General features: G+C 44.7%; 2 protein-coding genes, 1 long non-coding RNA gene and 3 other non-coding genes across 6 annotated transcripts; 5 read left to right on the top strand and 1 right to left on the bottom strand.

Moving 5' to 3' along the window:
* Positions 1-12,073: 12,073 nt before the first annotated feature.
* On the bottom strand, positions 12,074-16,636 carry LOC112892020. The gene is made up of 3 exons (XR_003228645.1): positions 16,349-16,636; positions 15,352-15,453; positions 12,074-13,737 (listed from the first exon to the last, which is right to left on the bottom strand). It is a non-coding gene; the product is annotated as an uncharacterized LOC112892020 (long non-coding RNA).
* Positions 16,637-17,039: 403 nt separating this feature from the next.
* Positions 17,040-20,259, top strand: LOC112892672 (acidic leucine-rich nuclear phosphoprotein 32-related protein-like; the record flags this gene model as incomplete). The annotated part of the gene is made up of 3 exons (XM_025959805.1): positions 17,040-17,335; positions 17,485-17,866; positions 19,698-20,259. Coding segments are annotated over 3 exons (933 nt in total), but the record flags the coding sequence as incomplete, so codon positions are not given.
* On the top strand, positions 18,773-18,898 carry LOC112896082. The gene has a single exon (XR_003229370.1). It is a non-coding gene; the product is annotated as a small nucleolar RNA Z119 (small nucleolar RNA).
* LOC112896076 lies at positions 19,257-19,354 on the top strand. Its single transcript, XR_003229365.1, has one exon. It is a non-coding gene; the product is annotated as a small nucleolar RNA Z122 (small nucleolar RNA).
* On the top strand, positions 19,496-19,582 carry LOC112896074. Its single transcript, XR_003229363.1, has one exon. It is a non-coding gene; the product is annotated as a small nucleolar RNA Z122 (small nucleolar RNA).
* Positions 20,260-37,402: 17,143 nt separating the features above from the next.
* LOC112893783 (serine carboxypeptidase-like 26) lies at positions 37,403-41,925 on the top strand. Its single transcript, XM_025961277.1, has 10 exons — positions 37,403-37,769; positions 38,024-38,131; positions 38,509-38,604; positions 38,697-38,789; positions 39,336-39,424; positions 39,887-40,162; positions 40,264-40,412; positions 40,520-40,615; positions 41,226-41,331; positions 41,418-41,925. Exons 1-10 carry the CDS (start codon positions 37,490-37,492, stop codon positions 41,565-41,567), a joined length of 1,443 nt encoding a protein of 480 aa, XP_025817062.1. The 5' UTR covers positions 37,403-37,489; the 3' UTR covers positions 41,568-41,925.
* Positions 41,926-50,760: the final 8,835 nt, after the last annotated feature.

Below are 50,760 nucleotides of genomic sequence, written 5' to 3'. Positions count from 1 at the left end.
GGCACGGCACGGCGGGGCGTGGCGCGGCGCGACGCAGTGCACGACTGTGCGGCGCGGCCGGGCAGGGGCTGGCGCGGTGGTGCGGCAGGGGGGCCGGCGCGCACGGCACACGCGCGTGCGTGTACAAGGAGGAGGGGCCGAAGCTCAGTACCAAGCAGGAGGGGCGGCGCTCGGGAGCAGGGAGAGGAGAAGGAGAAGAGGAAGGGAGGGAAAAGAAGAAAGGGAGAAAGAAAAGAAAGAGAAAAGAAAAGAAATAGAGGGAAAGAAAAGAGAAGGAGAGAGAGGGAGAAAGGGAGGGGCGCGCCGGCGCCCGATCGCGGAGGCGACCGCGGTCGGTCGGCCGCGCGCGTGCCTCGTTCGCGGTTGTGCGGGATTCGTGTGCGCGACGCGCGCACGCAGCGCGAGGAGATCAGAGGGGGGAAAAGAAATGCGTCGGCGCCATTCGCGCCGCAGCCGCGGCCGGTCGGCCACGCGCGCGGTATTCGCGCGAAGAAAAGAAGTCGCGCCGGCGCTAATCCCGGCGGGCGGTCGCGCGTGGGCAACGAGCCATCGAGCGACGCGGAGCGATCAGTTAGAGTTAGGGTTTTGACATCGGATCGTTTTTACGAACTATTCTAGCGCAGGATTTAATTAAGTGAATTTTCGGGGCGTCACAAAACCTACCCCACTTAAATGAATCTCGTCCCCGAGATTCGGCTGGCTCCTAAACAGATGGGGAAATTCCTTCTTTAGGGCCTCTTCGCGTTCCCAAGTTGCTTCCTCTACTCCATGTCTGCTCCATTGAACTCTGCATATCCGTACTTCGGAGTTTCTGGTCCTCCTAGTGATAGTGTCTAAAATCTTGACCGGCACTTCCTGATATCGCAAATCCGGCTGCAGGTCTATTGTTTCCACCGGCACATGTTCTCCCTCGGGTATCCTCAGACACCTTCTCAATTGCGAAACATGAAATACTGGGTGTATATCTGACATTTCTTCTGGTAACTCTAGCTGATATGCCACTGCTCCGACTTTCTTCAGAACCCGATACGGTCCAATGTATCGAGGGGCCAATTTCCCTTGTACCTGAAATCTTCGTGTTCCTCGAATGGGTGAAACTTTGAGATAGCAATTTCTCCCGGATTGAAAACTTATTTCCCGCCTCTTCTTGTCCGCATAACTCTTTTGTCGGGACTGAGCCGCTTTCAATTTCTCGCGGATTTCCGCTACTTTTTCTTCTGCTTCTTTTATGAGCGCGGTCCTACTAGGCACGTTCTCCAACTTCCGACCACATCAAGGGAGTTTTGCACTTTCTTCCATAGAGGGCTTCGAATGGCGACATACCCAGGCTGGCTTGGTAGCCATTATTGTACGAGAATTCCGCATAGGGCAGACTCTGTTCCCAATCATTCCCATAGGTTAGTACACATGCTCTCAGCATGTCTTCCACGATCTGATTCACCCTTTCGGTTTGACCATCCGTCTGTGGGTGTACGCGGAGCTAAAATCTAACTTCGTGCCCATGGCTTTGTGCAGGCTTTTCCAAAACCTAGATGTAAATTGGGTCCCTCTATCTGAGACAATTCTGCTAGGTACTCCATGTAACTTTACTATATTTCCACGTAAAGCTTTGCCAGCTTTTCTCCGCCATAAGTGGTCCTTACGGGTATGAAATGTGCTGATTTAGTGAGTCGATCCACAATTACCCATATGGAATCGTGTCCCTTCTGTGTTCGGGGTAGTCCCACTACAAAGTCCATTCCTATCTCATCCCACTTCCACACCGGAATAGGCAAGGGTTGCAGTAATCCCGCAGGTTTCTGATGTTCGGCCTTGATCCTTTGGCAAGTATCACAATGAGCCACAAATCGTGCAATATCCGCTTTCATTCCATTCCACCAATATTTTTGCTTTATGTCCATATACATTTTGGTGGATCCCGGTGGATGGAGTAGGCCGAGTTATGGGCTTCGTCCATTGATCAATTTCTGGAAATCTCCATTCTGGGGTACGCAAATCCTATTCTCGTACCATAACGTTCCTTTATCGTCTACCCTGAAGCCCGGTGCTTTGTTTTCTCCAGTTTGTTTGCAAATTTTTACTAACTCTCGATCCGAGCTTTGGGCTTCTCTAATCTTATCCTCTAATGCTGATTGGACGTTTAGCACTTGGCTGGAACCTTGAGGTATAATGTGCACATTTAATCGTGCCATTTCCTCTTGCAGATGGTCATTCGTGGGGCCCATAGGATTTCCGACTTAAGGCATCGGCTACCACGTTCGCCTTTCCGGGTGATACTGAATTTCCAGATTATAGTCCTTGACCAACTCCAACCATCTTCTCTGCCTTAAATTTAAATCTGGCTGAGTAAAGATGTACTTTAGACTCTTGTGGTCAGTGTAAACCTCACACTTATTTCCGATCAGGTAGTGTCTCCAAATTTTAAGGGCATGCACTACGGCTGCTAGTTCCAAATCATGGGTCGGATAGTTCTGCTCATGAGTCTTGAGTTGGCGGGAGGCATATGCAACGACTTTCCCGTCTTGCATCAGTACGCACCCTAATCCTTGTCGGATGCGTCACAATAGATGACAAAGTCCCGATGAATGTCCGGTAGGGTCAGCACTGGGGCGGTTGTCAATCTTCGCTTCAATTCTTGAAAACTCCTCTCACAGGATTCTGTCCAAGCGAACTTTTTCTCCTTCTTAAGAAGTTCCGTCATGGGCCGCGCTATCTTAGAGAATCCCTCGATAAATCTCCGATAATATCCGGCTAATCCAAGAAAACTTCTGATCTCACTAACGTTAGTCGGTTGCTGCCAATTGGACACGGCTTCAACCTTCTCTGGGTCCACTGCTACTCCTTCCGCGGTTAGAATGTGACCAAGGAAAGCTACTCTCTCCAACCAGAATTCGCATTTGCTAAATTTTGCATATAGCCTGTGTATCCTTAATTTTTCCAACACTACCCGCAGATGTTGTTCATGTTCCTGAACACTCTTGGAGTAAATAAGTATGTCGTCGATAAAGACTACGACAAACTTATCCAGCTCGTCCATAAACACTTTGTTCATGAGGTTCATAAAGTAAGCAGGGGCATTGGTCAGTCCGAAGGACATTACGGTGAACTCAAACTGCCCGTAGCGGGTGACAAAAGCTGTCTTAGGGATGTCACTTTCCCTAATCTTGAGCTGAAAATATCCTGACCTTAGATCGATCTTGGAAAAGTACTTAGCTCCTTTTAGCTGATCGAAAAGGTCATCAATCCTAGGAGGGGGTACTTATTCTTAATGGTAACTTCATTCAGTGCCCGGTAATCTACACACATCCTCATACTCCCATCTTTCTTTTTGACAAACAGCACTGGGGCTCCCCAAGGCGACGAGCTTGGTCTGATGAAACCAATCCGTTGCAGTTCTTCTAGTTGCTTTTTAATTCCGTCAATTCCGAGGCCGCCATCCTATAGGGTCTCTTGGCTATAGGGATGTTCCGGGATGAGGTCTATGACGAACTCTATATCTCTTTCTGGCGGCATGCCAGGAAGTTCTTCGGGGAATACATCTGGGTATTCGCTTACTACCGGGACTCCTTCTAAAGGCTTGGCTTCCATGCTAAATGCCATTGGGTCAAACTTACTATCTCGGGTTCGGCAGATCACTTGTATTCCTTCGTGGTTTGTTAGGTGTACCACTTTGTCGGTGCAGCCTATGAGACCATTGTGTCGGCTTAACCAATCCATCCCAAGGATCACGTCTATTCTCCCAGGCTTAAGTACTACCAAATCTGCTAGAAAGTCTACCCCACTTAAATTGATCCTTATCCGTGGACAACTTAGTTGACACTTGATGTCGCCTCCAGGCGTCCGGGTTAATAGGGGTGTTTTTAGTAGTACCGTGGGTATTTTGTGTTTTTCCACAAAGCTCGAGGATATGAATGAGTGCGATGCTCCAGAATCAAATAGTACTGTTGCCAGAGCTGAGTTGACTAGGTACTCACCGAGCACTACGCCCTGAGCTTCTTGAGCCTCCTGCGCATCGATGTGATTGACGCGGGCTCGTCCAAAGGATTGCTGGGGCTGCTTTGTCTGCTGGCTGTTGTCGTTGCTGCGGATAGACACTCGGTTGGCACCGGTCAGGGCTGGTCTGGGTCCATTCACCGAGTTGGAGAAGGCTGATGTGGCCGGCTTGTTCTTGGCATAAGGGCAATTGGCAATATAATGCCCTATCTCACGGCAGTTGAAGCAGGCCCTAACATTGTTGTTGTCGGGGGCGACCTGGCTTGTATTGCTCTGCGGGGCCCTTGTGGTATTCTGGCTCCTGGGCGGGGCCTGTGGTCCTGTCACTTGCGACTGAGTCCTATACTGCATCGGGGCCTGAGATCTTGGTGCTATGTAGTTGGAGTTCCTCGGCTTTTGGAAGCGGTCCTGCTGGCGGGCCTTGCTCTCCAGGAATTTCCGCTTGTTGTCCTTCCGCTCTTCAGCTTTGGCCCTTTCCGTGAGGATAGCTTGTTCATCAGGGTGTTGAAGTCCGGATAGATCTGAGGAGTAAGCAAGGTCCGTAGCTCCGGGCTTAACCCCTTCTTGAACATGTCTTGCTTCTTATCGTCGTCGTTCACTTCTTCCGGCGCGTACCGGGCCAATTCTATGAACCGGTGGGTGTATTCTTCCACCGTCATGCTTCCCTGTTGTAGTGCGCGGAATTCATCCGCCTTGCGCTTCATAGTGGCTGAAGGGATGTGGTAGCGGCGGAACTCCCTTACGAATTCTTCCCAGGTGATGGTAGAGGCATCTTCGGCTGCGGCACAATAGTTTTCCCACCAAGATAATGCTGTTCCGGTGAGCTGGTGGGCTGCCAGAAGAACTTTATCCCGGTCCTGGCATTCGAATGGTTCGAGCTTCCTCCGAATCACTCGCAACCAGTCATCAGCATCCAACGGGTTGCAGGATCCGGCGAAGGTAGGTGGCTTGGTCCTTAGGAAGGCCGTCAGCTTGTCATTCATATTCTGCCCTCGTGGCTGCCGGTTAGTGAGGGCATTGGCCAGAGTCTCCAGTATGAGGGTCTGGTTATGGATGATCTGCGCCAGGTCTCCGAGGGGTGGGGTGGTGGTAGTTGTTCTCCTTCTTGACTTCCCCCTCGGTTCTGGCTTACTTCTTGTTCTCCTTGGGGGAGATCCTGTTCAACGGGATGTGCTCCGACACTAGCGGCTACGGGGTTCCGGCCACGGGAGGCCCTCGCGGCGTTCCGGGGGGTCACCTGTTGATCGGGTAGATTGGGGTTACGTTTATGTGATGTTTAAGTTGTTTAATTCGTATATATAAGGCAGAATCTACCTCCTACCGGTACTCATATAAATAAGCAGCACACAACAAACCAGCACACAACAACAAGCACAAACCATTTTATTACTGCAAGGGGGGTACAACTTAGGGTAAAGCTAGGTCTCGTACTACTCGTCTGGGATCAGTCACAACAACAAAAATGGCTGGGGGCACATCACTAGGGTGGCGCCGGTCATTTTACTCGCGAGGCAGGCCTTCTTCTGGGGCGGAGAGCGCGAGTGACCCTTGCTCGCCGTCCTCTGGGTTTCCACCGGTCAGGGGTTGTGCTGCAGCATCTCCTTCGGCGGCAGCAGCGGAACTTTCAGGGTTCTCGGGTGGGCTTGTGTGTTTCTGAAGAGTGTCCCCCATCCTATGATGGGTGTCCCGAGTAAAACATGGTCCTCCCCTATTGCCGGGACTGGTGTTCCGCTTTGGGTCCAATCTTGCATGCGCCGATCTCGGGCTTGCCTGAGGCTCTCTTGGGCGACTGCTTCGCTACTAACCGCGGCTGCGGCTCTCGCCTCGGCATGGGCGGCTCGGATCTGCTGTATCCTCACCGCGAGCTCTGCTTGCTCGGCTCGATGGGTCTGCTCCCTTAGAAGGTTGGCTTGCTCATCAAAGAGTTGGTCCAGGGCGGCTAGGTAAGTAGCCACTTGGTACAGGGGGCCTTCTTCGTGGCGTCGTCGCTCCAAGTTTCTCATGCGGGCTTCCCAGACTGGGGTTCTGATGGCCGGCGGGAAGAACTTCGCTGGCGTAGGGGCGAGGTGTTCTTCAAAAATCCGGCACAAATAACGGAGTGCTTTTCTGATGGCCAAGGGGTAGGTGTCTTGGTGTCTAAACCCTGTGGCGGTCGCTCGCCAGGGCTGGATGTCGGGGTGGCGGTTGCTCCTGGCGATGACCAGGATCACCCTGCAGCGGAGGGTACCATGGTGCTCGTACTCTCGGCTGTAGTACCTTGGGCGTTCCGTAACGCCAAGGCCTTCCAGGGTGTCGATCAAGAGGCTGGGGAATCCAGGTGCAGCTTGGCAATCACCCTGGGTCCATCCTTCCTCAGCCATCTGAAACAGAAACGGGGTAAACAATCTGGTACAGGTGCAAAAGCGAGTAGATGATATTTATTAATACAACAAGGGTGGTACAGTTTTCGTGGTCATTAGGGTAGAGTTTTTGCTAGGGGTGCTAATCCTATCATGGGGATTCTTCCTCGGTCCTGATAGAGCGCTTCTTTATCGGAAGGAACCGATCCATCTCGTTTTCGGTCTGAGTCCCCTTATCCCAATGGGTTTCCATGGGTTCTTCTTCTTCTTCTTCGATCCATCCACCTATCCCGTTGCGGTTCTCGTATTCTTGCATCTGGGCCTGGAGGGCGGCTAAGGAATACTCGGCGTTTGCGGCTCTTGTCCGTTGTTCCTCCAGCTCCTGGGTTAACTTTTCAACCCCATGGATTAGCTTCTTCAGTTGTGCCGACTGTTCGCGCAGAGTGCATCCAAGCCAGTAAGGTAGATGGATAGGTGGGAGACCGCATCTTCTAAATCTTCTTCTTCTCGTCCAAGTCCCCTCATCCGGGCAATCCAAGTGCGTCCACTTCTTTCAGCGGGTGGGAAAAATCCCATAGGAGTCCGCTGAAGGTAGTGCCTGTAGAGCACACGTAATCGGCGCAGGGCTTTACGGGCGGCCTTTCGGTAGGTGTCGGGGAATCGGAAGCCCTTTGTGGAGATGAACCACGGGTCTACTTCAGGGTAGCGGGTGCTTCTCTCCATAAAAATCATCATGTCACACCGGAGGGTGCCCCCGGAGATGTATTCTCGGTAGGCATACTCCGGTGGTTCCATAACCCCAACGCGTTCCAGGCTGAGCAACAATAACTTGGGAAGGCCAGGCTCTGCGTAGCAGACTCCGTTGACCCATCCATTGTCAGCCATCTGGAACAGGGTAAAAAAATTAGTGGTGAGTGTTTGTGTGAGAAAAGAGCTAAGCCAGCGCAAATCCTAGGGCTTAAAAAGGGTTTCGCTCCTAGGGTCACGTCCTACGGCCAGCCTACGGCTCTGATACCACCTGAAGCGTCCCCCATCAGGGAAGACTTAAAAGTGTTGAATTATCAGTCCCAGGAGGCTGATAACACTTTTATTACATCAGATGGTACATCACCGTACAACTCTACGCGGTAATGGGCAGTGAAGCGCCACTATCGCGAGGATTACAACCAGAACCCACACAACTACACTAGCGACGAACAAAGGATCATCAGAGTCTTGCGCCATGCGGAATCCAACGGTGGCCTCAACCACAGGCAAGACTGGGTGCAGGACGAAACCCTACTCGTTGTCTTCGGGGACGTAGTCTGGGTCTTCCACTGTAAAAATAGGAATGGGGTGAGTACAAACGTACTCAGCAAGTCCAATCACACCCACGGAGGGGGGTAATACAGGAATTAATGCAAAGGGCAATCCAAGGATACGGTTAGGGTTTATTTGCGGAAAACTCAGTTATATGCAAGGGTTCATTTTGAAAACACTTTTCAAAACAAGTTTTTCCAATACCAAGAAGCACACGATGTTGATCCACACAGGATCCCAGTTTTAAACTGCTACCGGACTCCCCGTCCGCCGTAGCACACGGCACAACTGCCGGACACTTTTCCAAACAACTCACACTAGCCCATCCATTCCCAAGATAAACACTAGTTATGTGACCACACCGTAACTTGCCCAATACCGTGGGCACGGCTATTCGAATAGATTTTAACTCTGCAGAGGTGTGCAACTTTACCCACAGGTGGGGTACCACAGCACGAACACCTTAGTGCCGGTGCAGATCCCAACAAAGCCATTACCCACCTTAGCTAGACCTGACTAGCCACCACGGGATCCATCAAGGGGTCATTCGACCTAACTCCGAGGTTTAACCGGGGCATAAGTCACACAGAGCTTATCCCGTCTCCTTGATCACCCGTTGCTCTCAGCTCTCCTGATGGCTATCAGACTAACTAGTGGGATTTATGCTAAGCCGTTGCCCATACAACGGTCAAGCGGTTTGCACGACAGGAAGCTAGGTGAGATGTCACATCAACTCGGTCCTTAGGGGTGACAAGATGGATATCTCCCTTCCACGCTCAACCACACAGGTACGAGCACACCATCGGCAATTCACACAGAAATGCCATCCATCCCGTCTAACTCACTTTTCAAAACCACACTTTATCCCTTCCCACACGCACACACATTTTCTTTATAAAACCAGGTGGTCAAAGTATGGTTGTCACAACAAGGGTGGCTATCCTACCATGGTTACGGCACGCAAAACCATGCAACTTTATAAAACAGGCCATCGGGTTGTGTTTATAAAAACTAGGACAAAAACATGCATCAAAGGGCGGAATTGAACTTGCCATCGTCAAATCCTTGCGGGAGGTCCTGATCGTAGCACTGTCCCTCGGGCTCGGGGTCGCAGAACTGGTCCTCGTTCGCTTGGTCACAGTCGGGACCTTCCTCGTTCACTCCGTGTCCTACGACGCAAACAAACAGGCACACAATCAAGCACAAGAACTAAAAGCTTTTATCGTCGAGCTTGAATCGGAAATAATTTAGTTACGGAGGTCGGGGCAATATCTCTGGGTGGTTTCTTAATGGCATGGCTAAAACTATACTAGAAAGGGAGTGGTGAAGTTTCGGGTCGATCGGAGGTCGTTTCGCGCATAAAATGACGCACTAAAGAGGGTTTTAGGGGTTAAACGGGGTCTAAGGACCTGTTCGTAATTATCCAGGAAGAGTGAGGACTTATTTACGATTTCCTAAAGGTATCCTAAGTATGTTAAAGTGTGTCGAATATAACTAGGTTTGCGTATTGAGGGGTTTGTTTTGAAATAATAAAGAGAGTAGGGTCTCATTAGCAAAAGAAGTAGTTAAAGGAGAGGGGGGGGGGGTCCTTTGGGGAAAATAGGAAAACAGGAGGGGGTTTTGGGCCAAAACGGCCCCCTTTCTTCCTCCCCTCGCTAACAGGAACAGAGGAGGAGTGAGGAGGGGCGCCGGCGGCCAAATCCGGCCACCTAGGGCTCGGGGCGGCTCGGGTGAGAGGGGGAAAAGAGAGAGGGGGTCACGGGGAACTCGTTCCCGGCCTCACCTCGGGCCGGGGTGGTGCGTGGGGCGGGGCGACGGCGGGCCGTGGGTGGCGGCGGAGGTGTTCGCGGCGGCGGCACTGTGAGCCGGGGAAGGAGCGGGCGGTGGCAGTGAAGGCTGTGGGGAAGGAAGGAGCGGGATGGGAGCCTATTTATAGGCAGGGGAAGGCGGTGGGGAGGCGGGGCCGCGCGGTGACCGGCCTCCGGGCTCGGCGGGGCGCCATTAAAGGCGTGCGTCTGCTTGCCCGCGTCGTGACGCGGCGCGCGTGCAAGCACAGGACGGTGAGGCGGCGGCGCGTGCGGCGGGACGGGACACGGCACGGCGGGCGGCGCGTCGTTGCAGCTAGGCGTGCGCGTGTAGGCGGCGTGCGGCTCGGCGGGCGGCGCGCCACGCGGGAAAAACAGGGCGCGCGCAGGCGACGTGCTGCACGGCGGGCGGCGCGGCACGCGGCGCACGCGCGCGCGGGCGCGGGTGGCGCGACACGGCGTCGCGCAGGTCAGGGGCGTGGCTCGGCACGGCACGGCGCGGGGGCGTGGCGCGGCGCGACGCAGTGCACGACTGTGCGGCGCGGCCGGGCAGGGCTGGCGCGGTGGTGCGGCAGGGGTGCGCGGCGCGCACGGGCACACGCGCGTGCGTGTACAAGGGAGGAGGGGCCGAAGCTCAGTACCAAGCAGGAGGGGCGGCGCTCGGGAGCAGGGGAGAGGAGAAGGAGAAGAGGAAGGGAGGGAAAAGAAGAAAGGGAGAAAGAAAAGAAAGAGAAAAGAAAAGAAATAGAGGGAAAGAAAAGAGAAGGGAGAGAGAGGGAGAAAGGGAGGGGCGCGCCGGCGCCGATCGCGGAGGCGACCGCGGTCGGTCGGCCGCGCGCGTGCCTCGTTCGCGTGTGGCGGGATTCGTGTGCGCGACGCGCGCACGCAGCGCGAGGAGATCAGAGGGGGGAAAAGAAATGCGTCGGCGCCATTCGCGGCCGCAGCCGCGGCCGGTCGGCCACGCGCGCGGTATTCGCGCGAAGAAAAGAAGTCGCGCCGGCGCTAATCCCGGCGGGCGGTCGCGCGTGGGCAACGAGCCATCGAGCGACGCGGAGCGATCAGTTAGAGTTAGGGTTTTGACATCGGATCGTTTTTACGAACTATTCTAGCGCAGGATTTAATTAAGTGAATTTTCGGGGCGTCACAGAAACAATCTACACAAAAATAAATATTCTGATGCTATAATTTAGATCGAGTAAATTTAGAAGAGATAGTGGTACCTTTGGAGTGTTTCTCACCGGTTATCTTGCTCTAGAGACTTGTATAATAGTAGATCGACCTCAAACACTAGAAAGTTAGTCTCACAAGCAAATAACTAATAAAACAAGTAAGGAGCACAAGAGAGAGATAGAATTTGTCTCCCAAAAGAGCTACGTCTCCGTTGAGAAAGGATTCAAGAGACGGTGCTCAAGAACCCATATGCTCCTCTCTCAAGGGTGAGACCAACGATCAAACCTAAGGTCACTTACTATGTGTTCCTCCGAGAGGAATATCGATTATAAACTTCCCGTGGTGCTCACAACTTGCTTGAGCTCGTGAGCGAGCGACGCCTAGCTGTCTAGGAGCTTGAAGCTCCAAGAGTAACAAACTTGAATCCACCGGCTAGATGAGGATGATGTGCTCAAGAGATGGAACGGAAGCTTACTGGCGCAAATTTTTGCTCTTGCAACAATCTCACTTGAATCCCCAAAGAAAATCACTCAAGAATGAAGAAAGAGGGAGTGAGAGAGCTCTTCTTTTGGTTGTGGATGTTTCTTGTCGAAGTGAGCTAGAGAGCTGTGAGTGAAGGGGTATGGGGGGTATTTATACCCCCTCTCACAGAAAACTAGCCATTGTCTAAAGGGTACCCGAATACTCCATATATATGTTCGGATACTCCGGATACAGGGGCCCGGAGACTCCGGACTCAGAGCAATTTACGGACGGGGAACAGTTACCCGGAGTCTCCGGGTATATGTCCGTATACTCCGGACATCATTGTCTGGATATTCCGGACCAAGACCGGGACACTCCGAGTTTTGTAGGGATTTTCATAAGAAGGCTATTTATAGTGGTTGGTTTGATTCTCATGGTTTTTGTAGGTTCTCTTGAGCACAACTACCACGTCAACACCAGTAGATCAAAGTCCCTCTTGATAGTACGACGTTTCTATACTCAATTTCAATAAAAATCTAATTTTTCAAGTAAATTTGAAACGCCGCTTTTCATTTCCTTTTTGAGGGGTCATGCTTCATAATATGCTTTGTTGAATCACCCTTAGCACCTACACACATGCTGGATAACACGATTAAATATACATGTGCTTTGTCATCTACCACCAAAACATACTAAGGGGTCTAGATATCTTTCAATCTCTCCTTTTTTGGTGATTGATGACAATCCACGTGTATCTCATTTGATAATCATAAAGATTTAGTAAGAATTTTTCAGATTTTGCTAGACAGTATTCTGCTTCCTTCTAGGGATAATCCAATTTTTCGAAGCTTCTAGAAATCCTATCACGAGCTTCAAGTATTTTATATTGATCATTGTTCCAAAACTATGTATGTAATTTTTCCCAAAGTTTTTAGGATTTGTTAGGTATTTTTCATGGTTTAAACATTATCTGTGACTTTATAAAATTGTTCAGAACTGGAAAAATATTTTATCTGAATAATTCAGAAAGCTAAACCCCCTTTGGATGGACCGAGCCTGCGAGACCCGCCTTGGTGGCCCCGACCACAGCCTGCGAGGCCTCCTGGTGCACTACGCCCGCCCTGTCCCCATAAACCTGTGCGGAACTCTAAACCCCAAGCACACATGTGGCGGAACCGCCCAATTTATCCCATCTTAAGAGCGTTTGATCACCCTTTTACAAAGATCCAGCTAACTCTCTTAAAATGGAACAAATCCGGTAGTCCGTCAGGTTTCACCTGATTCAACCACTGTGCAACCATGTCTTAGACATGCATACAAGATCATTTTGCATAGGAGCATCAGATTTTACACACAGATATTGATTGTAGATTGGAAAAACAAGATGAGATTTATTACACCTTAAGCACAAACCTTAGTGCAAACTAGTTCTACAGAGTTTCACACATAGATCCCGCGGTCGTAGGGTTTGATTGTTAAACTTACCTTATTACAAGGTTTTAAGTTTTTGAAAACATCTAGAGGTATATGGACTCATGATACCCTCTAGGCTTTGAAGTCTTTGACCTCCAAGCTCCTCTGAGTACGAAGGTACTCAGCAAAACTGACCTGACTACACAAGTATAAAAGTAGGATCCAAGAATATGCAAGGCTTGTTGAGTGGACTGGTCTGTTGGTTGAAAGCATTGGACTTGAAATATATACATCTACTATAGAAGGAAACAACAATTAAACCGTAACCTATGACATCTAGTACCTCATCAAACCAGCATGTAATAAACTAGTTCAGCACTCAACTTTTATGATCATTGCATCTCGTTACTCTACGATGTTCAAGCGACATCAAGCGCTATTCATAACCAAGAAGTGCGACATCCTGCATGAGATACCTAGCCACACATCACGTACATGTTCCTAGCAAACCCTACGTGGTAACCTTTCATGAGGAAGATACTAAACCCTGAACTAGTCTACTCAGACCCAAGTTCGCAACCCCGTATTTGACCCTCCATCAGGCCCGATCACAATACGGGTTTCAGGCTATGACCCCCCCTCCCGTGGGGTAGAAATCCTGGTTCAAGTATTTAGGTCAACCACACTATTCGGCATACTGGTTCCATATGTCAGCATGTGACCAATATATCCAAAGCTTGATCAAGATTAAACATGCCATAAGTTCCTTATATCTTTCTTTCTGGAAGTGAGGACATAGCCAAAACTCCATTTCTGCTCTGCACTCAACAACCAGCCATACATTCCGCTCGATAGAGCGCATTTAAGAGGAACCTTGTTTTTAATTGAGCTGGGTATGACAGTATCGAGGTGCTGGAGCTAGGTATAGACTACGGTTGACTAATGTTTGACTAATCTTTTCTGAGTAGGTGGCAAAGATATCCTTAGCTCAAGAAAGGTATACATGCATCAAATAGCTTGATCACGCAACTCCTAGACCTAAGCATTCAGATGCAGTTCATAAAATATTAACATAAGTTAATCGAAAATAGTAGGCCTAGATGCTCCGGTGCTTGCCTGACTTCTCTTCACGAAGTGAAGCTTCGGCTTGGAGTTCCTTGGCAAACCTTATCTTGATCAACTTTCTTTCTCCTCTTCCAAAACTTCAGCCGTCGGATTGACGAGCTTGATCTAGACAACCTCGACTTTAGATTCTAAGAATATGATATGCAGAGTTAGTGCATACAGAACAATTTAGAAAATGAATCACAAGTTTCCTTCTCGATAAAGTTGCAATCCAACACCTAACTACCCCTCTAAAAACCCTAACACATTGTATCATGTTTATCTAAACCCTAAAACAAATTTTAAGCATTTATTTAAAGTGAGTTTCAATTATTCTACGCTAACAAACCCTAATTTCCTACTTATTATTATTTCTAAATATTTCTAATAATTGGTTAAGAATTATCCATATTTTATAATTATATGAAATAAGAATTTAAGTATTTATTTAAATCCTTTAAGAATAAAGGAATAAATAAATATTAAAATTTATTATAAATCTAGGATTATTATATTTTCAAGCATAACGGAAAATAAAAAACCTAACAAAATTTATTTGGCTATTTTTGGATTTTTTTACAATTTATAATAATTAAAAAATTTATCGAGCAAATAAATAAAATCTAAACTAGGTTTATTTGCACAAAACCCCCTAGAACTTTCTAATCTCTTGCACATCTACGCTTCCCCCCTCTCTCACTTACAGGTGGGCCAGCCACCTCTTCTTGCCTCCTCTATGCAAGGCTCGGCTCAATCCGAGGAACAGGGGCGGCGGCTCCTCCCCCTGGCTCGTCGGCGGCGAGCTTGCCGGCGGCCCAGGCCTGCCCCCCCGCCCCCCCTACAGTCAATCCGCGCCCCAGCTCGCACCTCCCCGCTCCTAACTGGCCCCCTCTCTTTGACTCTGCCCCTCGCAGAACCTGCCCACGGCGGCAACCCGAGGGCCGGCGAGGAGTGAACTGCGGTGGCGCACGGCCACAGAAGAACCGGCCCATCCGGATACCCCACGCTGCGAGCACCCCCACGCTGCCAGAAAACCACCAGAGCCCTCACGCGCGACCAAGCCCCACCGGAGCAGGGCTCCCCGCGGTGGCGCCCATGGCGCGGAGACGGGCTGCGGCGAGAGCCGCGTTCTGGTTCGGCCAGAACCGCTCCCGGACAACAAACGGCGGCATAAGCACCACACTCTCCCCTATGCCCCCCAACGCGGCACCTTACACAAGGAAAAAGGCCCGGACATCTATCTCACCAAAGGCCCGGCGCCTTCGGCTCGACGGCGGACAGGCGGCGAAGGCGATGGTGGTGTGGCCGCTGTAGCAGAGGGTAGGGGCCGGGATAAACTCAAACTGGTTGATGGTGGCTTTCTGGTGGTGGGGGTCGGAGGAATTGGACGGGGGCTGAGGGATGGCGGCGAATTTCTCCGGCGAAGGAAGCTCGGCCGAGAAGGGAGCAAATGGCAGGAGGAAGAAGAACATGCCCCTTGGAGGGTTTTTATTTGAATCGAACCACCTTTCCTCAAGGCCACCTCATGCTTGATCAATTCGTTCTGGCTCAAGCTCGAATAATCGACGCGTGGCATGCTTTGAATCTCGCCGGGAACTTGAATGGCGGTTTGGGGAAGAAGATAAGAACGCCCGGTACTGTAGCTGTCTGAATGGGGTGCATTTCACTGCAGACCCCGAAATTTGAACCCTAATTTCTCCACATTTCGCTACTAAACATTGAAATCCACCAAAATACAAGTTGTAGAGAATTCATCCAGATACCTGTTTTACATTGTACACTTTCCTTGATTCGAGCTTCATCCTGTTCAAAAAGAGCTCTGAACATTGCTGTTTGCATGGAGTCAAAACTGAATGTTTCTGAACCTGAAACTCGCAGTGCATTTTTCTCAAAATTCTTCCACAGAAAATCAAAATATCCAAAAAGCAAAGTTGTAGGTTTGACAATTATCTAAAACCTTTGCTTCAGGAACCCTTGCTTAGTTGTTCTCTAACCCTTCCAAATATTGCTATGAACAGTAAGGGTTCAGGCAGTTTTTCTGAAATTTCTGAGTTTTGATTCAAACTGCCTATTTTTTAAATTGATTTTGAATGACCTTCCAAAGGTTTTTACCCACAAAAATGGATCCTCATTGCTTCCCAAGAATCCAGCTTTACAATTGAGTACTTTTCATCCAAGGTAGATGTAAAAATTTCATTTTATTTAGGCTCCAAGTTGAGCATTTATCACTGTATAGCCACACTTGGAAAGTGTTGAGCTGTTTCACTATTTCCTTCAAACTTTGAGCCCTTCGAATAAATGCTTATGATCTTCAAAACACCCCAACTTTGGTTGCACTACAAAGTATGTACTTTGTACTAAATTTCCATGTAGATTCATGGTTGACTTGCTTAGCAATATTTCAAAATGTAAGCTGTTGAACATTGCTAAGTAGTTATGTTTGTCAATTCATGTGACCCTTCAAATTCAACTTCTTTCTTATGGAATTTGAATTCCATACTTCAAATTTGAATGTCTGTTATTGAAATATGCTGTTTGACACTCTTCAGAGAGTTTGATATTCAAATTTTCCAAAATTTGGACAAAGTTTGACCAAATTTGACCCCATTTGATTTTTCTTCACTCGTTTTCCTTTCGTTTTCTGTTCTTCTTTCATTTCCATCTTCTTAACCCTAATTACTTAGAATTAGAGTATCTCCAAGAGTCCAGCTATCCTGATTTGGCTAGCTAAAAAAAGAGGAACACCTTAGAAATACTGACCGTCCCCGCTATTCCCCTCGCTATTCCACTGACCGTCCCCGCTATCTCGCTCAGCAAAGATCCCGAGCCAAGAGGGCTCCATATCTTCTCATCCCGTGCGCTCCACTATCGCCCCTCGCTTGCCATGGAGGACGTGCCCCTGCCTGCCGTGGAGTCCGGAGCGAGAGAGGAGGAGGCGGCCGCGGGAGGTCTAGGCTGGGTGCTGCTGCCGGAAGTGGATGATGTTATGGGGCCCACACGTCTATGAGTTGGAGAGAGGAGTGGAGAGAAGAGAGTTGGATAGGAAGAGTGAGATTTGACTTCTAGCCAAATATAGAGAAAAAATTTTAACTAAATGGATAGCTAAGAGGGTGTTTAGTTTTGGAGGGTTAAACTTTAGTCCTGTCACATCAAAAAGAATTTTATCATTTAGAAGTATTAATTAAAATCTAATTACAAAGCTAATTGCATAATCTCTAGGCTAATTCCCGAGACAAACTAATAAAATATATTAATTCATGATTAGTGGAGGGTTACTGTAGCATCACTATATCAAATCATAAAATAATTAAGCTCATTAAATTCGTCTCGTGAATTAGCGTCCATTTGTGCAAAAATTTTATAAACAGAATTTATTTAACAGGATAAATTTTATCTTTTCGGAACTAAAGGGTCTAAACGGAAATATAAAGTGTGAGAACTGGCTTAGGGTTTGGAGACGCTCTCCGTGCTTTTAGTTGTCACATCACGTCCCCTGTTGCCTCGCCTATGCCTGCGCACACTGCCGCCGCCGCTGCGGAGCCGCTCGGCCGCGCCGAGCGCCGTCGCCCCTTTCCCGCGTCCGATTCGCAGCAACCCGCGATCAATCAAGCGTGCAGCCATCACCACGAGCATCACCACGCCGAGCCGCACCTACTCCACCACCCAGCATCTTCTTTCGCCACCTGACGAGCCCCGCCACCGCCGCCGGGCTAAATTCCGGCCAAATCTAATCCTTCTCCGCCGTCGGTGAGCGCCCCATCTCCTCTCTCTCGAGCGCCCCTCGTCCGAAGTCCCCGGCCGCCGGAACGCAGGCCAGCCGTAGCGCCCAGAGCCGCCGCCGGTCACGCACACGAATTCGTTGTATGATAATTAAACAAATCTGATTTCGCTGCAAGAATTCGTGTGCCTGAGATCAAGCCAGAGGTGGAGGTGGAGGCGGACGAGCGGGCGACGGAGATGGTCGGCAAGAAGGCAGTGGCCGCCAAGAAGGCGGCGGAGGCGGATGAGGTGGTGGACGGCGAAGAGGAGGGGGAGGTGGCTGCCGATGGGGAGGATGACGGGGAGGATGCAGTCGATGGGGAGGAAGATGGCGACGAGGATGATGAGGGAGAGGGCGAGGAGGACGATGAGGAAGAGGATGTGCAGGGGGAGGAGAAGGAGGCGGCGGGGGTCATAGAGATCTCCGACGAGGATGACGATGACAATGGGGAGGCGGCGAGCGGTGACGGCGATGATGACGATGACGACGACAACGATGATGGTGAAGACGACCAGGAGGTATAATTCCGTGCTGGTAGATCTGTGTACTGTTGCTTCTGTATGCATCTTTTTTGTTGTTAATCTTGTGCTGCGATTGATTCCTCAAAAAATATCTAGATCTGTCATGCTCTGTTCACGGAAGAACAGATTTTCGTAGTGCTTTCTTCTCAGATAACATGCATCTGTTTAGTTCTTACGTTTTCCCGTATGTCTGAGTGTTTCGGGCAGCTTTCTTGTCGTAGCCTTATATGTGAAGGTTAAAAACTCTCGCTCTACTTCCTGTGATTTCTACCTTGTTAGTGCAAAAATTAGTGTCTTCGGATGTCCATGTCATACTAAGGCTTAGACATCTGGATCTGTCTAAATAAAGTTTTTTGGCCAACTCTGCAAAAAAGATTTCGGAGTCTATGTTGTTCGTTAGATCTGGGGATTGTACCCTGCCGCACACTATTTGCCTGCCCTTTCACTGGTCTTGTTGTTTGTAGTTGCCATTGAAAAGATGCAGGAGTTTTTATTTGCATTATCGACTTGTCTTGCCTTTTTGGGTGGTCTGTGGTGTGTAGCCCATCAGAGGCCCATCCGGTTTCTCCAGAATATTCCCTTGGATTTGTTTTTTATTTTATTTTTTTGTTTTGACGAAAAGAAACATTTGTTTTTGACTTCTTATGTTCATGAGCTATACAACTGAGACTAATATGTCTTAATCTTATTTTAAGGATCCAACTCTAAACATATGGGCTTGCTTCATGCAGTTCATTCCGGCTTTCAACTTATGTTTGGAATTTTGACTCTGAACATCTGGGCTGCAAGAGATCTAACTATTTTGAGACTTTTACCATAGTAGCCTTTTTAGAACTGAAGTTTGCTTAACTCTTCAAAAATGGAAATTGTTTGTTAAGATTTTCTTGAGGCTTAATCATGTGCTTTTGGAGATGATCATTCTTATCAGAGGTTGTTTCTGGAGAGCGTCTTCCTTAGGCATATGGGCTGGTGCCTACCCAAAGATCTCCTAGTGCTGCAAAAGAACTGATTTGCCATTCTGATCTAAAGGATTTGTTGCATACTTGTACCAGCTATTCATGGAGGAATATGGGCTGACTATTTCAGCATAACTATCTAAGAGCCCATTGATGTCTTTAGTTATTTTGTTAAATCTACGCAATTGGAAACTATCAGTTTTCTTGCGGCTTATGCTGTGTGCCTTTGGAGCTGATGATTTCTATCAGAGGCTGTTTCTGAGGATGAGCTCTGCAAAGAAACTGATTTGCTGTGTGATCAAAAGCACCTGCTCTGTTTTTCCTCTTTTGAAAAATAGAGCTTTGTTTCAAGTGGCCTAATTTCTGGTAAAATGGAAAAAGTTATTGCTATCCAGTGCAAAGAGTGAGAGCACCTTATCCTCCATGCTCTTGCTGGGAAATGACGAGAACATATTCTAAGGTTGTTTCTTAAGGTAGATAAATGTTATCTACCTCTTGATTATACCTTGCACGTCAGTCTGATCCCATACTCTGTAGATCTGAGCCTAATATACATATGTATTAATCTTTTGGTGAATCAAGTCAGGTTTCTTGAGTTTTTCTGGTTGTTTTTTTTCTTCAGAATTTTTATGTCGGCGTGTTTGTATGGTTACTTACTTATGCTGCTGTATTTGGGAAGTGATGAACAATTCATTTCAGATATCCTTTTATGGATTTATGTATATGATGGAAAATTGCACGTCAGTCTGATCCCATAAACTTATTTGGCATTAAGGATTTTGATTGAACTATCTTTAGAAAGATGAAGCGGATTGCTTTGACATCCTTGTGAGATCTGGACTATGGTGGTTACACTGGTTGAAATTCTGCAGGAGGAACTGGGAACAGAGTATCTGGTCCAGCCTCTAGGTCGGGCTGAAGACGAAGAGTACTCCAGCGACTTTGAGCCGCAAGAAAATGGTGATGGCAGCGAGGATGAGGAGATTGACAAAGAAGATGATGCTGATGATGGTGAGGATTCTGTGAAGGTGCAGTCCTCTGCAAAGAGGAAGAGGTCAGGTGATGATGACGACGAGGGGGATGATGATGGTGACGACGACGATGATGGGAGGCCACCATCAAAGTGATAGCCCGACTCATGTCTTGGATATTTGACCTTGTGCAGGGTGCTAAGGAAGAAGGAAAATAATAATTCCCAGGTCGTTGGTAAATGGTTGTAGCAGCTGAAACTTTGAGAGTCCAGTGTTCATCGTGGTAGTTAGTGTCTACCGCTGATGTTGGTTAACAGCCTCCCAAAACTTGATGTATGGGGGTTAAAAACATGAAGCTTGGTTTATGCTTGTGTAGCTTCTAATTCAGGTCTGTGGATGCTTCTGAATCTTGGTCATCACACACCTTTTGAGTGCTATCGTTATTTGCTCGCTTCGTGAATAAGATTTGCATATTTCAGATGGTAATTCTGTATTTGTAGTAAAGGTAGATATTAACTTCAATTGGGATTCTGCCCAAACTTCTGAAAACTCGCCTGATTCAAGTTGCCGTTCGATCTGGCCTCTGCACACATCAATCTGACCTCAAAGTTGTCTCAACCGAGTGCTTTTGCTGGTCCAAAGAAAATGAAATTTCTCAAAATATTGGGAGAAACACTAGAACGTTCGGTTTCTTTATTACAGTTTATTTTCTTGTTTATCTATGCTCTTTTCTAGAGAAAGAAGTTAATTGCTAATTGTTATTTGTTTAAAAGTCATTCTTCTGTATTTAGCCTATGCAAACCTTTCACTGTCATTTAAATCTGGTTGCCCATCTGTGGGCTATTGAGTAGCTTCTGAGCTGGGGCCTCTCGTGGTCAATGACAATGGAAGATGGAACCGTTTATACTTGAACAAAATTTTCATGGAATAAATTGAAGGTCAGCTAGCCTCACTCACTCTTCTTCTACATGAAGAATGCTGTATTACCTCCACACACGTCACATCAGTGATGCTACTACTAATAAAATTAAACCTATAATAACAATTGCATCTCCATGCTTGTTTCATATAAACTTTCTTCATTGGCTGTTCTTTTTTCTGGTCGTTTCTTCTCTCCGTATCAGCATGCAACTCAATTTGCCATGCTTGTGGTTCCTCTAGAAATGTGAGCGTGTATCAAACCAGGTGATGGCTTGCATTGGATATGCATTAGCATGCAGTTCTCTTGCATTTTATCTGTAAAAAAAAACTCAGGCGAGATATTTTTCATGGATTGATGTATGCTACCAAATAGTTTTGTGGTCTTTTCAGAAAATGAAGCTTAACTTAACTGCTTCAGAAAGTATCCAGTAAGCTGTTACTCATCTTATAATAATATATATCACCGGAGGCCAACCTGCTCTTCTTGGAGTCCACCTGTGACCTGTTGGCATTGGCTTTTCATATATAGATACCACCTCCGCCCTAGAAAACGTGGATGATCGCTTTGTCGATATTGATCTTCATCTCATGATTTTTACTGAACAGAATATCACGTTTGAGTTGCTCTTGCTTATTAACCGAAATTATAAAATGCTGCAGCCGAGGACACCTACACCTACACCTTCTTATAAGGCCATTTTAAGGTTACGTTTGGGATGGCTCCAACTCTATCTGGAACAGCTCCACTCCAAAACTTCTGGTGGAGTTAGCTCTGGGTAGAGTTGGAGTAGGTAGAGTTAGCTCTGAGTGAAGTTGGAGCTAGGTTAGAGCAGGTAGAGTTAGATCTGGGTAAAGTTGGAGCTGAAGTTGGAGGTAGAGTTAGGGCGTGTTTGGCATGGCTCTGCTCCGTCCCGGAGCTGCTCTGCTCCAGAACTCCAGGGTGGAGCAACTCTGCTCTGGAGTTTTTGTGGTGTTTGGCAAGATTGGTGTTCACGGCTCCAGAAAAGAGGTTTTTGAGTGTGGAAAGATATTCTTACCCCTGTTTGTTGAATGTATGTTTGTTGAGCATGGTGAAGCATATGTAATTGTTTTTGCCATTAATTCATCAAAGGAAATTGAAATATTCGCCCACGATACTGAGAAATGAGTCATTGTACTGATCACAATTACTAAAATATTACAAGGCCATTGTCTTCATCTAACCTTCTAACTAAACATTAGATTCTAATTCCAAGCTAGAGAAAGAGATGTCGCTATTCTATCGCGAAATCCATCCATGGTAAGAAAGCTTGCTTCAGTTGTTGAATCATCAGAGGCATGTGGTGACACTGCATACTTGTTGTACCTATCAGGGATCGTAGGCACGAAGTTAGGATCTCGATCAAAGTTAGCAAAATCCACATCACCACTTGAGTGCTCACGAATGAAATTGTGGAGGACCATAGTGGCAGCAACAATCTTTTTTTGTGTGTGCATGGTATATTTAGGCATCTTGTACAATATTTGCCATTTCATCTTCCATAGTCCAAATGTCCGCTCAATAATGTTACGAACAGACGAGTGCACCCGATTGAACTTCTCCTTTGGACTATTAGGTTCCATACCTCTATGCCACTCGGGCAAATGATATCTTTCACCTTTGTATGGAGCCAAGTATCCCGGGCGGTTAGGATAGCCCGCATCTACAACATAGTACTTCCCTTCTGGAGGATGTGGGAAGTGATCTTCATCTACCTCAAATGCATGGTACAATACACTTGTGTCATGGTAAGACCCCGGTTGACCAGCAGCCACATAGGTGAAACGCATATCAAAATCACAAACAGCAAGCACATTTTGAGTTGGAATGCCCGTCTTTCCAATGTACCTAACTTGTTCATCAGGTGAAACAGAGACACGAATATGAGTGCCATCAAGTGCACCAATGCAATCCTTGAAGTGTGGATACGCTCTTTTATCATTCCGAATCCTCTTGTGGATGGTGGGAAAATTAGGATTGGTTGGTCTCAAGTACTGTTCAGCCATCGCCACCAGACAATCTAGCACCTCATGGAATTTTCTACTAATAGTTTCTCCTGAGTGTTTGAACTTGTTTTGGCACCTCCAATTGGACTCACAACCGGAACAAATGAATAGGAAAATTGCAAGTATCTCATAAGTATTCATATGTTTGGGACGAGTCTATCTTTCATCCCTTTCTCAACTTCAGCATACCCAACCGAATTCAAACACGTGTTGGGACGATTCCCTCTACGAACTTGTTCAGCAAATAATTTGCAAAGTTCCCGAGTGTTCACAGCATTCCAATCAATTTCAACCATCTAAAACAACTTAGAAATCATCAATTTCTATCCTCTAAAACATCCCCAATAACATGTTGCTGACACCTCTCAGCAATATTTTAAAAAATGGAGAACAAAATAAATTCAGAGGAAGCTAAGGATGCATATATGCTGTGTGCACCACTACTTTATGCTGCCACATGCTTCCATGCATCAGAAAATACTAGTGCTGGTATAATAGTTGTTGGCTTCATAAGATCTATACTACATGTTGCAGATAAAATAATATGACTTGTTCAAATGCACACTTGTTCAAATGCACGATATCCAAGTAAGAATTTTTTGCAAGTTTGATATGTAACCCACTGGAGAAATAGTATTTAGCATGTTGGGTTCTATACATTTATGATTAGAGATAGAACACTTATATATATTAAGGGAAAACTTGCACATGTGTCCTTTCAAATCATGATATATACATTAAAATCATCCACCAACAAACAGATACAAATACAAATAATCACAGTACATGGCCTTCCATCCTATAGTAAAAGAAAGCTTAATCTTTAATCATCTGTACAAAATGCTTAAAAGGAGCACATCAAAACAGAGTAATGCCTACTGCTAACCTTGCCGGCGGAGGGACACGCGGCGGGGGGCGATGCGGCGGGCGGGGGGCAGGGCCGATGCGGCGGGCGGGGGCCTACACGGGCGGGGGGCGATGCGGCGGGCGGGGGCCTACACGCGGCGGGGGGCGATGCGCCGGGCGGGGGGCGATGCGGCGGGCAGGGGCCTAGACGCGGCGGGGGGCGATGCAGCGGGCGGGGCGGATGCGGCGGCGGGCGGAGGCGCCGGGGGCCGATGCGGCGGGGGGCGGGGAGATGCGGCGGGGGGGGGGGGGAGATGCGGCCGGCGGGGGGAGATGCGGCGGGGGGAGACACGGCGGGGGGCCGGAGGCTGGCGGGGACTCGGAGGGCGGCGGGGGCCCGGAGGAGGGGCGGCGGCGGGTGGCCTCCCGGGCGGCGGCGGTTAGGGCAGAACGGGCGGTGGAGAGCTGTGGGTAGCGGGAGAGACGGGAGAGACGAGTTCGGGAGAGAAGAAAAGAACCAGAAACAAAACGTTTTCTTTGTAACGAGTGGCACTGGCGGGTAAATTCACTGGAACTCCACGACGACGTTCGTAATAGGAGCATTTGGAGCTGGAAACCTGGTGCTCCGTTGCTCCGCTCCAAGATACACTACTGGCTCCGGGAGCATTTTGCTCCGAAGTTGGGATGTTTGGCTGGCTCTGGCCTGCTCCCCTTTGGAGTTGAACTCCAGAGTCATGCCAAACACGCCCTTAGTTTTGGATGAAGTTGGAGCTAGATTTTTAAGGTGCTACTTTAGCTTTGGACGGCACCTTTACCTCTGGATGAAGTTGGAGCTAGGTTTCTAAGGTGTTTGACTATGAGGTGTTCTCAACTCCAGAAAATATGATTTTCAGGATGTATTGGCATTGTTGCCCTGGTTCGCAGGACCCACCTGTCATACACTTTTTTTTCTTATTTTTCTTTTGACGGTCAGCACCCATGGCGCCTCGTTGGCCACGGCAGCTCCCCCCGGCGGTCGGCGCGCACCGACGCGACGCCCGGCAGCGGCCGTAGCGCCGCGGCCTCGGTGTCCGCGAGCTGCGCCGCGAAGCTGCTATGCTGCTTGCCTACGTGAGATAGGAATGGAACAGGTGCTGGTTCTTGCGGTAAAGAAATCGGAGGGAGATCAGAGCAGAGAGGTGAGCTGAGGTGTCCTGCCCCCTTACAAGAACAGAGAGGGGCTGGCGGTGGTTTCTGGTTGGGGGAAAAATTGAGCACGGAAGGGATGCAGCTTTGCTTGGTGGATTGCTCGGTAGAGAGAGAGATGAGCACGGAAGGGATGCAGCGTTGCTTGGCGGAGGGGCGGCGCACGGCGGAGGGGCGACGCACGAGGCAGCGCATGGCGGAGGGGAGGACGGGGGCGGATGAGGCCGCCTCCTGGCGGCGGGGTGGCGCGCCCTGACCGGCGCCGGCGGTGGGAGCCGAGATGCCGGCGTCGGGAGGGAGTCGGGAGGGAGGGAATTTGACTGAACTCCACGTCTAAATCGATATTCGATGGTTCTAGAGCTGCAAAAAGAGGTGTTTTAGAATTCCAAACCAATTTGAACTATAGCTCCAGAAAATTCCATAGAATTTTGGAGTTGAGTTGTTTGACTATAAATTATTTGAAATTGATGGAGTTCAGAGCTATGCCAAACAGACACTAAATGCTAAACAGACCCTAAATTGGTTCATTACCTTCCCTTAGATCGCTGGAGAGAGCTTGCAGGTAAGAGGCAGGCAGCCCGTTTTCACCCAACACATATATTGCAAAGATTGAAATTCCCCGCAATGAAAGATATCATCTTTCGCCCTTTTTTTTAATGATCGGTAGCATCAGCATGCAAAATAGGAAGGAATCCTATCTTTCCACTATCCACTATTCTCTAGTCAAAAAGCATTAGCCAAAAATATATGCAGGTCCTTTTCTCTGCAGTCTTTGGTGGCCACAACAGAAGGATAATGCTACTGCCTTTGTTAGGTCCTGAACCAAGTTCATGGGGGGCTCTTATTCTGTTAGCAAACGCATCAGACCAATTGGAACTGGAATAATTCTTTTCTTTTGGCGCTGAAAAAGCAAAACACAATCAATTATAGTGAGGGTCAAAGAGTAGAAGTCATCTTGCAATGAAAAGAGAACGGTGAAAAGTATTAATTTTTAAGAATAGTGGAACACCCACAAAAACACATGAAAGTCTATGAGGCGAGCCACAGCAGTAAATGCGTGGAACACATGCAACCCAATCTTTATAATTAATATACTGATTAACTATGGAGAAAATTATGATTATGGTACCGGCTAACTACGATGAAACAGATCATTATGTTCCTCAGCTTGCTGAAGTGGTTTATGAGCGCAACAATCAGTTTGAAAGAAACCAGCATATATCAATCTAAAAGATTTATTTTGGGAATTCAGAAACCATCTTTTTTTATTATTTAGAATTGACAAAAAAATAAAGGCTAAATACATTCATTTAGAATCATCTTTATAATCTTGGCCTTCCTTTCAAGTCACAGTGGCAACCATGGTAGCTAAATAATCAAGTTGGCCACCTGAAAAGTCTGAGGTTACAATATTTATACATTGGCAATCTTTACACAAAATGAAGATTACAAATTCAAACTTTTTGCAATGTTCATTTGATACAGTACCTATTGTAGGTTGCTGGACGGTTCGTTGAGTACGAGGGACTGACAATGGCCAGAGGAGCAGGCCATGACTTATCTCAAGACAATCCAGTGTAGCAGTGAGGGCGCTTGTACTGACAACGCATGGTAAGCAAGTCTAACCAATCTAATCAGATCGGGTCAAGTGCTCCATCAAAACCTAAACAGTACAAAAGATTACACCCTACACAATTGCATAAGATGCAGAGGTGTCGCTTTCTTCTGCAGCACCAGACGCAGAGAGGTGTTGAAGCCATCATCACACAGGGACGGACTCCGTCACCGTGCTCCTGGCTCGTACGAAGCCACATCTTGTTATACGTCTTACGTATATTTTAATTCCGACAATTAATATTTTAATCATAACAAATTACGGTGATCTTGTGTTTTGTTGGATTCGGACTAGCTGAAACCAGATAAAATGATCGAAATAAAACTCAAGCTCAATGTAGTAGTAATCTTAGAGTAACAAGTTAGAGTAACGGAGTAAGAAGGAGAACAAGCCGAATAAGCAAAAGAATAAATAGCCAAATATTCTCTCCTCCAAGCTCTAGGGCTTTATTTACAGGGAGCAGGAGGAGGTTGTTTATATTTATTCAATTGGTGGGTCAAATATTATAAGTAGGTCCTTAAGATTTATAAAGAAGTCCCTGTAACTTATAAACACATCCCTTGACGCTGCAACTAAGTGTCTAGACCTCATAAATGAGCCCTTGGATCCCTAACTTAGCCTCTTTTATACTCTTTTATATAAATGGGGTCCCTAGCCTTAGCTGACGGCCTAGGCACACCCCAACAGCAACCCCTCAGCTATTTGGTCTTGGCTAGCACAACAAGTCCGAGTAGCTGATCTTGTTAAAAGAGGCATATCTACAATCCGAACTCCGGTTGCAAGAAATATCCTTTGCAACCCATCATGTGCGTCTCGCTAAAAACTCCATCCTAAAAATCCAGTAGGAAAAAAGGGCATGGAGAAAAGAGCACGCACATGTTTGAATTTGCACAAGTGCCAACTTTAGGTTATACCTGAGCTTCGGCCAGCGAGTGGCTCCATTTCCATGCTTCAAATAGTAGACCTTGCTACAAAAGCTAGTGGTCGAAGTAGTTGTAGCCGAAGGTGCCGCAACATCTTCAAGCCTTATCTCACGAGCACCGGGCAAGACTCTCTCATCTAGGATGGACTTGTCCTCCAGTATGCCCTCTAGCCCACTCTTGGCTAGTGTTTGTCAGATAAGTAGTTGAAGTAGTCGGCATAGATGACATAGATGTTGTAGTTGTAGCGATGATCGAAGGTGATGTAGTTGTCAAGCACTCGAGCCATTGAAGGTGATGATGAACCGGCAGGCCCCTCGAGCCGAAGTATCGACCAGGGCGAAGTCGTTGATGATGCCGAAGGTCACGGCGAGTCCCTCGAGCCGACGTAGCGGCAGAGGTAAAGTTGTTGACGATATGCCGAAGGTCACAGCGAGCCCCTCGAGCCGACGTAGCGGTGGAGGCGAAGTTGTTGACGATATGCCGAAGGTCACGGCGAGCCCGTCGAGCCGACGTAGCGGCGGAGGCGAAGTCGTTGGCGATGCCGAAGATCACGGCGAGCCCTTTGAGCCGACATAGCAGCGGAGGCAAAGTTGTTGACGATATCGAAGGTCATGGTGTCGCTTGATATGAGCAGAGACTTGTCGTTGCAGCGACGTGCGGCTGCTCGAAGGTGATGTAGCCTCGGGGCCGTATACATGTGTTAGGTTGGAGTTTTGCTGCTTGCTTGCTTGTGATGAGCTTGCTTGCATGTGACCTGCTGAATGGCGTTGCTTAATGGCTTCTGATTCTTGCCGTGAGCTTTTCCTTCGCTTGAAGTTTCTTTGATTGAAGCTGATCTGTGCCATTGGTTTTGGATGTTCATAATTCAGCTAGTGACCTTCGCTTGGTGTTTAGCCTGCAGTTCTCAGCCTTGTTGTCATGTAGCCTGCTTATTATTTTCCTAGTCGAAGGTGATGGGATGATTGAGCCTGCTTTGATCGCCAGCTTCGCTAATATATATAATGGACTGCTCTTATCTGTAGCATGTCTACTTCGATCGGAAATATTGAACTGTCGGCACCTTCGCTTGTTCGCTTGGGGAAAAGTGAAAATCAGACGATCATTAACTTGCTCCATGTTCGAAGGTAACACGGACAGACATATATATAGCTGCTGCTTCGGTGCATGTTGATCTGGGTCTGCCAGTTTCCGTTGACCGTTGGCCTTTGGCTTAGCCTGGCGGCTTTGTGCCACGTTCGAAGGTGAAGCTGCTACGGTTTTTCTTTGCTGCTTCTATTTTTGCTGGTGCCGAAGCTTCACGGTCTGACACGACAACAGTAGGGACTCCTTGTTGAAAACAACAATGCCTAGTAACTTTTTCTCTTGCATTTTCCTTCTCTGGGATGATAGGTTCGTATTTTTGCAATTTTTTTCTTTGACCGAAGGTGCTCAGCCATCAATTTTGGGCTTTTGCAAGTGGTTGGTGACCTTCGCTGTTGTCCTCTCTGTTTTTTTTAGCTTCTAACACATATCTTGTTTCAGCTTAACGCCGCACGATAGCGCGGAAGCTTCGCTCGAAGGATGCCCGAACACAACAGTAGCTCCGCATCGCGCAACGCGCCACGGCGACACAGTCGCGGCAGCTTCGCAACGCTACGTTTGCTTGAGCTTCCTGATAGGTGGTGGCTAAGTGGTGTTTTAATGCCCGGCGGCTTTGCGTGCATGCGGAGGTGACATTAGCAGTATTGCTGCTGAGTAGCTAAAGTTGCCAAAACTGCTGGATGGGAGGAAGGAGTGCGCAGTCGAAGGTGAGCTGCTAGCTTCTTTTTTTGCTTTAAGGTGATAAATGAGCTTCGATGAGATTGGCTGATTTCCGTTGGCCAGAAATGAGCGGCACGGCAAAAGTAGCTGCTGCCACGCGGAGGTGTGGTGCTTTGTCCTGGCATTACTACCGAAGGTTACGACAGCTTAGTATCTTTACGAGAAGGTTAGTGCTGAACCATCTTGTTGCCTCCGTCACCCTCGTAACCTTTTCTTAGTGAAACATGCCATATCGTATCACAACACTTATTGCTAGAAGGTAAAGTCTCATTGTAGAGGTCACAAGCCTCTTAGCTCCGAGGAGCTATTTCTTTCTTTGCCATGCATGAAGATGATGTGTTCATGTAATGAGATGATTTAATATATGCTTTTGATGTGTATAAATAGAATAAATGCATTTACATAAATATAGCTGAAGATTTTTTGACCTCTGGTTACTTTCGAAACCCCTTGACTTTTAAGTGAGCGTTGCAATTTAGTTTTTGAGCCAAAAGTGTTTTGGCTTTGATACCATTCGGTTCGAAAGTCTCTTAGCTTTCTAGTGCTTATTGCACTTTCATTTTCTGAGTCGAAGATGTTTTGGCTTCGATACCCTTAGGTTCGACAACTCCTTGGCTTTCCAGTGCTTATTGCACTTTTGCTTTTGAGCTGAAAGTGTTTTGACTTCGATACCCTTAGATTCGATAGCCCCTTGGATTTTTAGTGCTGATTGCACTTTTAGATAAGTATGCAAAGTTTGCGAGGTATGGGAACTTTGCTAACTTACTCAAGCTGAGCATTCTAGATGCATGGTCGATGTTTGCAACTCTTCGTTGCTTCAACCCAAGACAAACTTTGATCTTCTTCAGAGATCAATAAAGTTAGAAAGCCAATAAGGTGATAACCTTCATTGTGACCTTCTCAGAAAGCTCTGACCTTCTTTATAGGTCAAGGAATGTAGAAAACCAATAAGGTCATAGCCTTTTCCGAGAGTCAATAGAGATCAAAAACTAATAAGTTGATAAGCTTCATTATAACCTTCTCCAAAAGCTCTAACCTTCTCTGGGTCAATGAAAGTAGAAAACTAAGGTCATAACCTTCTCCAAGAGTCAATAGAGATCAAAAACCAATAAGTTGATAAGCTTTGTTATAATCTTCTCCAAAAACTCTAACCTTTTCTAGGTCAATGAAGGTAGAAAACCAATAATATCGTAACCTTCTCCAAGAATCAATAGAGATCACCTTCTCTAGAGATCAATAAAGGTAGAAAACCAATAGGGTGATAATCTTCTCCAAAAGCTCTGACCTTCTCTTTAGGTGAATGAAGGTAGAAAACTAATAAGGTCATAACCTTCGTCAAGAGTCAATAGAGATCACCTTCTCTAGAGATCAATAGAGGTAGAAAACCAATAGGGTGATAAACTTCTCCGAAAGCCCTAACCTTCTCTTAGGTCAATGAAGGTAGAAAACCAATAAGGTCATAACCTTTGTCAAGAGTCAATAGAGTCACCTTCTCTGGAGATCAATAAAGATAGAAAACCAATAGGGTGATAACCTTCTCCGAAAGCTTTGATCTTCTCTTTAAGTCAATGTAGGTAGAAAACTAATAAGATCATAACCTTCTCCAAAAGCTCTGACCTCCGTATAACCTTCTCCAAAAGGCTAAGTATGATAACTCTGCATTTCTCGAAGAGAAATTATCCTCAAGAGAGGGGTTAGTAAGTTAATTTCACTACATTGAACAAACTTAGTTGGAGAACAACGAGCTTAGAGAGCTTAGAGCATGCTGATACAATGGAAGCACCTCTGTTGGGTTCGGACTAGCCGAAACCAGACAGAATGATGGAAATGGGACTCAAGCTCAACGTAGTAACCTTAGAGTAACAGAGTAAGAAGGAGAGCAAGTCGAACAAGCAAGATAACAAATAACAAAAACCCTCCTCCAAGCCCTAGGGCTCTATTTATAGGGAGGAGGAGGCGGTTGTTTATATTTATTCCATTGGAGGGGTAAAATATTATAAGTAGATCTCTAATATTTACAAAAAAGTTCGTAGAACTTATAAACAGATCCCTGAACGCTGCAACTAAGTGTCTAGACCTCACAAACAAGCCCTTAGACCCATAACTTAGCCTCTTTTACACAAAGGGGGTCCCTAGCCTTAGGTGACGGGCTAAAGCACACCCCCAACAATGATCATATCATATGTGCATGTGTTCAAGTTAATCTTCTATTAAACAAGAACATAATACAGAATATGAACCAGAGAAGATTCGAGTAGTACCCTGAGGCGGGTCCTTTGCCGGAGGCATTGGATGCGCCATCACCATCTGGAGTAGGAATACTACTCGGTTGGTCTTGCTTGAAGTAGTCCAACTTAGTTGTTGCAGGAAGATGTACGCAGTGCAGTCCCATGAGCGTCCTTCTTGATGTAGCAGAGGAAGTAGTTGATGTCGTCGTGTTGTAGCCGAAGTAGTTGATGTAGCACTTGTCCAATCTTCCGATAGGTATGGTAATTTCGATTGGTGGAGTTTTGACGTTGGCAATCCGGGCTTCTAATCAGTCACGATTTAAACTCCTGCAACCATTACACTACTGCTCCATTGGTTATCCAACCAAGCACAACTCGATTGACCTCGCCAAGAAGATTTTTCCCTACGAGCGAATCTAAGAACACAAGTAAGAAAGGATAAATACACAATCTGAAATTGCAAATGTGTATGAAGCAAAGATGAATATAGGGTTCAAGCTCTGAACACAAAAGGACTAATCACTATAGTGGTGTAGAACAAGAATGGGGCCCTGATTTACAGCAAAAGAACTAGGCATCACAGTTACAATGAAAGATGTCTGTTTCTCGATGGAAAACTAGAACTAAACAAAATCCAAATCCTAATCTGGCAGCAACTACTGAATATATGCTCCAAGGATCGATCTAGACCCACTGGTCATGCCCCTTTTGGGCTTCAACATAATACTTGGGCCAACAGCCCAATAGATAACGGCGCAACACCCTAACAGATTCTAGATATCCACTTGTTTCAACAATCCCCGTTGACTCAGATGGAATTTGGATGTGGGACTGGTGCTATTGGAAGATCTATAAAATTCTTTTTCCATCCATATAAAGAAAGTCCAAAACGGACTCCGTATGTGACCTGGGCGTCATTTTTGTGCGTGCTGCTCCTGGACTCCGAGGTGGACTCGAACTTGAGTTGTTTTGGGCCTCCATCTTGGCGACTCGAACTGAATTAGACTTGGGCCTCCTTCTTTACTTGGACACCCTTGCTAGACTCCTTTTCCATATGATGCACCAATCATGGTCATATGTATGGTGTCATGTCATCATCATCCTCCCCTTATTGACGAAAAGCCATCCTTGGCATCGAGTGTGCTCTAAACTGATCTTGCACAACACAAAGGAGAACGGGGTTGCGAAAATAAAGGAAACCGAAATAATTGTGAGGAGGAATCTGACCATGTTTCCAAGTTGCTAGTGTGTCATCTCATATAAAAGTTTCAGCAAGCATGTAGGCTCCTGGATCGGAATGCACACGATGGTTGCCAACATTATCTTGCAAAAGATTAGTACTAACAAAAGATAATGCAGGAATAGATTTCTTCAAACAAAACTAGAGGAACATTGGATGAAAATTTTACTAGTATGGTAGCCCTCTAGTCGATCATAATTTTGATCAACAAAAGGAGACTCCAGATTTCCACAAATGTAGACTCGATGCATCATAGATTGTCCTTTGATGTTATATTTTCAAATAGCATCATATGTGTGTCTAGAAAACCATGGCAAATCAGCATATTAAATAAGTCTATCTTTCAAACAATTTAAATTATAGAGAACATCAAATTCAATGTAACCCAGATTATTTAAAGAAGACAACAGTTTGAGCTCATCGTTTGCGCTAGCAATATGAATAACATGTTTAATTTCAGCGCAAGTGTGTGGTTTTAAAACATGTATAGCAAGAGCATTATCACACAAATCATCATTATCACAAGGAACATCGAGGAAGTCATCTTGTGACAAAGAGAGATCAAAAGTAGGTTCCACAAATAGTTGCTCTATAAAAGCATGATTGGTGGAATAATTCAGCACATCAAGAGAAGTCTCACCATCCGTGAGTGTAGCACCATGGACATTACCTTTGCTCTCATTTTCAGCAGGAGTAACAAGTGCAGTATGAAAAGACGGTTCTAAATTTTAACATGAGGTTGTGAGCACTTCATTTTCTTTCATGACGTGCTCTCTCTTTTGTACGGTATCCTGCAAAAGTTAGCCATAGCAAGAGGAATGACAATGGATTGATCATCTAGATGATGCACCTCATCATTAGAATTCAATACAGGAGGTGGATTAACAAAAATTTCTCTCATAAGAAATTTCATATCATTCCAAGTTTGAGGTTTATTTGGTATACTTAACCTCTCCCACCAAGTTGAAGCAGGATCTCGCAATACAGTAGTTGCATTCTGAACCTTTCTCCTTGCACACATAGAACGATTAGCAAATATTTTATTTATTGCTATTTCCCACTCAATATACTCATCAGCACCTATGCCATCATAAGTTGGTGGATATGAACAACTTAATATTGTTAGAAGATATCAAAAGACAACACAAAAAGTATTATCCCTATCAACTAGCAAGTACTAGGATTGGGAGGTGGATAAGTGGACTGCAATATTTCAAGCGGCTTACCATCATCTTGCAAGCGTTCTTACCAAAGCCAACAGGATGGCACAATCTGTTGTAAGCTTAAGTGTAACAGTTGCAAGGTGAACCTGTACTGATCATTAAGTATATGTGTAGCTTTGGGTAGGCATAATATGGTAGTAAGGAATATCAAAAATTCGATTTAGAATTGTAAGACTGAAAAGTAGTCCCAAACTATGGCGCCTAAACTCGTCCTGGACCTAGGTCAAGCAAGCAACGATACAAGGTATACAAAGGATGCAAGTGCTTCTAATTTTTTTCTTTGCCTTTTCTTTTGGTGCAGCCTTTTTTTTTGCTTTTCTTAGTATCTCTTTGCCATTTTTTATTTTTTTAAGAACTACTGCAAGAAACAAAATATATCTTTTATAAGTAAACAAAGAAAACCAAATATATATATGATTTAGACTTTCCTTCTCTCCAATAAATGTAACAATCAAATCTAGTGGTGGAAAAAAATTCTTCTCTCTCTCACTTTATCTATAACCTAGGCTGTGTGCAACAAACACATGCACCAGCAAACCAAAAACAAGAGTTGACACTAAAGACCACGAACAAGACCAAGACACGATGAACACAACGACGCAGCGGGGGACTAAAATTTAGAAAAGCAAACTGAACTGAAAAATTGTGGGGCACAAAGGGGTTATAGGATAGCGGAATTATATTTTTGTAGGGCGTTTTGTGGAATGTTGGTAATGGAAGAAGATGAATCTAAAGGACACACGATAATATACCTCATGGTTAACCTGAATCCTGAAATCACTTGAAGTAGGACTGGCCCAATCTTCTGATAGGTATGGTAATTTCGATTGGTGGAGTCTCGACGTTGGCGATCCTAGCTTCTAATAAGTCATGATTCAAACCCCTGCAACCGTTACACCGCTGCTCTATTGGTTATCAACCAAGTACAACTCGATTGATCTCGCCAAGAAGGCTTTTCCCTGCGAGCGAATCAAAAAACACAAGCAAGAAAGGATAAACACGCAATCTAAAATTGCAAATGTGTATGAAGCAAAGATGAATATGGGGTTCAAACTCTGAACACAAAAGGACTAAAAGCCACAGTGGTGTAGAACAAGAACGGGGCCCTGATTCACAGGAAAAAGACTTAGTATCACAGTTACAATGAAAGATGTTTGTTTCTCGATGGAAAAACTAGAACTAAACAAAACCTAAACCCTAATCTGGTGGCGGTTACTGAGTATATGCTCCAAGGATCGACCTAGACCCCCTGGTCATGCCCCTTTTGGGCTTCAATATGATAAACGGGCCAACAGCCCAAAAGACGATGGCGCAGCACCCTGACAAACTCCTTATGCGATCTGGGCGTCGTTTTTTGTGCGTGCTGCTCCTGGACTCCGAGATGGACTCAAACTTGAATTGTTTTAGGCCTCCACCTTGGCGACTCAAATTGAATTAGTTTTGGGCCTACTTCTTTACTTGGACACCCTTACTGGACTCCTTTTCCATGTGATGCACCAATCATGGTCATATGTATGGGTGTCATGTCCTTATCAGTAGTCGAACAAGTCGCGTTATAGTAGAAAGTAGTCGTACTAGTTGGCTTGGAGCAGAAAGTTGTCGTACACGTGTTGAGGCTCGGAGTAGTCATACAGCGAGCAGTCGCGTATTCGTACGCTCCCCAAAAACCTTATTGCCGGTCTATCCCGATCAGGATCACTTAGACGAGGAGGTTCTGGAGGCCTGCTCACGCAAGCTTCTATGCGTGCAGAGAGTTGTGTTGAGAATGAATACACAGCAGCAACAGAAGAGCAAAGAGAGAAGTGAGAGATCTGCTTAGCAGGAATATCTTGATTGTGTGAGAGCGTTTTTAAAGAATTAGAGGGGCTGCCTCATTATATAGGTGTGTATATCCCAAGTTGCGCTAATGGCCATCAATTTGCACCATTATTCCCTGCAATCGACACCATTTAACAACCATTACTCTCCAACGGAAAAACCGTTACTCACATATCATAACTCCCGAGCATTAACTCGTGGGTCTTTTAATTCTCAATTCATTATTAAATAAATGGGCCTAGCCCAAATGTTCCAACACATCCATGGCAGACTGATGCTGAAGAAGAACCAACAGGTGATGACAATAAACATACAGCAAGCAACAGGGAGGAAAATCAGACTGGTTTTGTAGATCTTATACTCGGCAAAGCAAAGCAAGGAAACTAGAGCATGTAGCAACGAATCATGCCAAAAGTAAAAGGCAATTTGGCTCTCAAGGGCCCTGTTGTTTGGTACTCAAACTTAGGATTGTGCAGAATTTTTTACTGAATAAGCTAGAGCAAAATATATTCCGTTTACAGTTCATTATTGTTTTTTCTTATTGATAAGGTAACACAGAATCCGCTCCTTCGGCATAGCAGTATAGCTTCCCAAGAGTTAAAGGTCATAAACTCTTGACGTGTTTTGCTTGTTTTGTTGCAACTGATTTTGGCACTAGTTCACACATCAGCTTGACCCCTAAATTGTCCCAACCGGCATGGTTCTTTTCCTGAACCAACGAAAGTGACATTTGAAGGTCAGCAGACGGAGAGTCGCCGTGCATTAATTGGTTCGGCATGTTCTATAGTACCACCACGTTTTTTTTTTGAAAGAAAGCAGGAACACTGCTATGGCATATAAGAAGGGAAGAAGCAAGCGAGTCCTACAGTACTACCACGTTCACTATGCAACTGTGCAAACCACAATTTCCATAGTTTCTTGTGATTTCCGGACAAAATTCTGGACAATTAAATATTAGCAAAGTTATTATTTTATAGCTAAAAATATATGACGATGATAGAAATGAGATGACCTACTTGTAACTTACTCCCTCTATTCCAAGAAAAAACAAGTTTATTCTAGATCTTAAAATTTATTCCAAAAATAAGTTATTGTTACCCCTTTAGTAAGTGAATAACTGAATACGCATGTGGAAGTCAATTAGCGTCAAATATGACTAATAAATAGGGGCAAACAAAAGTATTTTTACCTTCTTCCTTCTTATCAATCCGTCCTAAATTCCTACATTGATTTATTATCTTGGACGAAAGGATTAGTTAAATTAGACATTGAAAAATAGCTAACATGATAGGCCAGTAACTAATTTAGGCAGAGAGAAACAAAAATGGTATACATATAACTATAATTAGGTGATAAAAATCACTTTAGGTATCCACTTGCATCTCTATCTGCAGGCTTAGTTTTTTATAGACTTTCATAAGTATGACTGAATTTGCATCTCCAGATGTACCGTGTTCCTAAAAATAAATTAAATATTCCTGAGAAATTTACTCTTTAACTTTGGAAGTTCGGATAATCCATCTCGAAGCTCGAGAGGCTGCAACATAACGACTAATGAGCGAACGATAAGCGTAGCTCACAAGTCGCTGCACAAACTGAAATAATAATGTAAACGGCTGACCAGTCAACAGTCAACGCCTTTTGAGATGGAGCACACACCACTGGTTTTGCCCACATGCATTATTTTCAAAGCACCCTAAATAACAAACCAAGAGCAAGGGCAGCTTGCTATAAATGGCCCAAACCATGCAGCGATCCATCTCCCTCCCAGTGACACTAGTACTGAGCCTGTGGGTGGTAGTGCGCACCGGGCACGCTGCTGTCCACACACAGAGCTCTTCTCTGCACTAGGCAGCAGAACAGAACCTCATGGCCTCTTCTTCCTCTGCGGCGAACCAACGCCGACGTCCTCTCTTCACCATCGTAGTCGCTCTCTCATCGCTGCCGGCGGCGGTGCTCGCAGCTACTAGGGGCGAGCAGGAGGGCGACCGGGTTCGGTTCCTCCCCGGGCAGCCGCCGCGCCCGCTGGTGTCGCAGTTCGCGGGGTACGTCACCGTGAACGAGCGCAGCGGGAGGGCGCTCTTCTACTGGTTCTTCGAGGCTCAAACGTCGCCGGCGCAGAAGCCTCTCCTGCTCTGGCTCAATGGAGGTTGTCGATCACTTGCTTGCTTTGTTCAAAGAGAAAATGTTTATGCACGGTCATTTCTTATGTTTCATGACTTCGCAGTGCACAATGAGTGACGTTGAGCAATTTACTTAACATTTAACAACAAGCACGCAGTTCTTGTTCTTGTTACTTTTTCTTGTATTTCAATTCTGGCCTTTTCGATGCTTATTTTATTTTTTTAACTCAGTAATCTTTGCCTTCTTTGCACTGATAGTGAACTCAATTTGCATCTTCAGGCCCTGGTTGCTCATCTGTGGGCTATGGAGCAGCTTCTGAGATGGGGCCTCTCTTGGTCAATGGCAACGGGACCGGGTTGGAGTTCAACAAATTTGCATGGACCAGAGGTCAGCTGCTCTCTTTCCTGCTCTTCACTTATGTTACGTACATATAGCATCTGTTACAGCCATAAGTCACATCGGTAATGCTGCTAGTCCTAGTAATACTGTTAAACCTCCTATAGATGGATGTGTTTTTGAGAAACTTCATCTATTTAGCTTCCATCCTTTGCTGTCTCAGAATGTAACTCTGTTAGTTATGTCTGAAGCCCCGGGAAATCTAGCATCTATATAACTGTTTGTTGTCATTCACTACTTGTCTTGTGGTTGGTGTTTCTTGCCAAAAGCATTTATAGTTCTTTCAGAAAAAATAAGGCGATGTTCAGTATAGTTTCAGAAATTGCCTGTAACTCGTTCTTTTATGTCCTTGGTCTAAATTTCATCAGAGGCCAACTTGCTGTTCCTGGAGTCTCCGGTTGGAGTTGGCTTCTCATACTCAAATACCACCTCTGACCTAGACAACATGGACGATGGCTTCGTTGGTACTGATCTTCGCCTCATGATTCTTCTACTGAACGGAAAGTGAAGTTTGAGTTATTCTGACTGCTAACAGAAAATTTACAAAAAAATCCAGCCGAGGACACCTACACCTTCTTAGTGAATTGGTTCAACAGGTTTCCTCAGTACAAGAGCCATGACTTCTACATCTCAGGAGAGAGCTATGCAGGTAAATGGACAGACAGCTCCCTTTCTCCCAACAAAGAAATCACAAGATTGAATGAGCCCACAACAAAAGGACACCGCCTTTCGCCTTTCTTTAACGATAAGTAGGGTAAGCACGTACACGAGGAATAAATCCTATCTTGCCACTGTCCACTATTCTGTAGTCAAAAAAGGCATCCTAAAATACAACCTTCGGTCCATCCTCACACAAGGATTCCACAATCGAACTATAGCCTTTTTGTTAGGTCCTGAAGCAACTTGATGGGAGTTATTGTTCTGTTCAAAAAATGCGTCCAACATAGTGGAATTGGAATAACTATTTTGTTTCAAAATAAAAAAATAATGAAACAAAAATATTCAGCATTAGAGAATAGAGAAATTGCTAACCCAACAAATCTAAAGTGAAAAGGTGTCATAGTTAAGTATGGTGATTATCTTACTTGTCACACACAAACACGTGAGGGTATATGCGGCAAGGCACAACAGTCAACGTGTGAAACACATGTAGTACAATCTTTGTGGAGGGTACTGATCAAGTCTGATGGAACAGGTCATTATGTCCCTCAGCTTGCTGAAATGGTGTATGAGCGCAACATGCATCTTGAAATGAATCAGCATATCAATTTGAAAGGATTTATTGTAAGTGTATAAAAATCATCTCCTTTCCATATTTGTGTTTTAATTTAAAGTACAAAAAATGTAATAAAAAAGTTAAAATAATTGAGTCTCCATCAATGGCATTGTACTGGACTTGTAACTTGAGGAGCCTATATGGACAAATAGGTTTTGGACTTCTCACATGAAGGCTCCTTTTACATGTCATAGGGAAGAGTTTCTTTCTGATTATTGCTGAATATCTATGTACTGGTTAGTAAAGAGAGTGTTTATTCTAGTTTTAGCAACTGCAAACTAATTATTCCCACAGGAAAAAGAAGGAAAAGAGTAATTAATCCTTGTAGTGTACTTTTTTTTTGTTTTATGCTTCTCTTGCAACTGAGTTTGGAATCATTCGTTCTATAGCTGAATTATATGATGTCCCCAGGCGGTTCTACCCAAATACTCTCAAAGATTTAGTCACTAATACACACCTAACTTTGATAGGTTGGCAATGCAGTGACTGATGATTACTATGATGAAAAAGGGCTAGTTGAGTTTGCCTGGAGCCACTCGGTGATCTCTGATCAACTTTACCAGCATGTAAAAAATGTTTGCAACTTCAGGACCATCTTCTTTACTGGGGAATGCGCCCATGCAATGAACCTTGTATACACTCAGTATGATAAGATTGATATCTACAACGTGTACGCACCAAAGTGCAATACTGATGAGTCAGCACTTTCATCTAGCTCGGACAGCACAATAGAAAAGACTGTGAAGGTAATTTCACTGTTCAATATCTTCTGCCAGTACTGTAGCAGAACGATAATAGGATGAAAATGAAGGAAGCAACTGAAGATGACTGAATGTGAATTTTTCAGAAGAAGTTCAAAAGATTGAGGATGTATTCGGGATATGATCCGTGCTACTCAACCCACATTGAAGATTACCTGAACAGGATTGATGTACAGAAATCACTTCATGCGAATATCAGTGGATGGATCAAGGATAGAAGATGGAGTATCTGCAGGTGGCATATGTGCATGATCTTCCTTAGTTCCTTGTGGTGCATCTGTAGTAGCAATTTGATAATCAATGCTAGGCATGAAAGTTTATCTTCATAAAAATTTGTTGCAGTTACTCAGTATTCGACAACTATGACGACAACATATTTACTGTTCGTCCTCTTTACTCCAAGCTTGTCAAGACAGGACTAAGAGTTTGGGTCTACAGGTTTGGCTTCTGCAGTTTGCTTGTTTACTTTTGAAATCAGAACATCATAGCAACTTTTATACTAGAAATCATAAGAGTAGGTTTACGATCGCCATTACTTATACAAATATTCCATCACGTTTAAACAAAATTTGTTAAATGCAAATTGTAACTCGGCCTGGCCATAAATCTCTTCAGCTGACTTACTGAATTCATAACCACCAAACTTTTATATGAAGTTTCAGCCTCCGCAACAAGCAAATAATCACAGCCATTACAAAAGAATAAAAAAGAAAAAGAAAGAAAGAAAAAAAGAATGAAACTCAGTATTACAAAAGAATGTGATGAACAATGCATCTAAAGCACCTCACATGTATGCAAAGCCCACTTGTCCTCCGTTATCCGATCAACTAGTAGCACATGATCAGTAACCACAAACGATGACCAATGTTACTGACCTGATGACTGGCGTTTCCTTGAGTAGTTCAGTTCCTCTTTCCACAAAGCCCCATCAAACAGGAGCATCCATGACCTGTTATTATGCTCATTTGAGTTCTGATACTGATATAATACTTCAAGTGATTACTTGTTATTTGGGACTAATTATGACTTTTCCTTTCATTTTTTTCAGTGGAGATATGGATGGCAGGGTTCCAGTTATTGGAACCCGGTACTGGGTCGAAGCACTTGACCTTCCTATGAAGTCACAGTGGCAACCATGGTACCGAAACAATCAGGTTGGACACCTTAAAACAATCCCTAAAATTCCCATTCCAGTAATGCACTTCCTTTCAATGCTCGCTTGATATTGAATCCAATGTAGGTTGCTGGAAGGTTTATTGAGTATGAAGGGTTGACCCTGGCCACTGTCAGAGGAGCAGGCCATGATGTGCCTCAAGACAAGCCAGCAGAGGCACTTGCCTTAATCAGTTCTTTCCTTTTAGAGAGACAACTGCCAACGAAAAACAACTGATGGCTGCAGAATAATTTGCTGAATGAGAAAGAGTGAAAATTACTCATATTGCCATTGACGTAACAGAGCATGAAGTATTGGCACATTTGCGGAATGAAATTTGCTGAAATGAAAAGATTACATTGTTGGTAAATGATTGTACCTTTAGGATATCTGTTGGCAGGTCATGTAGCTGCGAAAACATTGGGAGCTCACTGTGGTAGTTGTTAGTGCATAGTGCTGATTTTGATTAACAGCGCTTCGGAACTTCATGTGTGAGGGGAAAAACATGAGGCTTGGTTTATGCTTGTGTAGCTTTTAATCAGGTCTGCGGATGCTTTGTTCTGAGTCGTGTCATTATTTTCTGTTGTATGGAAAGCTCTGGCCTCACTATATCTGCACCTGCATGTGTGTGTGTGTGTGTTTTGGTTCGGTCTCTTCTTGATCTCTTGGTTTTTCTCATTAAGGACATGTTTCCTACAGGGCCTAGTCGTCGATGCTGTCTTTATGTCGTTGCCACCGATCCATTGTTGCCGGTGAGGTTTAGGGTTCAGATCTGATGATGGAACAAAATATCGATTATTTAAACCGTTATTTTCAAGCATCTAACGCATAGCATTGCCATCTAATTTTGTTCGCGAGTAAAAACAAATCAGATTCTGTCCAAGCAAGAACTTCCTCGAACATGCATTTAGCCAAAAATGTCATACATAGACGAATTGTGCCGCACTTGATTGCAGATGTTCACATCAATCTGACCTCGAAATTGTCTCAACTGGAGTGGTTCTTTTCCTGGACCAAATAAAATGACATTTCTTTATGGGCAAACGTGAGAACATGAGAAGCACTCAAAGGGCCCATTTGGGAGGACTTTTACCGGATTCGGCTTCATCTTTTTTTGCGAAAATTGAGCTGCTGTAGCATGTGATAGAATATTTAGGACCTCCTAGGTGTGGACAAGAGGGTAGACTTGGGGTTTAGGATGTACAACAGTGACATCTGGGAGAGAGGGAAAGGGAGAGAGGAGAATGAGAGCACCTTCAGGCTTGGTGGTGGAGGAGGCAGCGGCGGCCATGGCGATGGAGGTGGCGTCGGGCGAGGCAGCGATAGTGTGGATGAGGCGATCCGTCGACGTGGGCGAAGAGGAGCCAGCGATGTAGTTGACGACAATAGCGGTGCGGTGCAGAGGGCGGCAGAGCTTCCGTCACTCACAGCGCCGTCCAGATCAGATTGCCAGGGTTTGTAGGTGGGGTCAAGTGGGCAGTGGTGAACCTCATCATGCGTGCCCCCCCCAGCCCCCACCTTCTCTTTTATATGGCACTGTGCGACGGGGCCTGCAACCATGGATTGGTTATACGCCCCCAATCAGGGTGCGTCAAGGGGTCCGACTCGGTCGTTGAATCGAGCCGGGTTGAGATCAACCTTACATTCTCCCCCTTGATCTTATCTTATGTCTTAAACTTACAATATTTAACTCAGACCATTCCATTACAAATTAGTTTATAGAAGATGCCCCATCATAATAGTTAGTACCATTAGATTAACAGCTAAATACACTTTTCTGTTTTGAAACAGATTTTCAACTAGGCCCTTGCTATCTAGGAATTATATTATCTAGGAATTATAGGCTTCTCCGTAAACCCATGCCGGCTAAGTGTTCTCTGCGGCAAGCCTTTTGTAAGCGGATCCGCAAGTATTTTTTTGTTCTTACATGCTCAAGACTAATAGTATGATTATGGATTTTCTCTTTCACAACATAAATTTTATGTTATTGTGTTTGGCAGCACCACTTGCCTTATTGTTGTGAGCATAAAACACTGCTGCCTCATTGTCGCAGTACATCTTGAGTGGTCTTTTAATGCTGTCAATCACTTTCAACCCGGGTACAAATTTCTAAAACCATGTTACCTACCTCGTGGCCTCATAAAAGCTACAAACTCAGCATACATCGTTAACGATGCAGTGATGGTTTGCTTAGAGTTTTTCCACGATATGGCTCCTTTTGCGAGAGTGAATACATAACTTGATGCAGACTTTCTATCATCTACATCTCCCGCAAAATCTGAATCTGAATACCCTTCTATCTCTAGGGAATCAGATCTTTTGTACATTAGCATGAGGCCTTCTGTGCCTTGCACATAGCGTAAAGCTTTCTTTACTATTCTCTAGTGTTCTATTCCTGGATTATCCTGATATCTGCCATATACCCTGGTAAAAAATGCTAAGTCAGGGTGTGTGCATACTTGAGCATACTGTAAGCTTCCGACGGCTAAACCATATGGAACTATTTTCATTTGATCAATCTCATATTGGTTCCTTGGACATTGGAATTTCCAAAACTATCGCCCTTGACTATAGGAGCAGGCATAGGCTTACTCGCACGCATACTATATTTTTTTAAAATCTTTTCCAAGTATGCCTTTTGCGATAATCCTAAAACCCCCTTTCTTCTATCTCGGTAAATTTCTATTCCTAAAACGAATGAAGCTTCACCAAGATCTTTCATATCAAAATTTTAGGACAATAACTTCTTCGTCTCCAATAGCAGATTAATATCATTACTAGCGAGTAAGATATCATCCATGTATAGGATTAGGAAAAATGAATTTCTCATTCTTGAACTTTGCATAAACGCAATTATCTTCCTCATTCTCTTTAAACCCAAACTTACTTATTGTTTTATCAAACTTTAAATACCACTGTCTAGAGGCTTGTTTTAATGGATTTGTTCAGGCGGCGTCACATACATTCTTTTCCTTCCATGACAAAACCTTTTGGTTGTGCCATGTAAATATTTTCATACAAATCCCCGTTGAGGAATGTCATCTTTACATCCATCCGAAGTAACTCTAAATTATAATATCATAATGTGCCACTAACGCTATTATGATTCTAAAAGAATCCTTGTATGAGACTGGAGAAAATATCTCATCGTAGTCTATTTCTTCTCTTTACGTGAAGCCTTTCACCATGAGTCACGCTTTATATCTCTGCACATTCCTTTTGGAGTCACATTTTGTTTTATAGATCCATCTATAGCCTACTGTCTTGGATCCTTTAGAAATTTCTTCTAAGTTCTAAACTTTGTTGGTACTCATTGATCTCATCTCATCTTGCATGGCATCAAGCCATTTTGTCGAGTGAGCGCTTCTCATGGCTTCTTCAAATAAGGTGGGATCACCCTCCATTTGAATTTATTTGCTAACATAGACTTCATAGTCTTTAGAGATAGCTGGTTTTCTAGTTCTTTAAGACCTTCTGGGGCCTTCATCAATTGACACTTCTTCTACTTGGGGTTGTTGCTGCTCTTCCTCATGTGCAACAATGTATTCTACAGAATCCTGAACAACAAGTTCCTCATTTTTATTCATTGTTGCCACAGGAGAACTAACAACAGGTGTTATCACACAGTGTCCTGCATTGCCGATGCAGCAGCAACAGGTATCGAGAAAATTGGTTCCTAAGTTATCAGAGTAGGTACACGTATCCGCTTCTCCTCAAGACTAATTTCTCATGCTACCATGCTCCCTCTAACCATCTCGTCCTCCAAGAAAACAACATGTCTCATTTCTACGAACTTCGTATGTCTATTAGGATAATAGAAATGATAACCTTTAGACTTATCTGCATAGACAATGAAATGGAAACTCACTATCTTGGCATCTAGCTTCCCAATATTTGGGTTAAATAGTTTTGCCTCAGTTGGACAGCCCCACACATTTAAATAATTTAACGTGGGTTTTCTTCGTGTGCGTAACTCATACGGTGTTTTTGGCACCAATTTGCTTGATACTCGATTAAGAATGTTAGTGGCGGTTTTTAAGCCTCCATCCAAAAATTTAGCGGTAGAGTGGAGTAACTTAGCATGCTTCGCACCATATCTATTAATGCGCGGTTACGTATTTTAGCTACTCCGTTCTGCTGAGGTTCATCCAGTGTTGAGTACTGGGCAACTATGCTATTTTTCTGTAAGAACCTTGCAAAGGGCCCAGGTACTTTTTCATACGGGGTATGCCAACCGTAGTATTCCCCCCACAGTCGGATCTTACTATCCTAATCTTTAAATTGTGCTAATTTTCTACTTCAGGCTTGAATATTTTTGTAATATCCAGGTAGTTAGACAACTAGATACTAAGTTTGGATGTATTATATGTATGCATGTTATAGTGTATATAAGTTGTACAAGACATCAGGGGTATAATTGTAATTTAGGAATTGTGTAATTACTTGAGTATAAGTGTGTAAAAGTACTTTTAAGTGGTAAACCTACATTATTGTACAGAAGAACAGTGCAAAAGTTAAATAAAACATAAGAAAAATGGACTTTATTGGAAACTAGGGATTTATGTGTAATTAACACAAATATAAGGGGTTTACATGTGAAATGGTTAAAAAGTAAAAGTAAAACTCAGTTTTACTTAAGGACTAAAATGTAAAAAGAACTAGTAATGATGACTGCAGGAAAACTTGCAAAAAGACCCTAAACATTAAAGCATTTTGTTTGAATTACAAGGCAAAGTTTATAATTTGAATTGTGCTCTAAAGTTTAAAATAAAACTATATTCTTTGAGATTTTGAACTTGAACCTTAAAGCATTCTTGTAGGATTTGAAATTCTCTACAACTTTGCTTTAGACACTTTTCTCACTAGGCTTTTGTATCAACGGGGATTTTTCCTTTACAGAGGAGTCCCTGGAAATTTCTAAAATTGCAAATCAGTCCTTCTGACTCCTGTCTACCTTCTTCCTCCTCTGGCACCCCTGCTTCTCCTCTGCTCCGTTCTGCTTCTGCCGCTCACCGCCTGCGCAGTGCCCGAGCTCCACCTCCAGCTGTTACTCGTGCACACGCGTCGCCGGAAGGTCTTCTCACCGCCGTAGCCCTTCCCCGTTGTCTCCTTCCTCGCGCGCCACCTCGCCATCCTCCTGCCGCGGGCTGCCAGCACCACTGGCCACGGCGACCTCCTGCTCGACCACTGCCGGGCTTAGTAGCCGCCCCAAGCCACAATGCTGCCCCCCCCCTACTCACTCCTCCCAGTCCTGGTGAACCAATTCAAGTAACCCAAGCCTCAAGCGCGTGAACACCGCCGGCCGCCGCCCATCTCCATTGCCGCCGCCCCTGCTCCACGTCGAGCTCCTCCTTCCGACCTTCCTCTCCTTGAGCTGAGTCTCGGAATTGGATCCCCTCCTCGCCCTAGAGCTCCTAGACCACGCGCCATTCCCATTCCCCACCCGAGCTCGCCGGAATTCGAGCCGCCGCTCGCCGGAGCTACTGCTCCTGTGGTCAGCTCGCCACCGGTCATCTCCAACCTCCCCGAGACCCTCTACAGGTAGCCTTTGACTCACTGGTGCTTCCTCTCCCCTTACCCCTCGCCGCCGACCCCGAGGATCGCCGGATTTTGGCCGGAACAGAGCTTCCCCCGCCGGCCATGGCAGCAGGGACCCGATTGCAAGCCTTTAAATTCTTCTAGGGTCCCTATTGCAAAGTTTCAGTCCCTTTCTCTATTTCAAACCAGTGAAGTTCAAAAATGTGTAAGAATTCATAGAAAAATCAGAAAAATACCAAACTTGTTGGGTTAGAATCCTTAGGATGAATTCTACAACTTTTATTTCACAGTCAAGTTATGAAGATATATAGTTTGTTCTGTATTTTAAATACAAGTAAAATGATGTTTTAATTGAATCTTATGATCTATAGCTTTGTTACTGTTGATATTTGGAGCATATGTTGCACATGATTGGAGTAGGCTTGTATAAATTTTTGAAGTCTAGATCAGCCCTCTAGCTAGAGTATTTGGTTACTTTTGTTATAAGTTAATAAAAGCTTGGCAAATTAATTTTAGAAGTATCTATGCATATTTGGGGATGAAATTTTTACTATAGTTTAGTCTTTATGAGTGTGATATAACATAAAAATTTGAGAAACAGAAGCCTAATATAACTTGAGTTATAAATTTCAAACTTAGATTTCAAGATAAATCATAAACAATAATTAGAATGCATAAAAAGTTATGAAATTTTTCTGGAATGCTAGACTTGAGTAGTTTATGATGCCCTTAAATTTTGAACCCTAATTTTAGTATAAAACTCTAGTCATAATTACACCTTGAAATTTCAAATCTTGATCTTGTTTAATTAGGTAGGTTATTATTTATTATATAAAATATCTAGAGTAAGGTTATTTCAATCAAACCCACTTAGGGTAATTTTCATAAGTATTAATTTAATTTGCCTAAGATTAATTCAAGGTTAACCATAATTAAATAATAACCTAAAAGTTAATTACAATGTTTAACTAATAAATAGGAGATTGCTAAATGTATGTAGTATTGCTTAAGGTAATCAAATACGCTACTTAAAGGAGTTAGATGGAGTTTGAGGGTAACCCACCCCGGTTGCCTAACGAGACTAGTTAGTTTAGTTAGTACTCGATAAATGACTGCCCAGTGCAGGGTAATTAAGTTGATTGTTAATATGCAATGCTCTTTATTTAGATTGCAACTTTATCGTGAACTGAACTACAAATGTATGCATCCATTAAACTTCATTCTGCATATCATGTAGAATCGACCACTCTCGCCGACGGGGATTATCAGCTGATCCCGGAACAAGAAGGAGGTTATTCTGAAGACCCCGGAACTCTCGTCGCGGATTTCTCTGAAGCCCCGAACCAAGGTTCGGAAGAAAATAATTTGACTAACCCCAACCCTACCAGCAAAGGCAAGCCCCGGACATAACCCCTACTTTATTACACTGCAACCTATACTATTTATGTATATCTTTAAACATTAAGTTCTTAGGAGTTGTTTGTAAACCTTAGTTGCATAATTCCAGGAACCTATGTATTGAACACTAGAACTTGAGTCCGAATAGCTGCTCTGCTTATAGGACCGGTAGAAGTCGAGTGATTTTCTGTCACTCGCGCGATATAGGAATTGTGATGTTTACATTCCTGTTATCATTATAAGGATGACGGACGGGAGTTTTATGAGGTATCATGGTCAAGATGATACCCCGTCTGTTTTGATGAATTTGATAAGGTCGCAGTGTGTGGTAGCGGTGGTTAAGCGTTTGAAAGTACTAGCCACATACCGTGAAATATGGTAAGCGGTAAGCCTAGTAACCGATCGGCCCGAGGAGTGGACATACCCCCCACCACATGTATTTGCTTCTTTTGGTTACTTTGTTCGACGTGTAGGCATACGTGTTGCTGGGCAACCAGGAGTACGGGTTTTGTAGTCGCGCTACAGACGTACGTCCTGCACTTTGGATGTGCGTATGACCTGCAGTCGCTTGTGGTGGATCTGATCCACGAGTCGGAATGAAAGGTAAACGGTTGCTTCGGAACGACCCTGTGGTGTTTCAAGCGTGTGTGTTAGGTTTACCTTGCAAGGGTTGAATCTCGATTCAGAATCGTCCGCCTCTCACGATGTATGAGACTGCTTATTCCCTTTACCACATAGAGTAACAAGAGTAATTATGTGATTATCTAAGATGATGTTTGAATAAAGATTCTACCATGTTTGACTAGTTGTAGGTGCTTACCTAGAATGGTTAATCAACTAGAACCTGAAAGTTAAAAGTTGAAAATAAGGATCTACCCTTTGTTGCTTTTCAGCTGAAAACTTTACCCAAAGCTAAAAGCCATCATGAGTCTAGTTATGGGCTAAGATATACCCAATTCCGGGTAAGTCTTGCTGAGTATTAGTATACTCAGCCTTGCTTTCGTTGATTTGCTTCAGGTAATCCTTTTGATGAGCCAGCATTCATTACACCGTGGCCCTACCCTTTGCCTGATGGTTGGTCCGTGGAATGGGATCCGTCCCCAGCCAACACCGATCCCGCCGAGTGATATTATACCAGGGCTAGCATAATATTTGTAATGACGACGTGTATAATGGCTACGCTTTTTCAAATTCCGCTGCTTTGACTGAAAACTAAAACCTGTCTTGTAATAATCTCTCCTCTGTGGGAGCTAATGATGCTTTGTACATTTTTGTAATGTAACTACCTGTGGTGTAAGATATTTTGGCATTGTATCTCTGGACTCACCTTCGTGTGAGGTACCTTGTTGGATCCTGAGTTCGGTGGTTTATCGGGACGTTACCCGACAGACCAATGGTTTTATACCGTTTGAAGTACGAGGTAGCCCTTCGGTGAGGACTCGCGTACTTGAGTCGGTATAATTCAGGTTGGTTCTGCCACAATTTTAAATTTATCCAACGCTTCTAATCATTATTTAATTGGATAAATATAGCCATAATGCGAATAGTCATCTGTAAACGTTATGAATATAACCGTCTACAGTCTTTACAGGAAATGGACCATAAATATCTGTGTGTATGATTTTCAAAACCCCTACACTCCGTTTGACTCCTTTCTTAATTTGTTTAACATACTTTCCTTTAATGCAATTGATACAATATTATGTATCTGAAAAATCTAGAGGATGCAGAATTTCCACTTTGATTAATCGCTCAATTCTCCCCCTCGAAATATGGCCTAAACAACGGTGCCATAATTTCACGGATGTTTCGTTATGGCATCGTTTGCGCTTGTTTCGTACATTCGTAGGCGAGGAAGACTCATTATTTCCTTCATTGCATACAACATTCACATTCTCATGCATAGATAACATATAAAGCTTGTCTTGTCAGAAGGCAAGACCAACACACTTTTCATTAAAATTAATCAAATATTATTCTTTGCCAAAATGGCAATCATATCCATCATCAGCTAAGCATGAAACTGAAATCAAATTTCTAATCAAAGAGGGTACATAGAGAACATTGTGAAAATGAAGTATGAAGCCATTATTCAATTCTAATGGAAGTTCTTCAATTTCTTCAACTTTTGCCTCGACAACGTTGGTGACTCTAAGCCTTCTTTCTCCTCTTTGAAGGGTCCTTCTCATATGGAATCCCTGTAATGAGTCAATTTACCAAGTAGATTTTGCATAACTTAAATACAAGAACTCATCTACGAACGTAATAATATCCTCACCCTTTTTACCAGACAATCCTTCCGGTAATATCCCTTCTGCTTGCACCACCTGCAAGCGTCCTTGTCAACCTCATCATGGTTAGAATTCTGATGGTGATTATTCTGTGGGGTCTTTCCATGTGGTCTAGAAGAAGAGCTATTTTCCCACTGGGGTTTCCCTTGTGGTTTAGCGTTCTTGTTAGGAAAGCTCCTCTTCTTGTTTTGCTTCACATGGTT

The sequence above is a fragment of the Panicum hallii genome, chromosome 5 (genome assembly GCF_002211085.1).
Source record: "Panicum hallii strain FIL2 chromosome 5, PHallii_v3.1, whole genome shotgun sequence".
In the NCBI taxonomy this organism is placed as follows: Eukaryota; Viridiplantae; Streptophyta; class Magnoliopsida; order Poales; family Poaceae; genus Panicum; species Panicum hallii.
Note: the sequence above shows the minus strand (reverse complement) of the source record. Positions and strands in the feature narration are given on the sequence as shown.

Coding starts and splice junctions, on each gene's coding strand:
- LOC112893783 (XM_025961277.1), top strand. CDS start 37,490: ATGGCCTCTTCTTCCTCTGCGGCGAACCAACGCCGACGTCCTCTCTTC. Junction 37,770..38,023: donor CCTGCTCTGGCTCAATGGAG/GTTGTCGATCAC, acceptor TTGCATCTTCAG/GCCCTGGTTGCTCATCTGTG. Junction 40,616..41,225: donor CTAAGAGTTTGGGTCTACAG/GTTTGGCTTCTG, acceptor CATTTTTTTCAG/TGGAGATATGGATGGCAGGG.